The sequence below is a fragment of the Dipteris shenzhenensis genome, chromosome 21 (genome assembly GCF_047967505.1).
Source record: "Dipteris shenzhenensis isolate YYH24624 ecotype China chromosome 21, Dip_SZ_1.0, whole genome shotgun sequence".
Lineage (NCBI taxonomy): Eukaryota > Viridiplantae > Streptophyta > Polypodiopsida > Gleicheniales > Dipteridaceae > Dipteris > Dipteris shenzhenensis.
Genome location: NC_141616.1, coordinates 13,440,429 through 13,512,517, shown reverse-complemented (window position 1 = coordinate 13,512,517; position 72,089 = coordinate 13,440,429). Strand labels below are relative to the sequence as shown.

Here is a 72,089-nt window from a genome sequence, read left to right as displayed (position 1 = left end):
GAGGTTCAGAAAGAGGTTCCAGAGTTTAGAAGAGGTTCAAGGGTTAGAAGGAGGATCCAAGGTTCAGGGTAGAATACATGGCGGAGAACTCATCTCCCTTGTAGATCATGGAGGTCAAGGGTTGAGGGACTAAGGGTTTAGGGGGAGCATAGGAGTGGGAGAGGAAGAAGGTGTAAGAGCATGGGGAGGAAGGAGAGAGAGGAGAAGCGAGGAGAAGGAAGGAGGGAGGAGAAGGAAGGAGGAGGGAGGAGGAGGAGGAGGGAGGAGAAGGGAGGAGGAGGAGGAAGGAGGAGGAGGAGGAGGATGGGTTGCAAGGTTGGAGGAGAGGGGAGGAGGAGTTGCAAGGTTAGGACATGCTTTTAGATGTGGAGTGCAAGGAAGCATGGACACTTGGAGACAATTGCTTGAAATACCAAAGTAGAACTCAACACAATGCCCCAAAGAGTGGGGGCTTCATTCCATTATGGTATATTTATACAAGTTGGAGAGCTTCTCTCTCTACATGTAGGATTTGTAAAACATTCTCTCTCCACATGTAGAACTTGCATATAGAAGTTGCATGTAGGAGTTGCAAGTTGCATGTAGAACTCGCATGTTGCATGTAGGAGTTGCATATTGCATGTAGAACTCGCATGTAGGACTTGCATGTAGAACATGCATGTAGGAATTACATGTAGGAGTTGCAAGTAGAACTTGCATGTCGAGGATTCCTAAGAGAGATTATTCCTAGCCTTATGCAAGTACAAGTGGAGCTTTACCGCTAATCTACACACACATTCTATACTACCTAAGTCCATGTTGGCGCAGTGGCTCTTTCCCACGACTTCCATAGAAAGAGCAGGGTATTCTCAGTATGCAAGGTTCCGAGGCTTTTTGTCACCTACAAATATATCGGTGTTGTTGTTTGTAGTATAAGTGTAACTTTAGACCTCGGGTCGTATTTTGGTGCGAGACGTAGGCTTAAGTGTGGTAAGCAAACATAGTGCATGCATGTGTGAAAGGAACGTGCATCATCATGGTTGGGTAATGAAGGATCTCGCCTTCATTAGGGGTTGAATGGTTGGGTTGAGGTGGCAAGGCATGACCATGTGCCACCCTTCCATGTAAGAGGACCCATAAGGTGTGTTGTACATAATCCATGGTAGTAATATTATAAAATGTTAAGGTGGCATGGCTCCCCCATGTGCCACCCCTCCACCTAGCCGGTCCCAGGCCTACATTTAGTGAGATATGGCCTAAAGTCCATGGGAGAAGTAATATATGGATAGGCCCATGTGGGGGAGGTATAGAAGGTCCAAGAGTGCAAGTTAAATAATGAGGAAACTAGGATGAGGTGGCAAGAGTTTAAGGGTTAGACGGAGGTTCAAGGTTTAGAAGGAGGTTCCAAGGTTCAAAGAGAGGTTCTAAAGTTTAGAAGAGGTTCAAGGTTTAGAAGGAGGATCCAAGGTTCAGGATAGAGTACATGGTGGAGAACTCGTCTCCCTCGTAGATCATGGATGTCAAGGGTTGAGGGACTAAGGGTTTAGGGGGAGCATAGGGGTGGGAGAGGAAGAAGGTGTAAGAGCATGGGGTCCAAGGAGAGAGAGGAGGAGGAGGGAGGAGAAGGAAGGAGGAGGGAGGAGGATGAGGACAAGGACGAGGGAGGAGGAGGATGAGGAGGTCGAGAAGCGAGGAGGGAGGAGGAGGAGGAGGAGGAGGAGGAGAAGGGAGGAGGAGGAGGATGGGTTGCAAGGTTGGAGGAGAGGGGAGGAGGAGTTGCAACGTTAGGACATGCATTTGGATGTGGAGTGCAAGGAAGCATGGACACTTGGAGACAATTGCTTGGAATACCAAAGTAGAACTCAACACAATGCCCCAAAGAGTGTGGGCTTCATTCCATTATGGGATATTTATACAAGTTGGAGAGTTTCTGTCCCTGCATCTAGGATTTATAAGACATTCTCTCTCTACATGTAGAACTTGCATATAGAAGTTGCATGTAGGAGTTGCATATAGAACTCACATATTGCATGTTGCATGTAGGAGTTCCATGTTGCATGTAGGAGCTGCATGTAGAACTCACATGTAGGACTTGCATGTAGAACATGCATGTAGGAATCACATGTAAGAGTTGCAAGTAGAACTTGCATGTTGAGGATTCCTAAGAGAGATTATTCCTAGCCTTATACAAGTACAAGAGGAGCTTTGCCGGCCGCTACTCTACACACACATTCTATACTACCTAAGTGTCCATGTTGGCGCAGAGACAACAAAGACCCAAATATTTGTAGTCGAGGAACATTGAGAATGCAACCCACTGACATCAGTCAGTACGCTGCCCATGGGTTCATCGAATTGAAGAGTGCAATGGTTATTGCCACAAAGAACAACAATACACCTATAGTTTTAAAGATTAAGGAGGAGGATCTCTCCCTTTGATTGACCCTAGAAGGTTGAGGATGAGGTGCACAACATATGCAACTAGAGGATACTTCTACTTCCCTCCCTCTCACCAGACCAGCCGTGATGCAAGAGGATAAAGATTGCCCCATAAAATGCCAAATAGCCAATTTGTAGGATTAAATGAAGGGTTGGGATTTCTTCCTATTGCGTTGTGGCTACACCGAGAATGATAACCAAAGAAATAATGCCTTCATTAGCTTCATCACATGAGCGACACCTCTAATCGCAAGAAGATTTGTCTTGCTTTGGCTTCGAGATCTTTCTTTCCTCAAAGCCCATTCTAAAGAACAATTGAGCTCAATATTTGGAAGTTATGTACTTGGGAAATCCAATGAGCCACAGAGGCATGGATTCGAGTGGGTCACGAGCCATACTAAGTCCAAGAAGATGAGATTAAGTCTGACATAAATAAAGGGAAGAGCGAGGAGCAAGATGTTGAGATTTGTGATAAAGAAAGAGTACACCACGAGATGAAGTAAAAAATAGTAGCTACAAGCAGCCATGTTGAGATGAAGGAGCTAAGGCTTTAGTTGTATGTACTAAAGATCTAATAGAGCCTTGAATTATGGAAGTATTTTAAAAATCCAATAGAGATCGAAAGTCTCTTTGGAGGGTACTTGGGAAATATGGATGGGACATTGATATCCATGGCCACAACCAAATGTACCGCAATCCATGAGTGTTTTGAAGGGCAAGAGGACGTCATGAGTCTAGGAATATATCTGCAAGAATTGAGAATCACAATGTATCTGACAATTTCTAGCTAAATCAACAACCAGAGAGCTGACAACCCTGAAAGATTCTTCACCAAAAAACCAAGAGGGTACACGGTCAATGCAATGGATCAAAGGTGGTTCAAGCATTGGAACCCTCACAGATGAGGAAGGCATGGTGTTCTGGAGTAGTTCGAAAAGGAACAATGGGACCTAACATTTGAGTGCCTATTTATGGAAGCTGTATTACTTGCTAATAGAAGAAAATAGCCTATTTGAGAATCTATGGAACTTGGAGATCTCAAACCAAAACTCTAATTGTTGTTGTCCCAAGGATCAACTTCCATTGATGCATAAAGAAGCTGTGTGTGATGAAGACTGGAGCTCTGGGTTGAGACAACTATAGCTTTGAATACAACTTCCATTGTGTTTCCTCACAATTTGGGCCTTGCAATTAATTTTCCTTCTTTCTCGAGATGATCTTGGTAAGATTATATTAGATCAAGACATCCGTCTACAAATGGATTTCATGAGTTTTTCCTTTTGCTTATCGCAGCAACACATGGGTCCCCCACTAGTTTTATAGGAATGGAGATGGGAGGGCTGGATTTACACTTGTGCACCCTCCAAATTGTCCACGTTTGGATAATAGGATGAATTGAATTTTCAAATTCCCCTTTTTTTATGTGGAGAGGGATTAGGGCATGTACCATTTAGCCTCTTAGTGCCCGTAACTTTTTGTGGATATGTCGGATTGCCTTTCTATAAAAAAAGAACAAATGTTCAAAATTTTAAGCTCTACACATTATGTCTATCTCATGGCCTCATTTGTTCTTTAAGTGTTCATTTTTAAAGAAACATTAAATTCCTTAAGCTAGTAACTGAAGGTTTCCACTTGGGATTTTATTTTTTGCTAGAGTTGGAAACATTTTAGCTCTCCTAGCCCTTGAGTGATATGGATAGTTTTCTTGAGGTTTGTTCTTTTCACACATGCTTACGCATATCTACTTCCACCTTAAGACACTAGTCTCCCTAGCAATGGCACCAAAATGTTTCCACTTCTCCACGGCATTCACAGGATGTGTAAGGTGTGTAGGGTTTTGAGGCTTTTTGCCACCTATAGATATATTGGTGTCATCATTGTTGTAGTATATGAGTAGCTTAGGACCTCGGGTCGTATTCTAAAGAGAGACGTAGGCTCAAGTGTGGAAAGTGCATGCTTGCATGAAAGGAACACTTGGCAACATGGTTGGGTTAATGAAGACTTTCACCTCCATTGGGGGTTTAAGGTTTAGAAGGAGTTTTAGGTTTCAGAAGAAGGGTCCATGATTCAAAATGATGTTCAAGGTTAGAAGGGGGATCCAGGGTTCAAAATAGTGTACATGGTGGAGGGTTTAGGGGAAGCATAGGAATGGATGAGAAGGAAGGTGTAATAGCAAAGGGGTTGGGAGAGAGAGGAGAAGGGAGGAGGATAGGGGAAGGAGAAGTTACAAGGTTGGAGGAGGGGGGGGTTGGATACAAGGGTAGGACATGCTTTTGGAAGTGAGAGTGTAAAAGAGCATGGACACTTGGAGACAATTGCATAGAACACAAAAGTAGAACTCAACACAATGCCCCAAAGAGTGTGGGCTTCATTCCATCATGAGATGTTTATACAAGTTGGAGATCTTCTCTCTTTGTATGTAGGGATTGTAGGACTTTCTCTCTCTACATGTAGGAATCGCATATAGGAAGGACACATTGAACTTGCATCTAAAACTTGCATGTAGGATGCACATGTAGGAATCGTATGTAAGATGCGCATGTAGGAATCGCATGTAAGATGTACATGTAGGATTCGCATGTAAGATGCGCATGTAGGATTCATAAGAGAGATTCCTAAGAGACCTATTCCTAGCCTTATGTAAGTATAAGTGGTACTTTGCCACTACTCTACACACACACATTCAATGCTACTTGAGTCCATGTTGACACAAAGTTCACAACTTTGTTGCACATAGTTTTATAGCTTGTGGTCAAAATATAAAACATTGAGGAGGTAGAGGAAGTTTGGAACATCAACAAAAATGACCCTCTTAGACAAACAAGGCACTATGACTTGATAGGAAAACAAGGCATTGATGGCCTAGTATAATGCATGGTAGTTGATTATGAGGGAGTGGAGCCTAGAATGAGGCATTATGGTTTGAATTTGACGCTGCTATCAAAAAATTTCAAAGCATGAAGGAGCTTTTTCCACTCAAAGTAATTATTGCTTGAGTCTAAAAGTGGCAAGATGTCTTGGAATAGAGATGCCGAAGGGATAGAAAGGAATGAAGGCACTAGCAACCCAATGACTTGTCACAAAATATGATGAGGGAGGAGAGAGCTAGAGCCACAATGTGGAATGAGATATAAGATGAGAATGGAGAACCACAAGATCAAAGCCAAGCATAAACTATCTGCATTAGCTATCAACCCCACATACAAGGCTCCTTGTGATCCACACTAGATCCACAAGGTACCACCTATCTTATGGGTTCACAAGCCTCAAGGTCTATCCATGACCTACACCAAGCTGATGTAGATTTCCACCCCTCTAGACACCGTGATGTATTAATCTCAACACCCCGCTCAATACGAAGGTAGAGTATTGCATTAATATCGGGTGAAAAGATGGGAAAAGCCTGAGCAGAGAAGGTGGTGCACCAGATAGCGAATGCGGAGGAAGATAGAGCGAGAGGACACTCCTCAATCTCAAAGGATGCAAGCTCCCTCCCAGCCTCGAGGACAATAGGTACAGGATAGTTCAATAGACTTCGCCTAGTCACAGGTAGTTGGGACCCCTGTTGTGCAGGTCAGATAGCCCCCCCACCATAAGCAAGGTAGTCTTCTCATGAGCCAATCCAACAATAGGATCAGAGAACTCCAACAACACCAACAGCATCAGTGCCTTTTGATCCAGGAGTCTTTGCACCCACCCCTCAGGCGACTCTGCCACCTTCCCCTCATGTTCCCCCCTCCTTCTTCCCCCCTCCCCCTTCCCCCTTAGTTGTGGTCACCCTCACCACCTACCCTCTTGTTTTCAATCCTCTACCCCCCTGCCCCCCCCGATCCTCCTCCCTTAGGATAGGGGGCAACGGGCTCTTCCTCCTCCTCCGCCCCCCTGCTCGTAATCCAAAGTCTCTATGCAAGAGCACAATAGAGCCCCACTCCTCCCCTCAAATGGTGGCCTCCTTGTTGTCATCCTAGTCTTTTGGCCACCTTTAGGACATAAATTCTTTGTAGATGACTTCCTCAGGAGACTCCTCTTCTCAGATTTTAGGCCCATAGCCCCGCCCTAGGTAGCCTTTGCCTGGGGAATTCTGGAGGATCGATCTATGGAACTATATGGAGATACATGATGCATACCCCCTCACCTTGGAGGTCATAGTTATGATCTTGCAGCCTTGTAGAGAGGGCTCGATATGGGTGGTTGATTCTTGCACTCGCCCTTTTTGAGGGTTCAATTTTGTTGCAATAGGGAAGGAAAGGTGGACTCTAGCCTTGTTCGATAGAATGATGCAGGAGTGGATGGGTTCGAAGGGGGTGGATGTTTGGCTTGACCATGGCAACTTGACTACTTTCTCACTACTTTCTAACTGGGTTGTTTCCCCTCAGAGAGACTTGGCATAGGCTATGCCACGAGTGTCGTCATCCATCTGGGACCAGAGCTACACTATTCACAGGTCAAGCATTGGTCTCTATACTAACGTACAGCCAAATTGGGGCTTGCTTGAGGCATCCTTTATGATGCAATGCGCCCTCAAGATTGACGTGGAACCTGTTATGCCTTTGATTCAAAGACGCATGGATGCAGATTAATCCCCATCTAAACCCCCCTTGAAATCTCAAAAGTCAAACACAACCATGCATGTTCCTTCTCACAAGAGAGCTCTGTTTCCCAAGCTTCTTTCTCATGAGTTGGATACTAGTGATTTGGAATGTGCATGGGCTCCACGACCATGCACATCAATAGCCACAATACTTGATCCTTCATCAGGAGCTTTAGAGAACAATGGTTGGGAGATTGGTGGACTTCCTCGTGATATAGGAGCATGTGCTTTCAGCAGTAGCATATATTAGCCGGCGTCACCATCTTTTGCCAAGGAGAGGCCTAGAGGTGTGGTCTCTGGCAATAAGCAAGAGTGTAGGAGTTTGCATCTTAGTTTCTCAAAGCAGTCTTTGTGGATGTATTCGCCCAAGGTGAGCTAATTATAGGTAAGGCAGTTTGGATGGCGATCACAGGCGAGGGACGACAGGACATGCATCTTGAATGTCTATGCCTTGGTGTGCAAATAGCAAGCCTCAACTTCTAGAGACAGTTGATGGAGAGGCTCCCAGATGTAGACTCTTGGAATGTGGAGGAGATTTCAGCAATCTAGAGCACAGGGAGGACAAAGAGGGGGGTGCATCCTTCGCAGAGATGCCGACAGTGGAGAGGAGCACTTGGGAGCAGTTCATCTTCATGGTTTGTCGCAAAGACCCTTGGAGAGAGGATAGTTCTCTAGGCTTTCTTTTCCTTTGGGTAGTGTATGCACGATGGACTCCTAAAAAGGTGAGATGGCTTCTACATTGGAGGCTGATGGGCTTTGCATAGAGACGGAGGCATTGGTATTTTGGCAAGTACCATGATGTCAAACCACTCCTGATGATATTGTAGCTTGAGCAGTCTCACCATGGCCTCCCTAGAAGGGGGTCACCCTTGACTCATTATTACATGATCAAGAAGTATAGGAGGTGGTGATAGAGATTTGGAGACACGGAGATGACAACCCAGAGGGAGGATGGGCAGAGTGGGCTGCGAGGCATTCAAAAAAGAAATAAGGAGCTGCAATCCTAGGCACTATGGTGGTAATGATGGCTCTTATGTTAGAAAAGACCCAACAGAGGGTACACGTAGCGGAAGACTTATAGTAATGCCCAGGAGCTCACACAGTGTGCGGTGTGAGTGTGGAATCACAGACTTCTTTACTTATGTGCATACAATAGGTGTGCAAACTCATCACTAGACAATGAACCAACCAGATAGAGAAACCACCAAAATATATATTTCCGTCCACAATTATGGACACAATACAAAAGAGACAGATCCAGAGTCCCACACCATGTGTGGTCCTCTGATCTCACCACAAAGTCCTCCTCCTATCTGCTGGCTATCTCTAGACTCGAGTTCGCGTGCTCCACCTCGAGCTTCTGTAAACTTTCCGTCCAGATCCCTTCCACCTTGCTGTCTTTGCACCAGCCTAGGTGGGCAGCACTCTTTGCTAAGTCTGCAGCTCCTGTGTGCTCCCTTTACCTCCAGTGATGAGGCCTAAGGCAAGCTCCCTGCTGCTCCTTTCTGCTGGTACTAATGCTGCTCCAAGTGATGTGAAATGAGGCCTAGGGCCTCTCTTTTTATAGGCCCCAAGGGGGCTGGTAAAAAACCGACCAGCCTGCTATAGACTGGCTGACCAGACTGGCCGACCAGCAGTCTGTGGCTGGTCCAGCCCTAAAAGGGCACACCCCCTAGGGCTTTTGGCCCACACTTTTAGGGTATTTTGGCCCTCCATTCAAGGTAGGTATCTAGCCTATATAAGGCCTCCCTTCTGCCCACTGACAGCCATATATGCTGCTCCATATCTGGGCCTGCACATCCTGCCATATCTGTGCCTTTGCTAGGTCCTCTTCCCAGCCACGTGTCCTGTGCCATACACCTGTACATCCTGCTGTCTTGACCCGCCTGTACTGTGCCATCATCAGGGTCTGTTGTAGGCCCTTCACCTGCCCACTACCCTCACCAAGCTAACGCCATCTACAGGTTCCAAATCTGTGAGGTGCTGCCCATGTGGCAGCCCCTTCTCTTTCTTCTCTCTTGGGCACATCCTGCCCTAGGTCTCCCTCCCCCACGCACTCCTCATTTGGGGGCTTACAGATGGGGAGGTGACCTTTCCAACATCTTATAGGCATGAGAGATGGTCTTGAGGCAGGACCTGGATTCAATGTCTCCGAGAGCAAGATAATGGTTGGTAGTAGACAGGTATGATTGTGCACGATTGGACTTGCAAGAAGATATGCAAGGGAGAGTTCTCCTTATCACTTTTCTAGATCTCGCTAGGTGTAGCGATGGGACAAGATGACCAGGTACTTCTTTCAAAGCACAAGCCCTCAATTAGTGGGGACACACCTATAGCTATTGAGAGGCTTGGATGGCATCATGCAAAGAGATTCTTGAGATGACTTTTTTGGGCAGAGGAGATGGTCCTAACCACATTTGGTCTTTGGTTTCACAAGACGTGAGGAGGCAGCTAGAGATGCCTTTTTTAGAGTAGGAGCTCTCGAAGGCCTTGCACGCACTCCCTTTGCAAAAGTTCATGGGAGAGGATGTCTTGATGCGGATTTTCTACTCTTGGATATTGAGAAGGCATATGACAAGGTGGAGTGGCCCTTTGTGGAGGGAACTATGCAGTGGCTAGGTTTCTCAAATAGGTGGATCAAAGGCATCTTGACCTTATATGGAGGCAATCGTAGAGCCAGATGCCTATTGGTGTTCACATAGGAAATGCCTTCTCTCTCTCTCTCTCTCTCTCTCTCTCTCTCTCTCTCTCTCTCTCTCTCTCTCTCTCTCTCTCTCTCTCTCTCTCTCTCTCTCTCTCTCTCTCTCTCTCTCTCTCCTGATTAGTGCAGTAGGGTTGCCCCTCGCCCTCTTCCTTTTCCTTTTGTGGAAGAGGCCTTGCATTACTTTTAATGCTTGCAGGCGGGGGGGCCTCAGAGGAAGGAGACTTCCAGTTTGATAGGATGAGGAGCTGCTAGATCCGGAGTTTGTAAATGACATACACTTTATGTGGAGGGCTCAGTAGAGAGCCTGGAGGCAGGTAGGAGGGCTTTGGCGACGTATTGCACAACTTTGGGTGCTAGGATCAACTAGGCTAAATCAGTTGATTTCCACTGAGGAGGTTCAAGAGATGTAAGACTAGGGCCCTGGGTTTTAGATGGATCCTGAGGAGTCAGACATTGTGGTATCTCGGGTGCCAGGTGGGCATAGATACTTTAGCGGAACATCAGATAGGCCCTATATTGGAGATTGTGAGGCGCAAGCTTCTATATTGAGCTTGGCCAAACTCTCTCTAGTAGCAAGGTTCTAGTGGTGAACCACATGCTCCTTGGTACAGATTGGTACATAGCTTCCTACTGGTGCTTTCACAGGGGTTGCATGGGGCAGCTAGGGTTCCAAGTACGTAATTTCCTTTGGGCAAGTTCAGATGGCACTCAAAATACTCAAGCGAGAGTGGCATGGCAGACACTGATTATGCCATAGTTCCAGGGGGCCCTCAGCATCATAGACCCTAAGATGCAGAGCTGATCCCTCCTGGGCAAGCTGATAGTGTGAGGGCTCACCCCAAGCCACAAGCCCTGGAAGCTTTCAATGCAGCATGGAATTCTCAGGAACACCCCCGCACTAGAGGTGGACAGTGGCAGCCAGCATTTCGATGGATCTTCTTGCTTGCACCTATCACAAGGAAGGGCTCCCCCTGATGAAAAGCCTTTTTTGTGTTTGGAAGTGGTTGTTGCTTGGTCTTATTCATGCCTACCGCAATTGTAGGGAGGGGTTTGACAGGAATCCTTTGGCACTAAGAGGCTCGGGATCCTGAGGATGTATGCTTGGCTAATGGATGCATATCAACTGGGCATAGTGGGATAGCAGCCCCGTGCACTCCTTTAAGACATGGTGATAGCTTCCTATGGAGGAGGAGGAAAGAGCTCAGGCATTCTCACACATGGAAGGCATGAGTGCCAAAGTGACAGAGATAGATGCAGCGATCTTAGACTTTTGGTGGGAGGGGCTAAGCACTACTTGGTCTCTGCACTATTGGTTTGGGTAGTTCTTATAGCAGACAGGAGTGTCGCTCAGGGTGCAGTTCCTTATGCAGACACTTTGTCACTTTTAGTGCCGCTTTTTCAGATGCTTTGTCATTTTCAGTGATGCTTTTATAGGGTAGGGGAAGGAGGCATTTTGCTAGCAAAGATAGGGAGTGGATAGTGGGATGAGACGACTTTGTGTGGTGGGCTTACTTGGCAGAGGATTATGATTATGGGCCAATTGGGCAAGAATTGGGCCATTGACATGGACACGGTCCTCTCGCACAAGGAGGGAGCTCACTAGAGACTCTAAATTTGGGAAGGACGTCCCCTTAGGGAGATTCAGTGGGACCCAAAAGAGTGATTTTGGACCACTCAAGTAGGGGACTTAGACAAGATAGAGGAGATACACTTCTTCTCTTACACAACCAAGATAAGACACCACCTGCAGTTGGACCCAACAACATGGACCCCCTCAAGGGGAAGCATTGGGTTGAGCAAGAGGTCACTAGCGAAATTCCCCATTTGTGGTAGTATCTCTGGTCTAGTTTGTGACCACAGAAGATCTCCTATTTTTTCTAGCTGGTAGCTCATGGAGGATTACCCATTGGCCTCTAGCTAGAGAAGATGAGGTAGACAGCATTGTTGTATAGATGGAGTGACTGAGATGATTTCTCATTGTCTATGGGGATGCCTATCAGCACAGAGACTCTGGGCAGTACCTTTGTGAATAGTAGCAACAAGTACCCAATGCATGGAGAGAAACTTCACATGGGGGATGGTTGCCTGGCTAACTGAGGGAGCGTACACAGTCTCGATATGAGCCCACAGCCCTTACCTTTGGATTTATGGCCATACAGCGGCTAGGTTCAAGGTGAGGCAGTTCCTCCTAGGCATATGCACCCCTCACCCTCCATAGAGGATAGTGTGTGGAAGATAGTTGCTAGCATCACTGCATGGCACATTTGGCTCACTCGCTACTGTAGTTGAGTGATGGGAGGCTAGCCAATCACTCTAGCAGCCACTCTAGTCGCCATCTAGCAGGATATCATTTATCCTCTAAGAGCTATTGGGAGCATGGGAGTCGTAGGTCTAGAGTGATCGTTGAAAGGTGGGAGCACTTCTTCCAGCATGGCCAGTAGGCTCCTTATGTTTCCATGGAGAGAGGTATTCAATGGCTATATAGTCCACCACTGTGGGTGTTAGCCCCTATTCTAGAGTCTCCCTAGGTAGTATGCCAAGAGCTCAAGAAACAAGTTGTCCTTATTCAGGAAGCAACCAGTTTTTTCCTTTTCTTTTTCCATGGTCAGTACCTTCTAGGTTGTTTGCTGATTTGTAGGGTAGTTTTTTTCAAGCATCAATAGAAGTTCCTTTTCTCTGTAAAAAAGAATTGATGTTAGACTGGGTCTCAAATGTGCATGGATTCGGATTGAAAACATTATTTGGAAAATATGAAAGTGGATTTGAGAGTAGGACCAAGATTTGGAATGGGAACTAACCAGAATGTGAAGTGCCAAAAATAAATCCAAACTAAAGTGAAGTTATTCTCAAAGGGCAGAGATTGGTTTTAGAGAGATTGAGAGAGGCTATAGAACTAGACGATCTAAAATGATGAATAACTTGAAATGAGATTTACTTTACGAAATGTGATAGAGAACTAGGATTCAAGAAGAGTATCTAGAATGGGATTTGAGAGAAGATCCAGATTTGCTGATGAGATCCAAAATATGGTGTTGATGACATATACCTATCACACACCCTTGATGATGTGGCAATTTTAAGTTGATGACATAGTCCAAATAAAACTACAATATGTGTGCTTCACAAAAATTTTGCTAGAATTTGTAGAATGGATAAGCACCAATTATGGCTATGAGTGAATCATTGAAAGATTGCCTAAACAAGTATGAAAGAAATGGACAACCAAGTTGAGGCTTACTTGCAAACTAAGCTTCAATGGAATGTAGACTCTAGAGTGTCAACAAAGTGAAAATAATGAGGTTTTGTTGACTAAAACCAAAAAATATAGGGGACACTAACCCTTAATTCACCAATAGGCATCAAGCATCATGCTAATGATGATGACTACTACTCCTCTTATAAAAAATTTACTCTACTAGAAAGAAATAGCTTCAATAGTCTATGTTGGATTGGAAAATGTTGCATGCAGATTGAACTTTGTTGCTCTCTCTCTCTCTCTCTCTCTCATACTTGGCCTTCCATATCTCCATATCTTGGCCTTCCATATCTCCACCACCATGCCAGCCACCACAGGGAGAGCTCCCCCCACACCCTCACACACTCAGATCCACTTTGACTGTGCTCATGACCCTGTGTACATGAGTCATCTAGCCAAGGAGGTCCCGGCTCTACTTGGAGATGACATAGACCTCACAATGCCTCCGACACCCTTGTCTTAATGGTACAGGATGCTGCTATCAGATCTTTCCCCACGACTCGATCCGGGCGGAGGGATGGGAAGATGCCTTAGAACCCTTAGTTCAATGATGAGTGTAGAGAGGCGAGAGCCTACTTCACACAGCAACAAGCTTTTAGTCATCTGATGCCACCTGAGGCACAAAGGATCTATCAACGATGACTAACGCATCATAAGAGACGGGCTTTTCTCACACAGAGGATGGATGAGATTGTCAAATCATTCGAAGGAGGAGACCCGACCCCTAGATGGGGATTTCTATTAGAGGGAAGCCACCTATCCCCATCTCTAACCCAGTATGCATGCTCCCTCTATGATGCCCAGATGCAGACATCGTCGAATATATCCTCCACACCTAGGTCCACCATTTGTCATCTGTTCACCACACAGAATGTACGGGCTGCACTTGGCCGTCTACTCAATTGGAAAGCACGGGACCACAAGGGCCTCTGGACTAAGCACTTTCCACATGGACAAGAGGTCCTGAGCACAAATGTTCAACTAGGCTATGTGTCATAGTTTTCCACCTTCTTGGAGTACCACCACCATTGTGCCGATAAACAGAGTGAGGGACCCTATGGAGATAGGGAACTATCGGACACTTATAATTGGGCACAAGATCTATGGATCAGTTCTAGAGAAAAACTCAGCAGTCATATAGAGGCTCAGGGACAACGGGCACAAGGACAAGCAAGGTTCTAGAGAAAGCACTCTACCCTAGATCACATCTTCAGTCTAAGGCTTTTGATGACTTTCAAAAGGCTTTTAACACTATCCCATGATCCCGCATGAGCAAGAGGTTATAGGAGTTGCAGATTCCATAGACACTGATATGGGGGGTGATGAACCTATACGAGTCTGTCAGAGACAAAGTTTGGGCCCTAGGTGGCCTTCGGATTGGGTCGAGAGTACGATCAGATTGAAGCAGGGTTGCCCCCTCTCACCGACTCTCTTCAGGCTATACATTGATGAGATCACCTCTTTCATAGACCGCCTAGGGGACAAAGGATCACTACTCGCCGATCTCATGATATAGATATTGCTATATGCTAATGACATAGTCCTTATCTCATCCTCAACGGAGGGGCTGTAGAGACACTCTAGAGGTGTTATGTAGAGAGAGAGACCTAACAGTCAATCTTGGGAAGACCAAGGTTATGGTCTTCAACACCTCACATGCAGTAATCCGACCTCTCAATTTCACTTATCGAGCTGAGCCAGTGGAGATAGTGCAGCCCTAAACATATTTGGGAGCAGTCTTCATAGGACCCCTTTTCACTATGACACATGCAGTTGTGGGGCATGACTCACACGGAGACGGGGTGCTTTGGACCGATTGGAGAGACAATGTTGCCAAGCACACTTTCAAGATCAATCGATGAAGTGCTAGCTTTTCCATACACTATTGTGACCGACTGCCATGTATGCAACACCCTTCTGGGATGTGATCTATTGGTAGCAATCTGGAAGAGATTTAAGTGGCTACATGTGACCATAGGATCCTGGATGATTCGAAGCAAGCCCTTTGTCCCGCATGAGATAGTACAAGAAGAGTTCACCATGAGACCATACAGATTGATGTCATCTTTCAAACAGTGACTTTCATCCATAGAGTCTAGGACTTACCTCACTGGAGACTACTGACACTGGCTCTGCAGTCATCCAGACGACTAGCTCAAGGTGGGGCGGACACATGGTATGCACATATATCCACATGGTTTGCCAGACATGGGATTCAGATAGACATGCTCCCCCTTTTAGTATAGTTTGGATGCACCCCTTGAGTCGATCCCTCGAGATGAGATTAATCATATTACATGGTTAGATCTTCTCCAGCTCCACACTTCTCAAGCTTGGGGGGGAGATCAAGAGCTCCCCACCAAGACATAGTTCTACTATGACCATTTCTAGAATATCTTAGAGGAGGGATTCATCATCAGACCCTATATCTCGAGGACGGAAGAGTCACACATGCGCTGAGGATTGCCATTGGGCAAATGCAGGTTTCATCCCATCAGTTGAGGATTGAGATAGGGAGAGTAGCACGTATACCTAGAGAGCAGCAGACCACTGGGAGTGGGTGAGATAGAGGAACACTTTATTTGCACTTGCCCAACCTACTATGAGATCTGGGAATGATACCACTATCTCTATCAAGATGGGAGTGGCTTCGGCCCACTATCATGATTGATCCAATTCCATGACTAGGTCTGCATTGGGCTCTATCTGCTTGAGATGTGCCAATATAGGGAGACCCTACTACAATATATCAAGAGCAGTAAGAGGCGATTACATCACAGGATGCAAAGGTTGACCACACACAGCGGCACGTCATAGATTTTAATGCATTCAAGTGAGCTCTAGGACACAGTGGGGTGGAGGAGTAGGAGCTAGCTGCTATGTGGGCAGTTCCGATTACTGAGAGAGGATTGCAGAGGTCACCCGACACAAAGAGCGCCTAGAGCACACTCGATCAAGGTTTGCCCTATAACAACTTTCCTTAGAGGGGCCCGCTTAAGACGAGGGGTCAATCTAAACATAGCTCAATGGGTTGAGATATCGAGGAGAACACGCCCCCCTCTGGAACCACAGCATGAGACAGCCAGACATTGAGATGTTTTCACTGAGCCACCACAATGCTAGGTTTTGGTTTTTGAGTTTCCAATTCCAGTTCCAGTTCTCAACCTGCTCTAGATAGCAGAGAGATAGCACATGATATGATATGATATGATGATGTTATGATATATATATTTTGTACTTGATTTTGCTTGAGTCATTGAGCTCTTTATATTTCAACATAGTACTCAACAAAGGGTCTTAGCGTGCCCTTTGCCTCAGCCCTTTGTGGCTTGTATGAGTTTTTCCCATTCGTGTCACCTTGTCCCATAGGCCCGCGAGGCCTCCCGAAGATGTTAATATATATTTCTACCACTTGTCACCTATGCATGGAGTTCTCTACATTGGCATCTTGTTGGATTTTCATGACAAACTACTTCATGGTGATCGAGATGGTTCTTGGAAGAATCCTTGATCTTCTCTACATTGGCATCTCGTGCTGGCTTTTCATGACAAACTGGTTCATGGTGATCGAGATGGTTCTTGGAAGAATCCCTGATCTTCTCATGGAGTTGCATGTCCCTTGAAGCCTCATGAGAGTTGCCTAGCTCTTGGATTGGTGGACAACATTGAAGCTCTTGCAAGCAGTGGATTGCAAGCAGCAGGGTCGGCATAATCTCCTATATAACATACAAGGTGTTATGAGCTAAGATAACCATGTGTCGGTTCTACAGATTGATTGCAATACAACCTTGCTATAATGTTTGGGCCTAGTATTCTATACTTGAAGGGTACATATTTAGTTTTTTATTTTGTTATGCTTAAGAAATGGACTTAAGTATTTGTTATCCTTTGCATAGTTTCCTTGTATTTGCTTGAATACACTAAGTTATGGTACATGATGATGATTTTTCCTTAAAAAAAGGTCCCAACTATTTATCATCTTGGTAAAAGGTCCTGTCTATTTGTTATCCTTTGACTAGTTTCTTTCTATTTGCTTGAATACACCAAGTTATAGTGCATGAGGATGTCCCTAGCACTTGACAAAGTTGCGATGCTGTAACAATTACATTATATTCTTATGCCTATTAAGGAAATATTTAGTGTTTGTAATTGCAATGCTATAACTAACCCAGAGGAATCATTCTATTATAGTTCTTCAAAGAAGAGAACCACAATAAACACTCCTTCCAAAAGACAAGGATGAAAAGGGACCTAGCTTTCACCCGCATGATGACTTCCTTGGTTACTTTAAATAAAATTATGTTATGCCTAGTCAAAGCACCTCAAAAAGTATCTTCAATAAATTTCTTGGGACAAAATAGGTTCATAGAACACCCAAGAATGCCAAAGCTATATGCAAGAAAAGGAATGGCATAGTTGCTAGTACCTTAGTTATTCAACGTGTGTACTACTTGATAAGTACGATAGCGAAACATCTGCATGAACTCCGAGATGAACTGAAGAGCCATATTAAGGGATTAAAAGATTACGTTGTCTCTCACAAATTCCTGAACATGAAGGGAAATGGTTTGATGAAGGAAGGTGTGCTCAAATCACAACCAATGAAAACATAGAGAGGTTTGTGTACTCTTTAGACTTGTCAACTATTACTAGGCCCAATCAATACATATCAATTTTGGAAAAGTTGATGCATTTGGGTTTTTTAAAATAGGCTTCATTTATTGTATTATGCTTTTGTGCTATCAAGGTTTAAACACATATCTGGAGTAAAGCATTGGATCATTACATGTAAAGCAATGGTTTATCTTTAGAGAACAAGCACAACTACACTTTCATATGATGGATCTACTACAAGTGTAGAAGCACATAACAGTAATTCATGGTTAGGGGATCCATTATAATGCTCTTCGTTATTTGAATGTTGTTACACGTTGGTTGGTGGTGCTTCTACTTTGGTTGTGTGGTTTGCATTGAAAAAATTCATTGATGAAGATAGAGTGTCAATTACATGGTCTCTTAATGGCATAAAAAATTGTTGATTGGATTACTGAGGTGCTAGCTTTCATGGGATTCCAGCAAATAAGTGTAATACAAATAGATAGTACTGACTCTAAATAAATAAACATTGGGTGGGGATTGGTTAAGGGGACTATGAGGTAGTAACAATACCCATTTATGAGTCCACTAATCAATATTCTATCAACAAGAAGAGTGCAAGTAGAACGGGGAGCACTAGCCACAGCTACACACTTGGCACTACCATTTGTGCGGATAATGATGATGAACAAGACATAGAACTATATAAAATCCTTATTTTGCGTAATTTATAGAGACAATTAACTTTTTTGGCATGGACAAAGCCATTTGCAAATTATGGTTTTGTGGGGATCTGCTGTTGTTTAAAATGACTTACTACTACTTTCATTAGGTTATATTTGCATTGTGGTTGTGCTTTTTCAGTAGCTCTCAACAATGCATGGCACAACTACTTATAGTTTCTTGTGCAAACAATGCTAAGCTTTAATATGTTGCAGGTAAAGTTAATTTTCCAATAACGAACCAATGCCTACTATTGAGAGGGAGGCATCAAGCCTATCAAAGAAAAGACCAATAGCTAGTATTGAGAAAGAAGCTTCTCAAATGTCAACTATTGGAGTGACAAGTGTAGGAGCAAAAAGCAATCATATAGTGGCAAGTAGCAAGTCAAAAAAGAGAGAACTTTTAGTTGCAAGTTATAATGATAAAGGGAAATTTTGAACATGCAAAGGGTCATATTTGAAAGATTAATTTTAATTCATTATGGTAAATATGACAAGAACAATAACTCACCATACCCTAATATAAGAGCGAACTTAATTGACAAAGATACTCTTACAACAATTACATTTTAGATTGATAAGGACCTAATCAATAAGCACAAGAAAATAATTAGATCAGGTAACTATGTAGAATCATAAAGTTTTGAATTCCTGAATGGAGAAAGGGTAACTCAACATTAACATTAAAGGTAACGGGGAGCAAACTGCTGCCAATGCGCAAGATGCACTTAACATTCTTTGAAAATAAAACAGTAGCAGAACTACTCGAAAGTACCGATGCATACCTAGTTGGCATAATTGTAGTTGTGATCTTACAGGATGCTGGGACACATGAAAATGAGAAATTCACAAGCTATTACTTGAAGGTTGCTAATGAAACAAGCATAGACGATTTCTTGATTGTGAGTAACTTTGTTATAGTGTTAAGCTTTTGCAAAGAAGAGAGCTAAGAACTAATGCCCTTGTTATTTTTCGCCTCCTATGTAGTTGACATTTTTACAGTGACACGAGCATAATACTCAGTGCATTGAATGACGTGATAAAAAATGTAATAACTAGGGAACATAGCATTAAGAAATAGTTGCAATTTGCCATCTTCTCTCCAGCAATTAACCTAGTTACTTCCAAGCGGCTCAATAAAGTCTACAAGCATTACGATGGCTAAGGCATTAGTATAAAATTTTAAAATAGCAATACAATATAGTATTTTGTAGCATGCCTAGCACAGTTGGGCTAACTTGTAGCTCTAAAAAGTGCTAATGAGTGAATGTTTGCTGATGTTCCTTGTGCAAGTTTGCAGTGAATTGACATTTGTGTAACTACTTATCCATTTTTAACTACATGTTCAATTTGCAAGACACAAACTGGATTACAAAGAATAGGCAAGAATACTTACAGCTTCATTCCTTGCAAGTGACGAATTGAGCTTGAGAACGTGAACTACATGACTGCAACAATTAGAGTAGGGAATGGGAATGAAGTTCAAGCAAATGTTAGATACCCCTGGATGTCTTCATTGCTTGAGATAAGCATCCTAGTTGATGAATACTTAAAGAAGAATGAAAAAGAGTTTTGACGATGGAAGATTAGCTTAATAAATGTTGATGGAGGTTTGGTTTAACACTTGGGAACTGAATACACATCGATGGCAAACACTAAAGTCAAGGACATGTCATAGGACATTGGTGTTGAAGAACAATCTACTATGAAAGCTATTGCTTAAACAACTGAGGCAGCCACTCTACAAATCTATATACTGCTAAACAAGTCATTGCTTGAACAACTGAAAAAGCTAGTTTGCAAAATTACATATGGCTAAAAGAGCTATTTTGCCGATCTGCATACTAGTGGCTTGAACAATTGGGGAAGGTGTTTTGCGAATCTATATATTGTAAGAGAAAGTTTTTTTCTAGAAGCATTTGTAAATGAAAAGCAATTTTGACACCACACTTTCTAAACTAAACTAGATTCTAATGCTACAACTCTTGAGAATGATAGTTTTAGATCACACAAAGGAAATTCTTGTTTGGCACAATGGCATACCTAACATATAAGGTAGTTATTTAAAAGAAAAGATAGAGGACATTTGTATCGATGGACAAGGATAAATCAATTGATAGCATCTTGCATAAACAAAAGCTATGCCATGTAAACAACTACAAGGATGAAATAGGTGATTTCTTATTTCACACAATGAGAGACTTAACAAAAGTAAGTATGACAAGAACTTCAACTTACAACAATCCAAAAATTTATAATGTGTTTACACAATAACGAGGAACAAACAATAGACCGTGTACATACATGTATGTCTTTAGAATTTATATGTGAATGGCATGACGTGCAGACCCACAATTTCTATCTTGCACAAATGAGTATTTTAGTAGCACATGGTGGTCTCTAGTCTTGGGGTGCCAACTCCCTTTAGTAAGAAAACCTATAAAAATCTTGAGTATGAGATGAATTAAACAATATGCCATGAGTGCAAATTAATCAAATTAACATGGTTGTGTTGTACACTAAAAGAGCTTCAAATATGTCTTTACACCTTGCAATTTGGGTAGCACATGAAAAAGTTACATTAATTTTAAAGGAGATGGGTTTTCATATTTTAGTGTATTTTTTGTTTTACCACCCATCATCCAAAAGACCCCCCCCTTGGGCCTCACATATTATGAAAAATATGTACAAATCTTAAAATCTTACATATTTTTCAAGGAATATACGTTATATTTTGTGGGAGGGGGGACAATAAATTTTCATATTTTTCCCTTGCATATTTAAAAATTTAAAAGAAAATCCATGCATATTATATATGGACCTTGTCCCCCCATATCCTAGATTTTGGATGAGGGTAGTAACATATTACATATTGAGTTGGCTCCCTAGGTCTCTAGTGTGATCAATTTACTATTTTATGAAATTTTGAGTTTCTTTAAAAGCCAATATCTGAGCCAATCGTTGAATAACTATAGTACCTAGAACTCGAACACTGCATGGTACAAACGATACATCAAATCAACCTTGTGAAATCAGCAAATGAGCATAGACCAATTGCCAAACTAGTAATCAATGTGCAAAAGCTTCAATTCAGAATGAGCTCACAATCCTTAAGGCAACCACAAATGCATCAGCTAAAGTAGCATTGAGAAAGATAAACTATTTAACATTGTACTTACTGCATAAACAATAATTAAAACGTGTAATAAATTACAGATATAGTCCTAGTCATTGCTTGTTTCGTATAGTAAAATACTTACTGGACATGATTTCTCACTTGCTCGCATAACAAATACAAATTATCTAAAAACATACCTATGTCTAGATCTTTTGCATAGTCAGCACGATGTGCAAAGTTGTGACAAGTATCTAGTATGTATGAGCATTGCAGCAACACGACGTAGCCTTTAGGGGGATCACTTTGCTATCCTATGGGCATCATCATACCTGATCTACATATGGTTTTCACTAAACAAGGGGATTTGTGTGAGGTGTGGTGAAAGCTTCAATGCAACGCCATTGCAAATTCTATATGAAGATTATCCTTTTCATGTGCCCCACTTTGAACCCATTGTTCAAATTAGCACATCACTGAAGTTAGGGATTTGACAAGCATGACTAATCTACCCACCATTGAATCTTCGAGAAAGGAAAAACAAAGTGCAAGAGATACAGTTGAATCATGCATTCTTCTAGAATGGAGTAGCTTGAACCAATTTATTTCCTATTGTGTGAGAAGCAATTAAAGTGTGTTAGGAATTATAGCTACATTCCTAGTGACTGGTTGTTTGACACTGTCAAATACTTGGTGGGCACAAAGTTAACATCTAGAGAAATTTGAGTTGCAACAGTAAATCAATTCATAGCTTCCTTATAAGGAACCGCAAAGAAGGCCAGATTGTCTAAAAACATTTATAGCACCAGACTCCTACATAGCTTGCATGGAGTGCAAAACTATGAAGATACCTTATGTGTATAAGTGTCTTAGCATCAGAGAATGGGCTTTGGGGAGACCATTTTGCCATTTTGTGGGCTTTTGAGGATCTCAAAAAAAGGGCATTAAGGAAACTCTTAAAATCTGATAAGAGGTTATTTGGGCAGATCAAAGATTTCTACTTTGCAGCCGAGTTCCAATGCCGTGGAAGTGAGCATGACAACGCTTTCGAGGGTGCTCCTATTTTTGGTGCAAAAAGGAACTAGGAAGTAACCAACTTCGTTGACCAGTACATATCGTGTGACCTTACGCTACTTCTTGGGTTGCTGTGCAATGAGTAGCACGCCACAAACACACATGCACATGCCAAAAAAAGGGAAAAGCAATATGCGGATTTCATTTTCCTTATCGCTAATGGATGAACCAACCATTTTAGAGCCTTTATAGACAAAGTCCCTACAAAGCAAAACCATCATACAGAGAACTAAATGATCCAATCCCAAGCCCAAGGCAAAGTTTGGGCAGCAAATTTGCAACGCACCAAGGAAGAGTATATAGCATGTTTACGAGCAAACTTTAGACAATCAACCTTATTCTTGAAGAGAAAGCCGTCTGATGCTTGGACAAAACCCATTTGCCAAATTGCTAGCACCATTATGGAACGTAAACACTGATCCTAATTTATATTAAGGTGGACAACAGAGTAACAAAGGCATTCCATGACATAATAAAGAAATCAAACCAACATGACCATATTAAGAAAATGGGGCCTGCATTCCTCAACTTGCAGCACAACAGGCAGTCTATACAATACTTTCATTGCCATTGCACCATGCTTCAGAGGAACACAATTTGCAAATACATCACCGTCACAACAAATGTAGTAGTATTAAAACTAAATAAGATCTCGTGTTCTCTACCATATAACTCTAACTGATATCATGTGCACTTCAAATTATCGACCACTACATAGTGTGGCACGAGACACTCGAGCTAATATCACTTGCATAATTTATCTGAGTACGAGGGTAATTAGTTTTTCACATATTTTCCCTTGTGGAAACTATATGATGAACTTTTGCAGGGGAGGCATCATCTGCCTCTCTAAGTGGGTGCGCTGGGAGTCCCCCACAGTTAGACGCGCCTTGCTAGGTATACGGTGCCTCCCATATGATGATGTTATAATGTGGGAATTTGTATAAAACATCTTGTGGAGTTGATTGACATCGAGACCAAGAAAAACCATTTCATGACATTGATACTCAAAGACACAATAACCTCGTGCACGGGCTTTCTTTCATTTCTCCTCGGCACTCACGACAGAGATAAGAGCTTTTCAGCCCCGAACGCAAGAGCGAGTGCTATTGTGCACATGTGCATAGTGTGTATAAACACACATAGTGCGCTCACGGGGACGGACCGGAATGCGCGCACGCACGCACACACACACACACACACAAACAGTTCATGTGGCAGTGGACATGCGCGGACGCACACACGCGCACACACGCGCGCACGCACACTAACAGTTCATGTGGGAGTGGATTTTGTAAGTCCCGCGTTCATTTTCCAGTGTTTGGACGACTTCTTTCGAACTTCAGCCGGCTGCCATCTCTGCTCCATCGCCGGAAAATTCGGCTTCCCGGGTTTAGATCTTTGCAGATTCTTGCCATCATGGTACGCTCTTTCGATCTTGTTCTTTCGTTGCTAATTCTTCACTTCCAGGCGTTACATTGCTTCTTCTACTCCTTCCGAGCCCCTGCGCTGCTTTCGCCTTTCATTTTGGGATTTCTTTGAAGAAAAATGGGGGCTCAAACCAGCATGTTTCCCCTTTGAATGATTGCAGATCCGATTTATTTTGCTTCAGAACCGGCAAGGAAAGACACGGCTCGCAAAATACTATATTCCGCTAGAAGATTCGGAGAAGCATAAATTGGAATATGAGGTGCAGAATCACGGATCGTCTGCATTCTTGGGAAATTACGCTTTGTGCAGGTCAATTTGTTGTGAGCGTCGTTTGATCGTCTTGCTCTTTATTTTCAGGTCCACAGGTTGGTTGTGAACAGAGATCCTAAGTTCACCAACTTCGTTGAGGTCCGCTTTTCTTACTGTATCCAAAGCCATTTAATGCGACTCTTCATCTTTAACGGCTCTTTCATCATCAATCAAATAGGGCCAAGATACGCAGTAAAGTCAAGTTCAATGTTACAAATAGAAAGCGTGACTTTTCGAAAGTGGCAAAAGACAAGACTCAAGCTTTTCAATAGCCAGCAAATCATATAAGGACCACTGCTCTTTTTTTTTTTCCTTTAGACAATTTCGAATTGTTTTGGCTTTGAGATGGCCACTGTCTATTTCGTCAGCAGGCATCATTCGTGTTTGTGATTGAATTCTTGTTCCTTCACAAATTAGGATAAAGTACAAATTTATCAAAGAGAGACGTGTGACATGCCGCTAGCTTGCCCTACCCGTGCAAAACATACTCCACGAATTAGGATAAAGTGCAAATTGTCAAAGAGACATGTGTGAATGCTGCTAGCTTGCCCTACCCATGCAAAATATACCCCTGCGCCCCCCCTGAAAAAGTGCCTTGGGCTTGATACTGAGACATGGTTGTTCCATGATGGCTGGCTCCTCTCCTTTGCCTCATCTACAGCCCATGGCAGCCCCACAACCAGCCACATCAGCAGCCTCCACGCTGCTCCAGGGCCTACCACCCAGAGGTCACAATCAGAGGCAGCATCTTCTACTCAGTACGGGCTGCCACACAGGAAGCTGTACATCTGTATAGCTTTCAAGAGCATTAAGTCTGGCTGGCCACCGTCAGGGGTTCTTCCAAGACAGGCAGAACTGCCACATGGGCAATTCTCTGCCTTGTGGGCAGCCAGTGGAAGACCCATGGCCCACAGCAGCCCAATATAGGCAGAGGAGTAGTTGGGTTTATCTATGTGCTGGTATGTAATGGCCTCCTGCTGCTGCTGTTCTGCCCTCCTCTGGATGGAAGTTGGTTGACTATGTTCTGCCCTTGTTTGGCTACTGTTTTTCCCTTCCTGGTGGTTTGAGTTTGGCCAGCTAGTGTGTCTGACATAGGGGTGCATGTGACAAGATCCAAAAGGGGAGCATCAAGGGGGGGCCCCGAGTCATCTAAAAGTTGGTCAGTTGTCCGCCTGAGTGACTGGACTTATGTATGCTGTCTATGGGATCAACTCCACGGGATGCTTGCCCTTGTCTAGGCCCATCCCTCCAACTTTGTAGTCTCCATGAGGTAGCCCACCGTCTGACAAATGCTATTGAGAGAGAGAAAGAAAGAAGAAATTATATCAACGTCTTCAGAAGCCCTCTCGGGACTATGAGACAAAGTACACACCAAAAAAGAGTAGCTGCTACATCTCTGAAACTCAGAGAGTCGAGGAGTGTTAATAGCATCTCAGCTCGAAAATATTTAGCACACATCTAAGTTCTAGTTTATAGCGAAAGTGGCCTGCATTACATCAGTTTAAGACCAAGGGTCTTTAGGTTTAGGTTTGAAGTCTTTAAGTAGAGCCATTCCATCACGATAGACTGCCCATTTTCTTGCTTTATGTGCATCCTTTATTTTAGTAAGCTCGGCATTCCTTTGTTGAGCTGAGTCAGGGTGAGCTCTTCAGACATCCATATGCGTGTACCTTTCAGCTTGTCTGTCTGTCCGAGAATCTTAACTCATTCTGCCCTCTCATTGAAATAAACTTGCACTTGTGTCCCCTTTTGGGAGATACAACTGATGTCATTTTCATCCCACTCTATTTGTGGTTCCCCCTTGAGGCATGTTAATTTCTCTTCTTGTGTGTGTCCCTCCTCATCATCAAAACACCCAAGACAATCCTTTGGTAGTCCCCCAATGTGCAGTATTCTCTTATTATGTACTATGGCTTGCTGCTCTTTTACTTCTGCATAGAGATCTGTTTGCTGTTGGCCACAATGGCCATTGCTTTCTTGGCTGTGCTGACCTGAGTGGTGATCATCTCTTCAACCTTGGAGACGAGTGTTGGTGCTGGTGGAGATGTGCTGCATTTTTCCATAACCTCTACAAGAATTTATTGCTTGCCTCGGCTCTCCATCTCCTTCACCTTTCTGCAAGCATAAGCCTAGGCTCTCTAACTTCTTGCTATAGAAAGTATATTTGCTCCTGTGGATCAGATCCAATCCTCTGCTTGTAGTGCAATGCATAGGGGCTGGGTGTCGATGTGGAGCCTGCAGGGTCAGAGTAGGAGGGATTTCTAATTGGTGTAGTGACACGTCCCAGCACTCCTGAAACCCCTGATCTGCAAAACAACCACACACAACATCAGAACTGAGCAGGCTGCTCACCACCCAACCGTGACATCTACGGGATGTGATCCCGAATCAGAAGATGTCCCCTCCGAGCCACGGGCTGAGCTACTGGCACGAACTCCCAATCAGATCCAAACCAGCCTGGTGTCCCATACCACTAGGTGGCGCTGTGAAGCCCTGGATCTGCCACTGGGCCTTGGGCTACGCTAAGATGCAGGCGCGCGTCCGCGACACAATCCAGGATCAGACCTAGCATCCGGGAACGAGACTTGCTCCCAACTGCACACTGAGAACTGAACCCCCTGGGCCTCTTTTATAGACTCGGGCCCCGGCGCCAAAAATAGCGAAGACCTATAAATAGTTCGTACCCTTGCCACTCAACCCGAGAATCAAGCCTGCCTAGCTCTAAGCCTCCCCAGGCTAACCTGAGCTAGTTCTGTGTACCTAGTACACGTCAGATACCAATCCGTGCACATGACATACTCCCCCTCCTCTAAGAACTCACTCCTGAGTTCGCTAAGAAATCCGGAAATGTTCTTTGGAGGTTTTGTAATGTCTCCCATGTTGCATCCTCCTCAACACGATCCTTCCATTTAATCTTGTATTCCGTGATAGTACGATTTCGAATCTGTCTTTCACGAAATTCAAGAATAGATTCAGGTTCGTGAGGAATAAAAGTCAAATCTGTAACTTCTATAATCTCATGAGGAGAAACAAGTTGATCATCTGCACCCAATACTTCTTTCAGTCTACTGACATGAAAGACTGGATGCACTTTAACATTAGGAGGCAATTCTAGTCGATATGCAACTGGTCCAATTCTTTTAATGACCTTGAATGGGCCACAGTATCTGGGGGATAATTTCGGAACCAAACCAGTACTTAGGCTCTTGGATTCCTTAGGAATTCTCAAATATACCATCGTTCCTTCAGAGAACTCTCTGGGTGAACGATGTCTATTAGCATAAAATCTGTCCCGATCTTGGGCACTTCTAATAGACTCCTTGGCAAACTGCAACATTTCCTGCATAGAAAAAATCAAGGTTTCAAAAGCCTTGTTCATTGCATCATTCCAAGAGATCGGCTGGGTAGACCTGCGTCCACGACCTTTCAATATGTTGGTCAAAGGTGCCGTGATATGTGAATAATCATGCACTGACTTCCGAAGAAATACCGTAAATCCTAGGAAAGTACGAAGTTGTTTCACAGTCTGAGGGATAGGCCATTCTAAAACCTTCTGGATACGATCCAGATCAATGCTAATACCTTCAGAAGAAATCTTGTGTCCTAAGTAAATGATCTCCTTCATAAAGAAGTCACATTTACTCATCTTGGCATAAAGCTTATGCTGTCTTAGAACAACTAAGACAACCCGGAGGTGTCCTATATGATCCTCAAGCGTTTTCCTATATACCAAGATATCATCTAAGAACACTACAACAAATTTGCCCAGAAAATCCCTGAACAAATCGTTCATCATCTGCTGAAAAGTAGCAGGAGCATTGGTCAAACCAAAAGGTAATACGAAGAACTCGTAATGACCATACCTAGTCTGGAATGCGGTCCTATCTATGTGTTTAGCATAGATACGGATTTGGTGATAACCCGGACGCAAATCAATCTTAGTGAAATACTTCGCTCCGGCCAAACGGTCTATCAAATCATCAGAACGAGGTAAAGGATAGCGGTTCTTAATTGTGACTTTATTTAATCGTTTATAATCTATACACATTCTCCAGGAAGAATCTTTCTTCTTTCTTAAGAGGACAGGTGCACCCCAAGGTGATTTACTTGGGCGGATATAGCCCATATTCAGGTAATCCTGAAGCTGGATAGCTAACTCATCCTCCTCTACCTGGCTCATCCTATAAGGTGGTACACTGATAGGTTGAGCCCCTGGGACTAAGTCTATGCGATGATCTACTGCCCGTTCTGGAGGTAAACCTTCCGGCAGTTGAGCTAGGAATACGTCTTTAAAATTATCTAACAACATTCTCAATTCTCGGTGTTCAAACGCACTTAATTCATTCTTGTTAATGACCGAAACAACAAATGAAGAAAGTGGAATGAAAACACACTGATAGACATCATAATGAGAATTGTTTAATATATTCCGAAGCTGCATCGCAGATACAATAGGCCCCTGAGAAGGGGGGATTTGATCACACTGAATACAAAATTGGGTGTCCTTATCTACAAAAGAAAGCGTATGCTCCGTCCATCCGATCTGAATATTGTGGGTTTTAAACCACTCTATCCCGATCAATAAGTCTACATGCTCTAGATGCATAACATAACATGTGAGAGCTCCCGTGTATGCCCGAATCCGGATAGGAAGCGCTTCAACCTTGCGATCCCAAAACTGCTTCCCAGCTGGAAGCTGCACCTCATAGGTGTGGTCGTTAGGTACTGTGGACAGCCCCATCTTCTGCACAAATTTGTAATTAACAAAATTGTGAGAGCTGCCCGGATCAAAGAGAATGTGAACCTGTTGGTCCCTAACTTCGCCATAAACTCGGAAAAGATCATGGGAACCAAACAACGAAGTATTAAAAGTACAATCACAAGAAAGGGGACAGGTAATGACATTTACTGAAATACTTGTCATCGTAACTTGGTTGGCTCCCTTGGCTGCGGTACGTGGACCCGCCTGGAGCTTCGGTCCTAGCACCAATTTTTGGTTCTTCCGCTTAGGACACTCATTCTTTGTGTGGCCCCGCTCCTCGCAATAAAAACATCGGTCTTCTTTCTTGAGCCTGAGAGTGCGAAGGAAACGGGCCTTACCATTCTTTGCTGGAGTTAAGCTTTTCCTGGAGGCGTTGTCCGTAGACTTCGTCTCCCCAATACCAGTCGCATGCTGAAAGAACTTGCGTTTGTTCTTTCCACTCGTTTCGGTAACTATGGTTGCCTTGGTACCAGCCATGGTTTCATCATATATGCGCGCATAAGTCATGGCCTCTTGCAACGTTGTGCACTTGTTGTTCTTGATTTGCAACTTATAGGAGTCTGGCAAACCATCCATGAAAAAACCTAATAAGGTTATTGGATCCATTTTAGTGGCCCTGGTTTGCAGATCCCTAAATCTTTGAAGATAAACTTCAAAGGTCAAATTTAATTTTGACATATCGAGGGCTTTGAGCTTGCCGACGATATCGTAGTCATCTTCCTTCTTCAGGAACTCCTTCCTGAAGATGCCCTCAAAATCTGTCCAAGTATCAGGCTTAGGCTGGAGTTCTTTCCACCAAAGCAAGGCTTTACCTGACATAAACCCTGCTGCAAGCTGAATCTTTTTCTCATCTGGATAGGGGTGGAATTGGAAGTGTACTTGCCACTTGTGCAACCAAGTGTCAACTACCTCCTTTGTTCTTGATTTTTGGTCACCTAGAAAAGGATCTGGAGTGATATTCGGGCCTAGCACGGAAGCCATGGCATCCACATGCGTGAGTGCCTGAACCGTGCTAGCCAGAAGAGTCAGAGTTGCTTGTATCCCCTGGAGTTGCTGTGTCAACCCCGATTGATTAGCATTGACCTGCTCGAATTTGCCATCAAGAGCAGTCGTAAACTCACTGAAGGCTTTCTTAGTTATCAGGTCGTCATAGAGACCCTGATCATCCTCTCGCACTGGAGTGTAATCTAAGTCCTGCTCTCCCATGGTGAACTCGGGATTTTGAGCATCAGACATGGCTGAAATCTGATTTGATTACAAACGGAGAGAAATAATTGACTGAAACGAAGCACAGAGGAGGATGGAGCAGAAGGAAACCGTCCCGAATGAAGCTGACGGAAGGAGATGCTGAAATCTGGCGAATCGGAAGACCACGAGTCCCGGAGCCTCCCCGAACCCACAAGCCGGAAGCGCGTGCTGCAGTAGTAGCTGTACGGTCTGCTGACGCAGGCCGTACTGTTGCGGGCGTGGCTGGTACAGCTGCTGACGTGGCCTGTACGGCTGCTGACGCAGGCCGTACGGTGGCTGCAGGTACTTGCGCAGTCACTGTTCGGTGCAGCAGCAGGTACAGGGGCTGGCGAAACAGTCCGTACAGGCTGTACGGCTGTTGCAGAAGCTGTACGGACTGTTGCAGAGGCTTCGAGAACTGTGCAGGGCTGACGCAGGCAAGGGCGGATGCGAGAAGCTGATCGAAGCAGGGCGATGCTGACGCAGGCCGTACGGACGAGGCTGGCTGGCGGGCACGGATATCGAGGTAGAAGCTCGAAACCTGAGGCTGCTTGTGGGTAGCCTAGCACCCTGCCCCCACCTATATAGGGTGCAGGGCTGCCTTATTTGGAAGCTGAGCTTCCAAAAAAGGCCAAGCCCCTCCAGCTTTGGAGGGGTGCTTTTTCGAAAAAAGCACCTCCCCCCTGCGCAGGCTGCACACAGCCCTAGGCGTAGGCTGTAGTCAGCCTATTGCGCAGGCTGTCTAGCCTCTACTACCTTGTCTACTCCGCCCCTTCCTAGGCTCTGCATCCCTTCCTCCCTTGCTGTTTTTTTCCTGCACATCTCTCCTACCTTTCTGCTCTATTTCTCCACCCTCTAATCTTCTCTCCGAGGCCTTCAGAAATTTCGATTCTCTCACTCCTATTCTTCTTGCTTTTCCAGATATCAGTTCACCCCTTCTACCCCAGGTAGCCAGCAAAAACGCAGCAGGAAATTTCGAATTTTAGGGCATACCTAGAAGAGAAATCCGTCAAAATTCTCGCATCAGAAGTTCCTACCTCAGGAGTTGGCTCTGATACCAACTGACACGTCCCAGCACTCCTGAAACCCCTGATCTGCAAAACAACCACACACAACATCAGAACTGAGCAGGCTGCTCACCACCCAACCGTGACATCTACGGGATGTGATCCCGAATCAGAAGATGTCCCCTCCGAGCCACGGGCTGAGCTACTGGCACGAACTCCCAATCAGATCCAAACCAGCCTGGTGTCCCATACCACCAGGTGGCGCTGTGAAGCCCTGGATCTGCCACTGGGCCTTGGGCTACGCTAAGATGCAGGCGCGCGTCCGCGACAATCCAGGATCAGACCTAGCATCCGGGAACGAGACTTGCTCCCAACTGCACATTGAGAACTGAACCCCTTGGGCCTCTTTTATAGACTCGGGCCCCAGCGCCAAAAATAGCGAAGACCTATAAATAGTTCGTACCCTTGCCACTCAACCCGAGAATCAAGCCTGCCTAGCTCTAAGCCTCCCCAGGCTAACCTGAGCTAGTTCTGTGTACCTGGTACACGTCAGATACCAATCCGTGCACATGACATGTAGACACAAAAGTCTTCACCTTCAGGAGTTCCATAGTGGCTTGTGCAGACTTTGATGTGCCCTTTTGTTGAAGCTAACCCCCAAGCTTAGCCAAGGCCTCAGCTCAGCCTGGGGTGAATTTGAATAGCTGCTCCTTTGCCTTGGCATATGATGGAAGTGTATGGTGGCTAACGGAGGGAAGGCCTGTATGGAAGGAATGGGATGTATGGCTGTACGGCTAGCGGAGAGGTACGATGGGAGCTGTACGACAAGGCTGTACGGAGGTACGAATGTTGAAACTTGATTGTGCGGAGAGGTACGGCTGTACGGGAGAGGGATACGTGTACTGAGAGGTATGGCTCTATGGATAAAGAAAGAAAGAAAGAGTTTATTAAAGTCTTCGGAAGACTGATGGGTCTATGAGACAGTGAAAAACCTGATACAATGAGCTGTGGTAGTGGAGCTACTAAACGAGCATCCACACCAATGCAAAATGGCAGTACTAATTCCTAAGTACAACATAGTCATATCTCGACTATGTACATCAATCTCAGCATCATTGTCGACATCATCATAATAATAATAATTGTCATCAGCAGCAACAGGATAACAGGATGGATGAGGCTGTGGAGTGGAGGCATGAGGTTAGCAATAGAGCGCTCTCACCTCCCCAAGGGTGCAGTCCCAGTACGTCTCCTTGTGGTAGCTCTGCGTCTAACCAGGGCCACTGTAACCCCCATCGCTCGGGCTCCGACCCTAAACAAGGAGGGGATGTCTTCAAGTATGATCTGTGAGTCAACCCTTTGTCTGAGCTGTCGGGTCACAGGCTCCGGGTCACGGTCTATGTCGAGGTCTCGCCTAGTGGGGGTCTATGTAATCAATGAAACCCTCTGCTGTGATAGTAAGAAGTGATCTCTGTAGAGCCCCAGCTTCACTAGAAGATCACTCGGACCCAACCAAGTCCGGAATGTGTGTAGCTGTAGTAGATCCTCACGGATAATTTGGTTGACCTCGTGTGATAGGAGGGGGGAGAAAGGAGCATCCATGCTGTGCTTGGAAAGGAGATAGTTTGTCCATGTGGAGCCCTAGTTTTGCAAACCATCTCTCTGTGCGTGCATACCAGCATCTCTGGTCTACCCCTATTGCAAGTGCCATAGAAGAGGATAGTGCTAGCCACGGTATCTTGCTACGCTTGGATGTTTAATCCCCGTACTCCCTGATTCGGTAGATATATGTAATGACATGAAATGCAGCATCTAGTTGTAATGTGGGTGACCCAAACTCCACTCGAATGATCTGGTGAGGGATGGATGGCTTACCATGAATCATCGTGATAACATGAGAACTTGTAGCCGCTCCACCCTGGTCCACTCTGTATTCGACAAGTCTGGCCCTCAGTATGGATTGCCATACATCCCTGCTGGGCGGACCAAGGAGTCAAAAAGCAACCCTTCGGTCCGTGGATCCTGAAAGTGAGCGGAAGCACTGCCTCTCTAGTCTAGCCAATGAAGCATATCCTCTGCTCATGCATGCATGCATTGCGGGTCTCATAGTGAAGATGGGTTCGGAAAAGACGACCCCAAGAGAAGTGTATGATGAAACTACCTCAACAGGGGATCCATCAAATGCGAAATGCTCATCGTGCATGATGGCTCGAGATGTATAGAAGATCATAACCTTGGTTTTACCCAAGTTGACCTTCAAATTATGAATGGTGTCAAATGCCTTGTGGAAATCCACAAAGCAATAATAAACCCTTTGCTTCTGTGCCCTCGCCTCCTCGATGATACATCTGAGCACGAGAATATGGTCCATGGTCCCATGATCTCGCCTGAAACTGGCCTGTCCCGCCGCTCTAAGTCCTCGACAGGTGAGAGAGAGAGAGAGAGAGAGAGAGAGAGAGAGAGAGAGAGAGAGAGTCTATTAATGTCCATGGGAGACCAACAGGTCTTGGGACAGCAAAAAAACCATCTGGTACATTTGCTTTAGGGAGGACACATGGAAGCTCCGAGGGAGTGCAAAAGCAACCCCAATTATTTCGAGTACCTACATAATAGTCTGAAAGAGTAATTAGCCATGCATTAGTTTAAGACTGAGAGTCTTTTGGTTTGGACTTAAACTCTTTGATTAGTGCTATGTCTTCATGGTAAATTGCCCATTTTCCATCCTTCATAACAGCCTTGACTTTAGCTAATTCTGTTGCCTTATTCTTCAATTGAGCTTGTGTAAGTTAGATCTTCCAGGGCCTAAGATAATATATCTCAGAATAAATACCCGTGTGAAAACGGATTTCACACCTTCTCAACTGAAGTCTTGGCCTCACCATAAAACTTTCCAAAGCATACTTGAACTATTAATATTCTCCTATATTCATAATTGACATGCGACTTTGCTGGTTAACAGAAATTAATTCCATAGCTCTATATTTCTTCGGCATATGTTCTTGCTATCTCCAATACTTGGACGAAGAGTGCTTCAAGATCCATGGGAGTATAACTGTGATATCTAATCAAACCAAGCGTGTGTACTGCCTTTGTTTTCCTGAAATAGACAACGAGAAACAATACACTCCTTTTCCTTGTATTGTAGCACAACGGTTAGATCTCAATCTTAATAAACATGAAAGAAAATACTTAGCTTTAAATGTTTAGGAACATCTCTTAAACCACTTGTCCAATGACAAGTTGGCATACTTTGGTTTCTTAGCACTTCAGCTCAGGATCTAACTTTGGTTTTGCATCCCATAGCATGAAGAAAAAGTTCATCCTTTGCTGATGATTGCCCTGTATATGTATCTATCACAATACTTGAACATTATATGCTCTGAATATATGTTTCTTTTGTTTCCCTAAATAACAAATGGAGGAAACCGATGTCCAATGTCCGGGTCAGTCCCATCCAGGAATTCTTTAAAACCATAGTACTGTGTAGCTTTGACATATATACATTTGGATCAAACCATATATCAACAACACTGGAACCCAACTCTATAGGCACCACGATTGAAATCAAAAGTTGCATTACTAAGCTGCCTTGTGATTGGAAACGATCCAAAGTCAACTCTCGTGCTTTTTGGGGTCGGCCATGATGTACTCAAGAGTCGAAATAGATCAAGGTTGGACTTGTTTTGAAGCTTGACGGGCCTCTCTCTCCTCAATAAGATTACATAATCAATGAGTTGATCTATCCGTGTAGATTAGTCGTGCTTCTAGAAAGTTCTCCTATTCTTGGATCGTCAGCACTAAGGGAAGTGGTGTGAACCTTTGCTCTGATACCACTGAAACTGGGCCAGAAACCCTAAATGAAGTGGTAATCAGCCTTGAAACCCTAAAACGAATTGGTAATCAGCCCAAAAACTTAAAGACGAATCACTTCTGGTAGAAACGCAGTTTGGATCTTTGATTCCTAGCAAATAATCACCAAGATAGATTGCGAATTTTATAGATAACAGGGAAAACAGCATCTGATAGCTTCATCTGATGAGGAGCAGCATCGGATTTGCTCTAGGAATCAAAATGAATTGGAGAGGGAGAGAGAGAATAGAGAAGACACACACTAGGGCCCATAAATAAGGGCTGAACCCCCCCGAAGGTCTTTATTGCAATATAGTAAACTTTGTATAATTGGCACATAAAAGAGCATCGTGCTGAGTACAACTCTTGAATGAATCTAGGAGCACTAAGGCTCTTCTTTTATAGACTTGGCCTAGCAAAAAGCTAGACTTGCTTTTCTAAAGCTACTTTTACAAAAGCTGAGCTTTCTTGCTTTTAGCCCACCTTGGGTAGCTTTCTTGATCTTCTTAGAACCTCGTGGGGCCTCCTTAATGGCGCCATCTTCCTAGTGCTTTTTGGCCTTGTGGGACGTGCTTTTTGACACTTGCTCCATCATTTGTGAGCCTTTTTGCACTTTTCCAAGTCCTACACAAACACCAATATTTTAACCCATTAAAGGTTAGCGAAATGCATGCATTCCGAGTTTTTGGACTAATGCTACTCCCTTGTGGGCATCCCCACAGTTCTCTTTTACCAATGCAAAGCAAAAGTAAAAACAGTAAAACTTGTTCTACTTAACCAAAGTCAACTTTCTTTGACTGTAGTCAATCTGATAAAGAATTCTTTTTATTTCTTGGGAGAAATACCAATTGGTGACATCAGGCTGTACTAGAAGAGGGGGGGGGGGGTTCCATTTGAGTATCTAGATTGGCAAACCATTTGGATATGCATGTGTACCAAGCCGTGCTAACCCCTCCCTCGTCCAGTCGTTTGGATGACTCTAGTTTCCAACTAGGCAAGGCCCAAACCCTGTGAATGTATGTCACTATCTTGAAGATGGCATCAATTCGGATTGGTGTCATAGCGAACTTTGCCTATACAATGTGATGTGGGATCGAGGGCTTACTCCGAATCATCATAGACCCCATAATAGTGGGGATGCTCCAAACTCAACCAGGACTACCTGATGTAGGATTGAAGGCTTATTGCGGATAATCTGTGAGAGCGAGAGAACCTTAATCATCTCCACTTTGTCTCTAATAGGTAGGGCTGCCATACATACCTGTTGGATAGACTAAGGAGTTAGAGTGAAGAGCTTGGTTCTGGGGATCTTGGAAATGAGAATGAGAGCTCTGACAATCAAGTCTAGCAAGCTTAGCGTATCCCATGCTCAGCTAGGCCCGCATTGCTGGTTGCATCGTGGGAATCAGGCCAGAGAAAAGAACCCCCAAGTATGTGTAGGATGCAACAACCTCGACGGGTAACCCATCCAACATGAAGTGTTCTTTGTGTATGGCTGCCCTGGGTGTATTGAAGATCATAACCTTGGTTTTTCCAAGGTTGAACTTCAAGTCACGTGTCTCACGAAAGTATGAAGTGCATCCAAGTGTTGCTGGAGGCCCTTGAGAGAGGAATAAAGAAAGGATGCTTTATTATCGGAGGTGAAAGACCTCACGGGCCTGTGAGACCGAAGGGTGTACAAGTTATGTCAAAGATGCTCATATGGAGTGCTATAGAAAGCCTTCTCGCAGACAAGGGTGCCAAGGGTATTACCTGCTTTACTAGGAACATTCTTACTAGTAAGTGCTAATAAATAGCAAACACAGAAAACTAAGGAGGCACATCACTTATAGGTTGGGAATTTGTAGATTTATTATTGGAAGTCCTGGATATCTGCTTTATCGTCTCTGCAAACTCCCCAATTGTCTCCTTCCTGGCTGCCCTGTATGCTCCTTTTCTATCCATAGATTTGGTATTTTTGAGCTTGTGTGTGTGTGTGTAGAGAGAGAGAGAGAGAGAGAGAGAGAGAGAGAGAGAGAGTTATATTAATGTCCTAGAGAGGCCTCATGGGCCTATGAGACAACATGCAAAATGTCAAAATGACTAGACCAGAGAGTCGAGGAGTGCTCATGGCAGCTCAGCTCGAAATTATTATACCATAACTACATTTTAAAAAGTACTACTTTGAAATCGGTTTGAATAACATCGGTTTAAGAGTGAGAGTCTTTGGGTCTAGGTTTGAAATCTTGGATGAGTGCTTGCCCATCTCGATAGACTGCCCATTTGCCCTCTTTGGGTGCTTCCTTCATTTTGTTGAGTTCATTTGTCCTTTACTTGAGCTGAGTCGGGAGTGAGCTCTTCAGATATCCAGACTGTAGTACCCTTCAGCTTATTGGTTTGTCTGAGAATCTTGCTTCTTGAAATCTTTTCTTTATGCAGTTTGATAGACCATAGCTGGTATCGAGAATTGCCATTGTGTGAGGGTCATCAATTGTACTGTATTTGATTCCCTTTTTGGGTGATAAGGCCAATGTCCTTCTCATCCCATTCGATTTGTGGTATTGCCTTCTTAAGTTGGCTATGCCACCTTCATCTCTTCTTCAGTGTAGCCACCTTCATTATCAAAACAATTAGTGCAATTGTCTTGCAATCCCCCAATGCGTAAGATCCTCTTGTTTCTTGCTATGGCTCCTTGCTCTTGTACCTCTCCATAAACATCACATTTGTCAATCTTGTTATGCATTGTTGCTGTAATTTCCTGTCCCATAGATTTGAGCTGAGTAGTGACAATTTCTTGTACCTTGGTCACAAGCTGTGGTGCAGGGGCTGCAATACTACATTGCTGTAATACTTCTTGGATTACCTCTTGTTTGCCATTGCTCTTCATTTCTGAGATTGCCTTCACCAGAGAAACAATACAAAGTTTTGCATCTCTGAGTTCTTGTTGTAGGAAGTAAATCTTCTCAAGTGGGTCTCCTTTGCTCTGAAATCTGTGGTATGCTAAGGCATAGGGGGACGGTGTAGAGGCCATATCAGCGTAGGAAGGATTCCTGTTGGCTGGAGTCGAGGGGAACAGCTTTGTCTTGGGGAACTCCATAATGACCTGTGCAATTATTCTGCCCTTCGATTAGCACTAACCCCCCAGGACTAGGCCAAGGGCTCACCCTAGCCTGGGGTCTGGTTTGACTCTAGGTTTTCCTGCTGGCAGGTGACGGCAAAGCTAGAGGCTGGTGGCGGCGCTTCTGGCTGGTGGCGCTGCTGGTGCTGCAAGCTAGCTAGGAGCTGTTAGGTGGCAAACAGAGCGCGCTGTGGCTGACTAACTGAGCGAGCGAGAAACGGGCTGAACGACGAACGGACGACCGGGCTGAGCGACGAAGAGAGAGAGAGAGAGAGAGAGAGAGAGAGAGAGAGAGAGAGAGAGAGAGAGAGAGAGAGAGAGAGAGAGACTGATTGTGCATGCTTTTTGATGCGCAGTTCCGAACACACAAGGTGATATACCGACGGTATGCAGGCCTTTTTTTTTCCATGTGTGTAGATATTACAGACAATGAGCTAGCATACCTGGAGAGTATTCATTTATTTGTGGAGATTTTAGACCATTTCTTCAGCAATGTCTGTGAACTTGACTTGGTTTTCAACTTCCACAAGGTCAGCAAAGCTTGATTGTTCCCGATTAGCAACCTGATTTTCATTTAATGCAATGCTCTTAGGTCATGGAACATGAGAAAATTTTATAATGAGACTAGTTTGAGCTACTTTTTTGAAATTATGGGGATTGCATGTCTGCTTGTGTTTCTGAGGTAAGCATTGGTAGGCCGCTTTTTTCCCTTCATAATGTAGTGTTTCTGATCCTTTCCAGGTTTATTTGATCTTGGATGAGTTCATCCTTGCTGGTGAATTGCAAGAAACAAGTAAAAAGGTAAATGGAAGAAACGAGTAGAAATCTTCATTCCATTTTGTGTCTTGAAAGCATACCTTTTAACGAACAAATATGGATCCAAGAACGTTTATGTTAAAATGTTCAATGACTGGAGAGCACTGCATTTGTACCCAAAAGAAACTTGAAGAGGAATATTGATGCGGGTTTTATGAAAATTAAGAGTCCCACTGGTTACTCTTGAAGGATCATGTAAATCCTCCCTCATTTGAAAGAGAACGCAAAGCCAGCAGCACAAAGTCTGCATAAAAGAGCGTTATAAAGGCATGAGCAGGTCGGCAGAGCCACAGACGAAGTTGGCTGGTCTGTGGCAGTTGGTTCGGTGGAAGACCCTCTTTGTGGCAGGTCAGGCGAAAGCCTGACTGAGTTGGTGGTTTTACTGACTGGGTTGGCCAGTCAGGCTTCCTGGCCCTCAGTCTCTGGGCATTCCACCCTACTCTAGTATGTAGATCAACGATGTATTGGAGAGTAGAGGAGTGGATGACTGCAGCAGTGGAGCTTCTTACCAACAGTCCAGATTGGAAGCGGCCCCCACATCTTGAGTCACTGAAGCTCACTGAAGCTCACTGAGGAGCACACAACCTGAGGGGTGCAAGGACAAAAGTAGAAGTGTTTGTGCTCACCATAGAGCATCCAGGGCAGCAGACTGCTGCATGTTTTATGATCTCTGGTGAAGCTCTTTGTAAAAGTGCTCGGCTCAGATTTCTGGAATATATTCTGAGGCGTTTTTGAATTTTCTATGTTGTCTATGTCCTGAGTTTGGTGCTCGTGAGTTCTATCTGTGTGGACATATAAATTTGAAATTTTGAATTATAACATTCTTGCATTGCACTCACCTTATCCATATACTAACTGGAAAGCTATGTGACGATGGTGTGCTGGAAGTGAGATCTGAGAGACTAGGGTTTGTTTGGAGGTTGAAATCGGAAGCTACGAGGTGTATGCCTTGGTGATCAAACCATTGAGTAAGAAATCGACTTTGACAACTAAAAGAGGAAGGCAACTACTGAGCTGGAAGAACAACGTACGGAGTCACATGGTTGCGTGTTGATTTTGGGATATAACTGAAGGATGGGATCCAAACTGGTGGATCAGAAGGTTGCATCAGGATAATCTAGGTGGCAGATCCAGATGATGTAAGAGACTGGATGCAGAAAGATGCTGATGCTTTTAGAGGTCAACATCTCCTGATGTCATCATAAAGAGAGAGGGCCTTGATTGTGGGTGTGCCCGCCCAGTGAGTGAGGCTAGGGTAGACAGTGAGTGCCTCTGTTGTGGGTGTGCCCGCCCCGGTGAGAGTAGGTTAGTCTGGCCTTCCAGTGCTTCATGTGATGCCATGCAGGCCACGGAGGTACCCCGGGAGGATGCAGGGTAGTGTGAGCAGGTGTCTCACCCTGCTGCCCTTAGGTGCCTTCTATGAGCTCCTATTTGTGGGCTGTAGAGCAGTGGGTGGGCCGACCTGCAGGTCGGCCACCTTGGCTAGCTATAGGCCCTGTTTTGGGGAGGGGTGTGCCCTCATTTAGGGCCTGGACAGCCCTATATAGCAGGCTGAAGGGGTGGGTCCCTAGGGCAGAGGGTCGGCCCTCATGAGCTGGCTGGCCGGTGCCCCCCTATGCTGGACGACTGGGGGGGGGGGGGGGGGGGCTGGGCTGTATGTGTGCTCCTCTCCCCTCATTTCCCAGCAGTCCTTCCAGCAGTGTAGCTTGTGGAGCCTGGCAGAGGAGCAGAGCCAGCCCACTGCATCACTTGAGGAGCAGGGTAGTGGAGCAGGTCATCCACTCCCTCGTGCTCTCAGTTCACTTGGCTGTTGAGCTGTGTGTTCCGAGCTCTCGAGCAGCCCGTTGTTTCCGTGGTTTTCCCGAGTTGTAGCGGGGTTTTCTCTAGAGATCACTTGCAGTTCTCTTGTGCCGTTCTCTCTTTCTCAGTGTGTGTGTGTGAGGCGTGCTCTCTCTCTCTCTCTCTCTCTCTCTCTCTCTCTCTCTCTCTCTCTCTCTCTCTCTCTCTCTCCCCCCCCCCCCCCCTCCCTCCCGTTCATTTTCCGCTGCACTTCTCACATGGTATCAGAGCCACGGTTGAGACCCGAGGGGCGGAGGGATTAGGGTGCTGTTTGGTGGTGTCTTTGAAGAGGACTGTATTCGAGGAGTGGACTGTTCGGGTGACCAGCAAAGGGGTGACTTTGAAGGGTGTTGTCAGATCAGAGAGGAGGTGTTTCCAAGGAACGGAAAGCGAGGTGTGAAGGGATGACTGGCTCTACTGGCTGGCTGACTAGACCAGCTCTTTGGGGCCTATAAACCCCCTCCTGGCTGGGTCTTCTCCTGCAACCCACACATTGGGCTGTTTGCTGAGCCTTGTCTCCCTCCCTCACTCCAGGCCCATGAGCAGCCTGTTGTGGAGAGTACAACCAAACCTAAGTAGGATGCCAGCTTGCAGTCCATGTGGCAGCCTGTGTGCTGCCCACATGGCAGCCTCTCTCATTTGGGGGTTACAAACAGGGAGTCGACCCTAATTCTCTGACGGTTGCTACATCATCACTGTACAGCTAGCAGTTGACACTTCAGCACATGCACAGCACTTGCACGTTGCACATTGATGCGCTCACTGATGCCATGTCATTTTTTTTTTGCTATGTTTTATTTTAGTAATTGGAAATAAAAGTTTATGGCTTTATTTTGCTCCTACGTCAACTATATCAGTTAGGCTAGCGTACCCATAGGACAGTCTGGAGATTGAATTACACAGGAGCCAATTGCACCAACTTCTTTTTGACATCCTAATCATGGCGACCTTTTGGTCAAAATGTCAAGGGGTTGCCTAAATCAATGATACTTGAAATACACCCGATTTTAGGTGCACATATCTTGGTCATTTAGCATCTCATTTGGACCCAGTTTGACGATGGTCTTAGACACTGAAATCACATGCTATGCAGTCATTTTCATGCCATTATAGCTGTTTTTACATGTCATTACACTTGGCTATCAGTGCGTTTACAGGCAATTCTTTTTCCGACGATCCTGACATGGCAGACTTAACACATGAGTTCATGATCCAATCACTTTCTACCTGAGCCCAAACAAAATATGTGAAAGTAGAGCCTCACACCATTTGAATTTCTGGTCCAGATGCTTTTCATCTCTATCTAGTTAGGACTTTTGAAAGCAATCCACAAAGGCCCCATCAAAGTAACCATTGGATGAATACACTTTTTTCTAGTATTACCAGTAATACATGAAAGTATTCCGTCAATACTTTTGAAACTGTTTGCTTCTTACTTGGCTAATCACGGACCTTCCCAGATGTTCTAGCCATAACAAACAAGTAATTTCATTAAACCATTTTCATGATACATAAAAACATGTTACTTAATTAAGTGCCATGTATAATAAAACTTATGAATGCCACACATGCACTTGAAAGGGCATAACAGATTTCAGGGAAGAATAAGAGAGGAGAGGCTTCACAAAATCTCTTATAAAGAGTAGAAAACACTTAAAGCAAAATGGTGGTAGCCTAAGAAAAGGTGCATCCTTGTGTCAAAGTCTGCTTAATGAACTCTCACACTCTCCGCGATCCCACTCAAGCTGGTACACAATGAAAGAACCCATAAACTGGAGACATGCAGAAGACAGAACAGCAGCAAAGAATGCCAAAGGACCTCAATATATTCCTCAATAAGCATGAGCAAAAGAGCTCAAGGGAGAGTACCAAACAACCAACATGTGCTGGGAAAAACTTCAGCCAAGGATGGCCGCCAGAAAGTGAGAGATGAGGGCAAAAGGCTCTGTTAGGGCTCCTGCGTGCCTTGTAAAAGTACTCTAGTGGGTTGGCCTAAGAGCCAGCAAAAGGGCCCTTATATAGGACTGGGGAGGGCTCAGATCAGGCCGACCCAAATGGGCTGACTGGGGGGTCTGTTTGACCCGGCCAGGTCTGTACCAGATGACCGTTATGGTCGACTGCTTGGCCACAGGCCTGATCTATAGAAGGCCCAGACCAGGGACTATATGCAGCACAAAGACTGCTACACAATGTAGCCTGTAAGTGCCTACGTCAGCCTCAGATGGAGGCCTGCAGCACCTATCTACACACTGATTCCTACCCCCGTCCCAATCTCCAGCCCAACCTGAATCACAATACTGCTTTGGTGGATGAGAAGGCGATTGTTGGTTGCTTCCTAATGAGCCATAAAATGGCTCTTGACCTGAGCAAGAAAAAATAACCAAACGTGGAATGTTGAGTGTCCCAGTCTCCAGCCCAACCTGAATCACAATACCCATAGAAATCAGTTCTTGTTCAGAACGTGATCATGTAACTTGTGGTACCCTTGACATATGGCAACCAAGCCTTGTAGTGCCTCTCCCTTGGCTGCAAAGAAAACTGGCACTAGGAAAGCAATGTTGGGTTGGGTTGGTTGAAAAGACCCCCTACCAACTGGCGGTACTTCCTCGTGCTAGTGGGTACTTACCTTCCTTGTTCCAACCTCTATCAGAGTAATTGCCTCCTTCCAATTGTAATTTCGCTTGCTGTATAAATGACAATTCTTTCTATCTCTCTCTTTTGTGTGCCATGGCATAACAGCAAACCACTCTCTCTCTCTCTCTCTCTCTCTCTCTCTCTCTCTCTCTTTGCAAGCGACTAGGGCCCAAGACAACATGTCGGGCTGGACCCCCCCGAAGGTATTTTATTTATTACTTGGTCACGCGAACGTCCTCCTAGATGCTTGTGAGACTCCATTGCGCTTGGCTTTCAACCCCACCTAAAGTGCACAACCATGGTACCCATTAATGGTTAGCGCTTTTGCATGCAAATAATCTCTAGACTAATTCTAGTCACTGTGGGCGTCCCCATTGAACACATGTGCGCACATAACATATATATATATATATATTCTCTGGTTGATCGGAGTCAACATTCTTGATCATAATTAATGGGGCTTTGACCTACGGTCGAGGCGCCTTAATTATGGCCAACTCTTTCCAACCGAAGTTGGCTACATCTCTCCAACTGAAGTTGGCACATCTCTCCAATTGAAGTTGGCACAACTTGGTTAATTGTAGTTAACCCTCTTGGCGCATGCCAATTCTCGTTGATCGAAGTCAACACTCGTTGACCGTAGTCAGCTCTGTGGCTCTCTGGTTAACCGCATTTAACCCTCTTGGTAATAAACCAAGTCTCCTCGACCGAAATCAGGCTTACTTGACCAGAGTCAAGTATCTTTGACCATAGTCAATTCTTTGACCATTAAAGGAACTCTTTGACCATAATTAACACAAATGGAAAACTCTTTAATTATGATCAAATAAGTGGTCAACTCAATACTTTGATGCAAGATATTTACAGCTTGGTGACATCCCCTCGGCTTCTATTCAGTTGACCTCAATTGAAAAGCTTCCTTGTAAACATCCAAAAGCTGTGGATGATCAGACAACATGTCTTCATCCATCCACTTGGCATCCAATGCCGTATAATTTTACAAGATATCTGTAAAATTCCTTGCCTTGAGGGCCTTTATGTACTATATGGTACACAATTTGCTCTGGCTGAAGGACCTCCTCCAGCTCATCCACTTCTGGTGGATCCTCTGCTATTGGCTCCGTAGGCTCTGGCCCTTGGAATTTCTTTAGAAGACTCACATGGAAAGCATTGTGAATCCTCCATTACTCTGGCAAAGCTAACCTGTATGCAACCTCATTAATCTTTCCTGTAACCCTGAAAGGGCCATAGTATCTGGGAGATAACTTTGCATACACTTTCTGCTTGCCTTTAAACTTGTGGAGCCTAGCTTTCTCGAACTTCAAAAGTACCCAATCCCCTTCCTTGAGATCTAACTGTCTCCTATGCTTATCTGCAACTCTTTTATGCTTTTCTTGAGACCTTTCAATTGCTGTCCGGACTTGGCTGAAAGCTGTCTGGAGGTCTGTCACAAACTGATCAGCTGCAAATATTTCATCTTTGGTCCTCAGGATAGGTGGTAGGATCACCTTCCCATAGATGACCTCAAAAGGGGCTTTCCCTGTAGAGCTGTGAACTGTATTATTGTAAGCAAACTCTTCCAATGGTAGGTACTTTCCCACTCTGAACCTTGGTCACCCACGTAGCATTTCAGCATATCCAATGCTGTAGAACTACCTCACTTTGACCATCTTTTTGGGGATGGAAAGAAGAAGAAAAATTCAGATTCATCCCCATATTATCAAATAAAGCTCTTCAGAGTAGATTGATCATTCTGGGACCTTGATCACTGACAATGGACTTAGGCATACCATGGTGCTTAAAGATCTGTGCCATGAAATGCTTGGTCATATGATCTGCCTTTATGGTTTTGAAAACTGGAATAAAATGAGCTTGCTTGCTAAATCTATCAATGATAAGTCCAAATCACAACTTTGATCTTGGCAAATAAAAAATGAAGTCCATTGCAATACTTTCCCACGGTGCCTGTGGCACGGGAAGAGGCATAAGTAGGCCAGGTGCCTTCCGTCTATCATACTTCACTTTTTGACAAGTAAGGCATTTAGTAATAAACTAATGTATATCTTTCCGCATCCCTGGCCAAAAGAAATACTTCTCTAGTGCTTGAGCTGTTGCTGTAATTCCTTTATGCCCAGCATAGGGAGGTGCATGGCATTCTTCCAAAATATTTTTCCTCATCTCCCGGGTGATGCATAGGCTTAGATACCCATCTTTTAGGGAATAGTGACTGGCGGACTGCCCCTCTTGCATTTGTTGTAAAATCTCACCAAAATCTGCATCATTAGCATATTGCTATCTTCCAAGTCGTGATGATAAGCAATAGTCACATCGTTGACCTGGGGTCTTTAGGACAAGGCATCTGCCACTCTATTCCGAACTCCTGGAGTATGGACAATCTGAAAATGATACATTGACAGCATATTTGCCCATTTCATATGCTTCTCGGACAGTTTTGTCTGAGTCAAAAAGTGTCTCAGACTTTGGTGATCTGTTTTAACTGTAAAGTTTGCGCCAACAACTCTTTCTCATAGATTCCCAAATATCTGTCTGCATCCTGGAGTCTCCTGCTCTCATAGGCCACTACATGACCATTCAAATGCAATGCAGCCCCAACACATTCCCCACAAGCATCACAATCCATATCAAAAGGCTGATACAAATCTGGAACTATCAAGATTGGCTCTGTAGTCAGTCTCTCTGAGTGTGGTGAATGCTGTCTTTTGTGGAATTCCCCATCTGAAAGTTGCATTTTTCTTCGTAAGATCGTGTAGTGGAGCGGCTATATCCGCAAAATGCCTGATAAATCTTCTGTAGTAAGAACACAAGCCTAGGAAACTTTGGACTTCATGCACAGATTTCAGCTCTGGCCATTCCTGAATGGCTTGGATCTTTGCCGGATCCATTCGTATCCCATCTTTGGATATTATATGCCCCAAGTAATGGATCTCTTCCAGGAAGAATTCACTTTTCTTGCTGTTTGCATAGAGTTGGTGATTTCTCAGCTCTAGAAATACTATATCAAGATGTTCCTTGTGCTCTTCTTCCGACTTGGAAAATACAATAATGTCATCGAAAAAGGTACCAGGAGCTGTCTGTAGGGTTGGAAGATACCATCCATTATCCTATTGAAAGTAGCTGGGGCATTAGTGAATCCAAAAGGCATCACCAGATACTCATACAACCCAAAAGTAGTGCGGGACGCTGTCTTATGCACATCTTGAGGCTGTATCCTCACTTGGTGATAGCCACTCTTTAAGTCTATATGCTGAAAACTGAAGCTCCATTTAACTGATCCGGCACATCATCAATATGCGGAATAGGGAATCTATTCTTGATTGTCATTTTATTTAGAGTGCGATAATTGACGCACATACGGAATCAACCATCTTTCTTTCGCACCAGCAGTACAGGGGAGCAAAAAAGAGAAGAATTGGGCTGAATCAGCCCCTTGGACAACAGGTCTTGCACATGAGCCATAATCTCCTCTCATTGAGTTGCACTAACTCTGTATGGGGGCCTATTGGGTGGCTCACTACTAGGAAGGAGTTCTATGCCATGATCTCAGGTCTCTCAGGGGGTAACTCCCCAGGTAAAGCGTCAGAAAAGCAATCTTTAAAATTTTCAAGAAACTGAAATTTATTCTGATCTGCCTCACTTATTTCAGCATGCATTTCAACATCTCTCTCTTTTACAAAAACCATGTAAGCTGAAACTGCAGACTTTGTTTCTTTTCCAATCGAGCTATTTGATACAATGGGAATAGCTTCACCTCTAGTCCTAGCAACCATGCAATGTACTTTGCCCCTATGTACAAACTCCAACACTCTTTCAAGAAGAGTCAACTTCATTGCCTTGCGATGGAACCAAGGCATACCCAAGACTATATCGTGATGTTTCAGTGGAGAAATAAAGAAGTCTTCCTGATCCACATAACTCTGTACATGAAGACAGAGCTTCCCTATCAAGGGAGTGACTGGCACAGGGTTTCCATAGAACATTTGGTCGGCATCCAAAGTCCTATCTAACTCCTCCGTCTCTATTCCCAGCCTTAGGGCTAAATCCTCTGATATAAAATTGTCGATAGCCCGTGGATTAAATAAAATCAGCGCTTGCTAGTCTCTGACTTTGCCCCATGATAGCATCAATTCTTGTTCATGTGGGTTTGAAACATGTCCCAGTATGCTTAGGAATTCCTCTTGCCATTGGCTTGTGCGGTCCCCGTGGCTTCTCTGCCTCTTTTCCCTTCGGTGTTGAAGGCTTTTCTGGGCACTGGGCAGCCACATGCACCTCTTTGCTGCATCTGAAGCATTTATCCTCTTTCCCGAAAGTTTCAATCTGTTCAGGGGTAAACTATGGCCTTCCCTTATAGGGCCTTTGTATCTGGTTTCCCCTCGGCTTCTAAGGCTAACATCCCCTCTTCTGAGCCTTGGGAAACTCTCTTGTTTCAAACTTGGGGGTGGTTGGCTTTTTATCCCTCGGTACACCGGTCTGAAGTGAAGGCACGGTAGTAGGATCTTGCATGTACATGAGACTAGCCACACTGGCTGCATGCATAAGATCCGAAAGGTTTGTGATATGCTTGGTATTCAATTGGGCCTAAATCTTGGGAGTGAGTCCCGCCCGATATTTTTTGAGTTGGGTTTTATCTGAGACTTTCTTAAAGGGAGAAATTTGCAGATATGAATCCCATAATTTTTGATTATAAGTCTCAATTGTATCCTGGGGTGTCATATGCAAACTTTACCAAGCAAGAAGAACATGATCCCGAAATTGTTTGGGCATGAATTGCTTGTAGAAGGCTTTCTTGAAGCCCTTCCACTTCTTGGGAGCTGTGCATTTACTGTTCGGGCATTCCACCATGCACCTGCTGTGCGAGTCAAGTGCAAACCAACCATTTGAAGCTTGGAGATTTGCTGAAATTTTCAGAACCAAAGGCAGGATCAAATTGCCTTATAAACTGCATTGCCTTCTCGGCTTGACCATACTGGCCATTCAAGGTGGCAAATCTGACTAACTTTCCACCATCTTTAAATTCCCGAGTCTTTATTGTCTTTGATGCTGCATGCTTTTTCTTAGCTGGCACCTTGGCCACGTCAGCATCTGTGCCATCCTCTCTGTGTCCCCAGTACAAGACCCGTTTGATTTTTCCCTTGGCCTACAAGTGCAAAAAATACTCGTCATTTGAGATTCGTTGCACTGGACTTATCGCCATTCGTAATTTTTCGTCTATTTGCATAAGCTGGAATGGAATAGCAAAGGCCTATGCACTGGAGACCTCTTGAGAACGCAGCCATAACTTGGCACCTAGTATTTCGCCTTGAAACTACTTCACACAAAAATAAGGCGTCGGATGTTTGCATGTCGCCCGTCAACCCTTTTTTTCGATCTCACAAGGAACTTAGAAAAAGCGCCAGAGATTCGTCTTATGCATTTGTTGCATATTTGCATAGATATAATTGACAGTCTCACGCTATGGAGATCGTTACTTGCCACACAGGTACTTGCGTTGCCGTAGAGCTTGGTACTTGGGTTATAGAAAACACCCATACAACTCTTTCGGGGCTTTCTTCAGCAAGTTACCCGTCTGCCCAAAACTCAATAATTTTTGGCGGAAGCATAACTCCTGGTGTTGCAAACACATCACCGATTTACTGCCATGATTAAACACTCACGATGGACTTTGACGTGTGTGGTTCAGGTCGCCAAACAATCCCGTAGCGCTGGTTGACACCTTCTTACTGGATCGTCACAGCCTAAGGAGACCATGAGCCTTGGCTCTGATACCAATGTAATTTCGCTTGCTGTACAAATGACAATTCTCTCTCTCTCTCTCTCTCTCTCTTTCTCTCTCTCTCTCTCTTCTGCGTGCCATGGCATAACAACAAACCACTCTCTCTCTCTCTCCAAGCAACTAGGGCCTAGGACAACATGTCGGGCTGGACCCCCCCGAAATTTTATTCATTATAGATTTGAGTACAGAGAGTTCAGCGTGGGGGCTGAGTTACAAAAATCGAAAACGTGTAATATTACATGAGCTCTCTGGCTCTCTTTCTTGGCAACATGCCACTTGTCAACTTTCCTAACTAGAAACTAGTTACATGCCACTAAAGGGCAACTTCTGGAGTCCTCGAAGAACTTGGTCATGTGAACGTCCTCCTAGATGCTTGTTAGGCTCCATAGCGCTTGGCTTTCAACCCCACTTGATACCTGCAATAAATAACTAAAGCGCACAACCATGGTACCCATTAATGGTTAGCGCTTTTGCATGCAAATAATCTTTCGACTAATTCTAGTCACTGTGAGCGTCCCCCTTGAACATATGTGTGCACATAACATATATATATATATATATATTCTCTGGTTGATTGGAGTCAACACTCTTGATCATAATTAAGGGGGCTTTGACCAACAGTCGAGTTGGCTTAATTATGGCCAAGTCTCTCCAATCGAAGTTGGCACATCTCTCCAACCGAAGTTGGCACATCTCTCTAACTGAAGTTGGCACAACTCGGTTAACTATAGTTAACCCTCTTGGCGCATGCCAAGTCTCGTTGATCGAAGTCAACACTCTCTGACCGTAGTCAGCTTTGTGGTTCTTTGGTTAACCGCACTTAACCCTCTTGGTAATAAACCAAGTCTGCCCGATCGAAATCAGGCTTACTTGACCAGAGTCAAGTATCTTTGACCATTAAAGGAACTCTTTGACCATAATTAACACAAATGGAAAACTCTTTAATTATGATCAAATAAGTGGTCAACTCAATCCTTTGACTTAGGATATTTACAGCTTGGTGACACTAAACTTCCAATTGGAGCTGCTTAAGGATCTAGGCAATATTTCTTATGTGAATTGAAAATTTTGTCCTACTTGTGCCATATCTTTATACCGAGAAAATAACGAAGCCCAATGTGAGTCGTATCAAATTTCTCTGTCAGACCGATTCGATCTTATCTTCTCATTGAGATCACCTTTCATGATCAAGTCATCCATGTATAGAATCACTGCCGATCATGACTGGTGATCTCGATGAGCTGATAGTGATTCTATACATGGATGACCTGATCATGACTGGTGATCAGGTCATCCATAGATACAGGTTGGGGTTTGATGGACTTTGAGAAAGGCAACCTCTGTGAAGTGGTTGTTGATGCGTTGGTACCATGCTGTAGGGGCCTGTTTCAGCCTTCTTCAGTCTGTGACTAGAAGCCCTATGGCTGCTCCACGTAAACTTCTGCCTCCAAGTCTCCATTTAGCAAGGCAGATTCACATCCATTTTATGGATGGGTCACTTGAAGTGAGCAGGCGATGCAAATTGCCGTCAATAGTCTCCATGTGTGAGCTGTCTGGGCAAAAGTCTCATCACAATCAATCTGTGCATAAACTTTGGCCACCAACCTAGCTTTATACTTGTCGAGACTCGAGAGTGCCATCTAACTTGTACTTTGCTTTATAGATCCATTCGGTCCTCATCACCTTCTTGTTGGCTGGTCTGGGCATGAGATCCCATGTGGTTCTTCTCAATACTCTTTGATTTCTTAGGTATCGCATCCTTTGCTTCTTTCTTGGCTGCATTATCTTTTTGGACGGACCTTTCTAAGCATAGTTACCATGCTTCCCCGTTTATGAATGGGGGAGCACCATTTCAAAGGCCAGACACCACGGGAATAGCGGAAGGTGATGCAGAACACCATTTTGGCCGTTCCCAGAATGGGGGAATGCCATTCCTTTCACTAGGATGTGGATTTTCTATAAGTGGAGAATTTAATGTCTTTTAAAAATTTGAAGGATTAATTCTTGAATCTATTTTGACATCTTTCATAATTTGAAATGGAAAGTTCAGAGCTGTCAAAAGTGCTTTTTTTCATATTCTGGTATATTTCTGCTACAATATTTTGGTAAATAAATAAATAAATAAATTACATATATATATATGTGTGTGTGTGTGTGTGTGTGTGTGTGTGTAGAGAGAGAGAGAGAGAGAGAGAGAGAGAGAGAGAGAGAGAGAGAGTTAATTACCTTGGTGTGGAATTTCTGCAGGCGATCATAGAAAGAATGGCGGAATTGGAAAAGCAAGAGTGAATCTGTATTTTCAGTGTGTCTGATATTTGTGTAGCTATGTGAGCATTCTGCCCTGTCTACCTATAAGTCCTGCATGCTGAGAGGAGGAAGAATGACAGACTGTTTGCTCATTTGAAGTTTTGAAAGAGAGTTTACCACAAAAAACCTTCAGTAATGTAGGTTGTGAACCCCCCAGGCTCTTTCTATTGTTTGCGACATGCATTAACCTTAAAGCATTGTGTCTAAAACCCGACCCATTTATTGTCTTGAACATATGAGGTGGTTTTTAAATTGATTTTTGATCAATGAAGCAGCTTTTTCTGATTGATGATGACAAGCACATGGGCTGATAGACTTACATGTGCACCTGTCTTAAAACAGGTAAGCTCCAAGCATACAGCATTCATTTGATGTTTTCTTTGGAGGGTAACAGATTGGTTGGTGGAGGACCTGCAGATTGCATGTCCTATGATGGTTTTGCCAAAGTCTGCAATATGCGATTTTTAAGTCAGCTAGACCAGCAAACTCTGCATTGACTTTGTGGGAATGTTGGCAGGGTTCAAATATGTGTGCGGTGCTGAACAGATGTTAATTCAAATTGTTGCTCTTGTATTAGAATTCCGAATTACTTCAAGGTTCTACTAATTAATTTGTGATGGCTATGTTATGCCAATGTCCCAAGTGCAGTTTAATCATCAAGCATGCAAATAGTTGAAATTAAATCTATTCAAGTAATCTCTTTGTGGAGAGCAGAACATGAGAATGACTCAGTTTATTGCTCCATGTGCTTCCAATTGTGCTCGAACATTTGAATTTCAGAAATGCCACCTATTTAAATCAGCCAATTCTTTTATTGAGTTTTGTCACAAAGGACTATATCTCGTGTCTTCTTCAGGGATAGTATTAAAAACTACATTTTCAACAGTGATTGTAATGAAGTGAAATTGATTGTGAGAAGTCATATGAGAGCTGACAAAGGCTGCATAGGAATCAGGTTGTGCAATTTCTTCATGAACAGGGTCAGCTATACAAATGCATTGCATTAACAGTTTGTGAATGCTAGACCATGACACGCCGGCTTCTATTCCACTAATTGAAATTTCAGGCTCAGGTGAGGCATGAATGTAATCGACTCTACGGAATATCAAAATATCTCGAGGGTTACCAAACTCCTTTACTTTTGTTAATTATAAGAAGCCCATAGCGAACAACTCCTAAGTTTTAGTGGCATGGATGATTTGTAATTGACAATAGTTTCTTAGCTACAACAGTCAACATAAGATTGACCCATCTCCAACATTGCAGATACAAAGTGTTGCCAAGGGGCTGCAAAATTGAAACAGTTCTGCTACTCGAAATCCTTCATTACTGGTCTTTGTAAGGCTTCACTTGATGAAGAGAAGGGAGGCCAAGTGCCCTTTGTATAAGGGGAGGGAGTGCAGTCTTCCCCTGCCATCTACCCCCTTCTATGCACTGAGTTACCTTCTCCATACAATTGATTCTAGAGATTGAGCACTTATATGGAGTGCTTGCCTTGCTTGGATGAAGGTATGAACTCCGAGTATGCGAGCTTATTGAAACAAGAGTTTCAAGAGATTGAGATCTTACACGGAGTGCTTGCCTTGCTTAGATGAAGGTATGAACCCCGAGTATGCCAGCTTATTTATACAAGAGATGGAAGACACTGGTTGGGTCTCAGCCATAATTGTTGTGCTTTAAAAACAAGGAAATATATGAGTTAGAGTGAACGTAAAAAAGGATAGGGTAGATATCTTGACACATTCCACCATTCACTTAGATATTGCAAGGGAAAGGATAAGAAAAAGGCATCATATATTCTGAGATCTACGGTTAATAAAATTTTAAATCTACAAGTGTGTTTTATTAAGAAATTGTCCATCGTAGGATTCGGAAATTCAGTGTACTATATATATGGGAAGGTGTGTGAAATGAAATAGCTAGCATGAATTAGATGTTCTCTTACAAATGAAATTTGTATTTTCAATATATCGTGTATACGTTTTAAGCTAATTGCATTCCAATAAGTCATATTATAGTAACTATTAGGATATATGGGGGTTTAGCTTGGTGAGGATAAACCATATAATGCAATAAAACAATTAACTAACACTTGACAACCTAGCAATGATTTGCAAATACCTTTGATGCCATTCGGCTAGCCATTTTTGGAGGGCGGCTTCTTGGACATTTGTATGTTGGATGGCCACCCTTAGGCTTGTCAACATGATTTTCATTGGTACAATTGCCTCATGACCAAATGCCATCTGGAATGCAGTATGCTTTGTAGTGATCTTGAATGTCATTTGATAAGCCCATAGCATTGTTTGGAGTTTGTGATTCCAAATGTTTTGGTGCTCGTTCACCATGTTGTGTGAGAATTGTTTCGGCTTAACCATTTGCACATGGATGGTAGATTATCAATTTCTTATGTTGAACCAAGAACTCCTTTGTTATGATTCCAATCATTGAATTAATGAATTGAATCCCTTGGTCGTACACGATTTCAATGGGACACCCAAATCTATAGATTATATTCTCATAAAATAATCCTTATGCTATCCCTCGAGGCTTTTGCTTTGGCCCATTTGGTGACATAACCGGTTGCCAACATGATGTGTTTGTTTTTGCTAGGTGCGTGGCGACTTTGAATGAACTGATGAAATTAAATCCATATTTTTGGAATGGTTCCTTATGTGGCAAGGTGATTATCTGGGTACTAATCATGGTAGGTACATTAGGTACGCTTCATCTGTGATGACTTGCAATATTGTCATCATTTGTCAAAGACTTTATAGACGGGATTGAGGATTTTCTACCTCTCATCCCATGTATTTTGGAATTGCGGTCTTATCTTTGGTCCTTGTCTCTTCGGCATCTCAGGATGGACTTCGTAGTGGGCTTGTCCCAAACATATCCATCGTTGCTTGTATTGCTATACTCAAACATTGTCCTTATGATAAGTGTGAGGATCTACTTTTCGATTCTTCCTAGAACTTACTTGAATCCTTTGGGAATGGGTGTTCTTGACTCTCTTGGTCCTTCCCTTCTTCCTCCTTTATTTAATGTTATTTTTGGTGACCTATTCGGCCTTCTCATTCTCTTCAGTTTGGAGCCTCTTCTTCTTCAGTCACCATCCACAGTCCTCTTACCCGAGCTTCGATTCTTGCTCTCCACTCACCTCTTCATTGTATCCTTGCATCCGTTGGTTTCATGGTGATTCAATTTTCACCATTCTTGTCATTGGCTTCGCTAGTGCAAACCACTTCGTAGGATGGCCAAAATGTTGTTGTTGAATGATGGGATGCTTACTAGTGCTGCAGTTTATATTTTATTATGCTTTGCCCTTCACTTTTTCTTTAGGTATGCAAATAAGAGTACGATTTTTCTTTTCTCATGTGGCATTACACATCTCCTTAAAACCTGGTCCTTGCCCATCTTGTATAGTTGCCTTGCAATGAGTTGATAGGGTACAGCTTTTGGAATTAGGTTTCTGGCATCCACTACTTTCATTTTAGGAGGTGGTCTTCTTGCCATTAAGTACCCAATGATGTCTACACACCAGTCAAGCACAATGTCTATTTGAAATATTGCAGCATCTGGCAGGTCATCTTCTATTCCTTTTGGCTTAAGTGACATGTGATCGGCAAAGAAATGTTGAGCTCTTTTTCTCACCATGATTTTGAAATTGAATTCTTGTAGTAGTAGAAGCCATTGAGTGATCCGGCCTGTGGTACATGGCCAATTCACAAGATATAATAAGGCTTGATTATCTGTGTAGAAGATAAAGTTAGTAGCCAATAGATAGTGTCAAAATTTTTCATACTGCAGATCATTTCCAAGGCTTCTCTTTCTGTTGTGGTGTAATTCACCTCTGCATCATGTTGAGATATCGAGCTCCACTCGTGATATGCCAGTGTGACCGTTATACATTTATGTCACCGACTTGTTAGCTGCAGGTGCGATTGGTACACCGCCCATGAATAATAGCTGGATGACAACTATCTTTATGTACTCTAGTTAGTGGCTCAGTTAGTATGCCACCTAGGTTAGCTGAGTTTGGTTTGAGACCCACATATAGGGCTCATCTATTCCTTTTGTACGAAGAGAGAGTTCTTTTGGCTTTCACAACTAAGAAGAGAAAAACTATTTTCAGCCTCCACCTTTGTGTGTATTCCCCCATTGTGTATGTGAGAAAGCTGCAAGTGAGACTCCTTACTTCTCTCCCACTCTCTTCACATGGTATCAGAGCTCAGTTCATGGTAAAGAGCTCAAGGAAGCAAACCAAGTTCGCGGTGTCTTGGTAAGAGGATCAGCGTTGCTTTCCTTTCTCGAGTTTGGGAGCAAATCTCTGCAGGTAGCATAGTCGCAAAGTGCAAGAGTGCACTGTCTCAGATTGGAATGCCTTTCACGGTGTGGCGAGAGGGTAGTATATGCCATTTCGGGGCCCGTTTTGGTGGCGGAAGTTTTCCGCAGGCACTCATAAAAGTGCCCTGTTTTGTTGTACGGCCATTGTTCCACAGGTTGGTGAAAAGTTGTCGTAGAAATTGCATCGTATGCCTGTGCATAGAGATATTGGGAGTGACAAAATCATTATTATTGCATGTTGATGTAAAATCGTCACTAGGAAGTGACTGTGTGGTCAAATACCACTTTAGTCAGTTTTGCAGATTTGCCCTTGTGAGGCAGAAGTTGTGGTTTTTGCAGTGACATAATATTTTTGCAGTGTTTTGTAATGGCATCTGATGCTCTTTCAAAGAGATGGTCTTTACATCAGATGGATGTAAAGAATGCTTTCTTGCATGGTGATTTGCAAGAAGAGGTCTATATGGAGCAGCCACCAGGTTATGTGCATGCTGTTCATCTTGAGTTTGTTTGCAGGTTGAAGAAAGCCTTGTATGGCTTGAAGCAAGCACCTAGAGCTTGGTATGACAAGATAGGACAGTATCTTGTCACTATTGGCTTTCAAATTTCCACGGTAGATTTCTCACTTTATGTGAGAAAAATAGAGAAAGGTATTATGCTGCTTGTCATTTATGTTGATGATTTGATCATCACAGGTGATAGTGATGAAGATATCCTTCATGTGAGAATGCTATTGAAGCAGAAGTTTGAGATGAAGGATTTGGGAGAGCTGCGTTACTTCTTGGGCATTGAGGTGATTATATCCACAAGTGGGATATGGCTCTTGCAGAGGCAGTATGGATTGGACATGCTGTCCAAATATGGGATGATAGGCTGTAAGCCTATTTCAGTTCTTTTGGAGTAGAATGTGAAGTTGACCGCAGATGTAGGTGAGCTTCTGGAAGACCCTACTATGTACAAATGCATAGTAGGAAGTTTGATTTATATGACTATTACCAAACCAAATTTGAGCTATGCTGTTGGGTTGGTAAGTCAGTTTATGCAAGCTCCAAGGAAACCGCATTTCGATGCGGCTAGATGCATACTGAGGTATGTGAAGTTGAGTGGAAAGGATTTTTTGCCATGCCGGTTCTTTCTACTATCTCGTTACGATCAAGATTGGCTGTGATACCACACCTTGTGTTGCCACACTGTGATTTTCCACACTTATCATCCCCAGGGGTACACCGGGTTTTTCTTCAATGGTTGGTTGAGGCTTTGCTCTTAGTGGGTAGTCCATGTAGGCATGCCCAACTTCATATTCCCTGCACACAGGTTGGAATGTAATATTGTTACCCTTGTGTTGGCATTCCACTATGCGGTGATTTTCTCCACAACCAAAACACTTGATCGGTGTTCGATATGTGGTGGGCCTTACTTGATTAGAATACACTGGAATGAGTCCTTTGGCACCATCCATGTAGTATATAGGGTATTCTGTTTCATACTCATATTGAGGTTCCACCTCTTTTAGTTGGAGTTGTTGCACAGGAACTACTGGAGCAGGATTGGGAGACCGAGGATATTGTGGAGGATTGGGATTCTTGATTAGTTGAGGCACTTGTATCCTCACCGAGAGTGGATTGAGACGTGGTACTTGTGCATTATGTGCTAGTGTTGGTTGCCTATACATTGGGATTGGCGGTTGTTGGTATTGTTGGGGCCGGGGTTGTGCTACCCTCATATTATATCATGCCCTGCAACATTGCAAATGGGACACCATAACCATGGGGGTTGAGCCACTCCTAGTGGGCTTAGTCTATCCCTCAGGATTGGGCATTCATTGGCTGTATGGTTGGCCATACAATGTGGGCACCAAACATTTTCTTTTCGTGGGTACTGTGGTGGTTGAGAGACACACAACTTTTGCTCGATGGCTTGCATCATTTCATCTTTTAATCTTAGGCCATGGCTTCCACTTTGTCCTAGGTGGTACGATCCTTGTTGGAAATGCTTCCCTTATTCAAAGATTTCTTGTCACGATGACTTGATTTATAGCCATCAATATCGCTATTAGAATCGGTCATGCCGTCCTCAATGTCAATTGCAGCTTCATGAGCATTATTGAAATGTGTATAGTTGCTGACTTTTCTCATGTCCTTGTTGCGAATGGATTTTTTCAATCAAGAGATCCTGTAATCGTCATCCTTGCATCCTAACTTCTTGCAATGGCTACACTTTGGGCTTTTTTGTCAATTTGCATCCATTTGGTAGTGACCCATCCTTCCATAATGGTAATGGTTGTTGTTAGTTGCTTTGTTTAAGAGTTCTTGTTCTCCATAGTTGCTAATTGTAGATGTAGTTGCCTTCAGCCCCCTTTCTTTCTCAAGTAGAGATGAAACACATCCCTCAAATTTTGGATCAAGAGTTTATTCAAAGTTGTTGTCAATGTATTGTATTCTTTAGGCACAATCTTTAGAATAATTTCAAGTGCATCCTTTTCTCTTACCTTTGCATCTATGCCTTTAGTTGGGTGATTGGTACTTCTTATCTCATTCACAAATTGTGCTAAGGACTCATTGAAGATCGTTTGAAGCACATAGAAACTCAATCTTGATATGCATTTCTTGATTCTTTGCTTTAGCTTCAAATATTTTGTTCAACCAACCAAATAAGCATAGACTCAAGTTCAATTAGGTTACAAGATTGAGACTTGCAATCATAGAGAGACTTGAAAGCTTGCATATGTTATTGCACAAAATTGAACTCCTTTTATAAGAGTGTAGTACATACTTGTATTTCTTGCTCGTGTGGGATTAGACCTCCTTGCTATCATATGGTAGCATGCTCTTGCTTCATATCTTGCCACTATTTGGTGTTCACAACACACAATGCTCAATATATATTCAATTGTAGATACATTTTAATATTCATTTAATGTGCTTACCTAGTCAAAATGTGATGCTAAATCAATGATTATTTTGATAGTTTCCATTTTTTTTTAGTTGTAATTTTTTGTAATTGGCTCAAATGTTTCTTTATAAACAAAGAATATAGCTCAAACTCGGGTTAAAGATAATTGGTACAAACTACCCCTTTTGAATTATGTGTTTAGATAATGATCGAAACTTTTCAAAAGTTTCATAGAATGTTGCATTTTTGTACTTCATTTGGCATTGTAAAGCCTTTCAGATATTGCCTTACAAAACTATTATAGTACTTTAAAGTTTGTAGGGAAATTGATCCTTCAAGAAAATCCAAATCGCTTGATCTAATGTATCATAGATGCAACCCCTTAAAGAGTCACATTTTTCATTGAAGACTTGAATAAACCATGTGTTTTCTTTTAAATTGTTTTGGATGAACCCATCTTTAATGATGAATGTTTAATGAATTAATTAATCAAGCAAATGTTCAATTAGAAGTTAATGTATCAAAAGTTCCTTGTTAAGTCAAAATTTGGTATCACCAATTCTCCTTGAATCTTCATATGTGTTGCTCCTTCCTCAAGGATCTCTTGGATCTTTTTTCTTCATTTCTCTAGACCATAATATTTTATTAGTCCTCTTTGTCAATGACTACTAGTAAAAGGCACACATTTTATATCTCCTCATAGGATGTGCTTTGGTACTAACACTCAAGTATTTGATGTCTTCCATCAACCATCTCAATTTCTCTTCTAATTTGTCAAAAGATACGTAAATATTTATTTGGTGGTATCGTCCTTTATTCCAATGGAAATTTGAAGTGTATGACTACTTCATGATGTGGGATCCAAGTAAATCCATATTTCCATAACCAAAGCAGTTTGTCTTTTCATTCAAGAATAATTCATAACTCTTGCACTGGGTGCCACACAAAATTGGTCTATTAATTTCATGACATTATCTAATTTCTAGTCTCTAGCTATTAAAAAAGAACTAGAACAAATTTCAAATGATTGTATGCCTACTTGCTCTTGAGTCCCCACTTGGAAGTTTAATGCTCTTTATGTCACCATTTTGCTATTTCTTGCTCATAACGCTCATTAAGGCCCATGAAGGAGACAATTTTTGCATCTCCTCCATCGTGCTAAGAATCTGATCTTGTATCATTTGATCGAATAGAGAAGAGGTACATCTTTCATTTCCCATGGAGGCAAATTTGAACTCCCAAAAGGCACCCAAAAGGCACGAGTGTGGGAACTGACCATTCCAATCGAGCCCACTTTGTGAGGCTGCAATATCAAAACCATTATTTCTAGAGCAAGGGGGTAAGTATCTAATACCTCCAGGTAGCTCCAAGGGCCGATCCTCCAAAAATCCCTCAGCAAAGGATTCCCAAGGTGAGGCTTTGGGATTGGACGCTGAGATGGGTCTAATGAAGAGGCTTCTATGATGGTCGTATCTTGAAAGTGGTGAAGGACTGGGGCTACACCAAGGAGGCTGTAGCATGAGATTGGGGGGGGGGGTTCTGTTGTGTACTTTCCCAGAGGCTTTGGATCTAGGGAAGGGGGGCATGAAGAGGAGGAAGAAATTGTTGGCCCATTCTCAGTGGTAGGAGGAGCGAGGGGGAGGGGCCTAAGAACTCGAGGGCAGGTGGTGAGGTGATAGCATCAAGAGAGGAGAGGGATAGAGGAGTGGGGGAGGGGGAAGAAGGAAGGGGAGGGAGCAATGGGGGGGAAGGGGGGTTCAAGCAGGAGCTATCACAAGGCCATGTGAGAAGTAGGGGACAAAATCCCTAGATCAGCTGCTGACTCTACCCCTTAGGTTGGATGGAGAAATGCCTGCTACCCCTGGGGCTAAGGAGTGGCCTCCTATTATGTCCTTTGCTCCCGCTACCTAGCTCATCATCTTTGTTGCTTTAAGGCATTCTTACTGGTTTCTTCCATTTCACTCTAATCAAAGCCCCACCGAAAGGCTCTACCTAGGGTGTCTGGGACTCCATCTACTGTTGACATGTCCCCTATGACCCTTCCTCTAGGTGAGTGATCCGTTGCTTAAGGTATAGCTGAGGGGGAACTCTACTCTAGCTTCTTCTACAATCCTTGGCTAGGTGTCCCATCTACCTACACCATCTACCTACACAATAGGCACTTTGTCGACAAACGTGAAATCTTGATCCGCTGTCTAAACTTGCCATCATCCAGTGTCTCTAAAAGAAATCTCCTTTAGAAGAGTCTTTGAGCATTCCACAATCAACCTGAGCTTGGGGACCCCATCATCTTCTACAAATGACATTGCTATCTAAAGAGGCATCTCCATCACCATGCCAAAGTCTCCCTTAATGGAGTTAAGAATGGACCTATACTCCTTAGGGGGGCCTGGGAATTGGAATGTCATTGGAAAGCAAAGTATGTGGTGGGTCGAGTCCATACCATCAACCGTGAAACCATGGTACCAAGGAATGAGGTAAATAAGATAAGGCCAAAAAGGAGTAGGCTCTACTCCACCAGTGATTGTGTAGTTTCAAGGGAACTCATATGGAGAATGAAAACCCCTTTGCCATAGATGGAAACCTCTTGGATGTGGTCCCCATCATGCTAAGATCACCTAGATCCAATCACAAACCTGGCTCCTGGTTGGTGTGAGGCCAACTATCTTGCCTACTAGCTACCTTGAAGGCACTATACAGCTTGCTTTGCCTAGTGTTTTTCTTCAATAGCTTGGGGAGTCAAGGATGCTGGAATGTGAGCTTCTACTATCAACACAAAGTTCTCACATCACAGTCTACATCTCAGACATATAAGGATGAGGACACATGGTGGTTTGACGCTAGTGCGAGCAACCACATGACACCTGAGAAAGAATGGTTCTCCGGTCTCTATCCCAACCAGAACCCAAGAGAGAATGTCATGATGGGGGATGATATCCCCCACAAAAACACAACTACTGCTCTGCTATAAGAAGGGAGAAAAAACAACAAAAGGGGAGCGTGGGAGAGGAATTGCACCCTCTCAAAGGACCTCCGAAGGCTGATGAAAAGAGCTAGTTACAAAGTAAAAGCCCCAACAAAGGAATGAAGGAGAAAGAACGTATTAGACATCTAGAAAGAGCCCTCCAAACAAAAAATCCAAAAACATTTCTCTTGAGTGCCTTGAGAAAAACTGCAAGCTTCTTGTGGAGAACCAGAACACCTAGAAAGGGCAACCTGAGAGGGAGGATCTGGATGAGCCCTGGACAAAGCTTCCACTTGTCAGGAGTAACCACCGGAGTGGTTGCTCGTCTAGAGGAAATTTGCTAAATGTGGGTTAGCCTATTGCGCCCTCTAAGTGGCGGCCTAGGGTGGGCAGTACACAGTCCCACCCAGGTCCACCAACAAGCTCGAGGGGATCCTAGGCTAGCTACAAGCTAAAAAACTACCACAACAACTTGCTCAGTCCATGCCCAAGAAACATGAAGGGGACATAATGGCCCACCCACCCATTGTTAGGAAGCTAGGAAGTGGCTATCCATCACACATGGGGTTCGCTAACCATCTAGAGAGGCTCATAGGCTACAAGGAGGAGGTGGGAGAGGGAAAGTACCATGGGGGTGGGAGGTAAGAAGGATACAGAAGGTGGGGAGGAGAGGGAGGGGGGGGAGAGAGTATGGGGGAAGGAGTGGGAGAAGAGGGAGGGGAAGAAGAGAGTACGAGGGAAGGAGAGTGAGGAGAGAGAGGGGGGGAAGAGAGTACGGGGGAAGGAGCAGCAACGAACAGGAGAGAAGCCTTGTTAATATTGTTGTGGGTGTGACTCCATTGGCAACAACTAGTCCATTGTATTGTTGGTATACATGCCTATGTATTGCATGTCATCCTTTAGAATCATATGTGTTCCATTATGAGCTTTTACACTAGTCAAGGCTCTCCTCAGCCTATCTCTTGTGGGAGAGTTATGAACCATAATTCAATACTATTTGACCTATTTCCTTGGCCCGATTGTGAAGACAAGGTGATAATTTGTTGATTTGATATATTGTGGATCATCAAAATGCTTGAAGTGTCAGTTGAATGGCCAATTGCTCTGCATTTCTTGAATTAATGTTTATAGGCACCAAATTGGTTGAATTGAACCTAAAACGAGATCACAGTATGCATTGATGAAGATTCCATGATTGTGTTTTGCATTGATAATTGAACAATCCCTATTTGTCTCGATGAAACATTGCCTTTGAGTAATACTTGATGGGTGATTTAGAGTCTTGTGTGGATAGGTAGAGTAGTGAGTGGTAACTTGCTAAGCTATGAGGTCATAGGTGTGAATCATTGCTTAGGTCACATGAGTTGGTGTGATTGAGTTAATTTATGAGGTTTATTTTGTGGTCTCATTCGCTCTCTAGTCTCCAAAATGGAATTGGAGTTGTCCAATATGGAATCGAAGCTGGTTCTCCAACTTGTCTCACTTCTACATGCTCTTCTTTGTCCATGGCCTAGACTTGCTAATTGCTAGTTGTAGCCTATTGCTCATACTCCAATCTTGCAACTACATCACATCCAAGATCTTCAAGATGGTTCCCATAATGAGCTATCTCCTATTGACTCACATAGCTCTCTATTTTTTGTGTCTGCCCATGCATGGAGCAAGATTTTGAGGACTATGGTTAGGAATCTATAGTCATATTTTGCATTGCATCATCTACATGGCCATGAACCTCTCCTAAGTTAGCTCATAATGGCCTTTATCCACCGTTGATTTTCTTTTGTAGCTCTTTTTGCTCCATCCATATCTTTGCATCATCTCTACACAATTACACTATTTTGAGCTCCCATTGGTACACATCCTGCTTCCACATATGCTAAGAGCCACAATCTACCTCATTGCCTTCATATATGTTGCCCAAGATGGCAAAGGTACAAATATATCATTTTATGTCATCATCTACCACCTTTAATCATATGTAATGTCTCTCAGTGCTCTAGTCCATCTAGTGTCATCCACCAGTGCACTCTTTCCTTCTATGCTTCTTTGTATTGAGCACATGTCTTGGTAGTGAAATTTCTTCTTTCTACAAGACATCTAGCTAGAAATTCTCATCCATGTTACTATCTTAAATGACTGAGCAGCATTTCTTCCCTAGTCTCCATTATTGTAGAATTCTTATGTTGCCAACATTATGCCTAGTACTGCTAGGACCTACCATTGAATTGACTCCTTCTTCTACTCATGAGGAGAAACTACCATGAGGTGATGTTCAATTCAATTTGGAAACATCTTCAATTTTGTTGATTTATCAGTTTCTTTTTCTTCTCCTGGAGATACACCAGAGCAACATGATTGCTTTTAAGATGAAACTTGCCTAGAGGCAAACCAAAATCCATCTTCTCTTGACAAGAAGGGGAACTAGAACATCATTAGAGAAGAAACCTAAAACTGATGACCAAAAAATCCTTTTTTGGGAGAATCCAAATGACAAAGCTTTGGAAATCATTGGCTTAGGGCTTGTTGATAATCTTATCCCCATCATGTGGACTTCAATAAGATAGCCAATATAGTTTAGGAGAAGCTTTGTGATATTTTTGGCAACGAATCCAAGGTATTTGTCAAGCCAAAGATGAAAACAATTGATACTCTAAGCAATCGTTTGAGCAATTCAAGTTCTCTCTTTCAACAACTTGTTGGCCTCAAGGTAAAGGTTGATGAAGATGATCAAAAGGAAGTCTTTCCTTCTAGCATTGAAAATATTACAAATTATAAAAAATATATCTAGAAGCCAATCTTGCTTTCGAGCATTGAAAATGTTGCAAAACATAATGAGGTACTTCTTGCACTCAAGATGGCTAGGGATATGGTCTATGATGAGATGGAAACTCTTCTTACAAGGACTTATGTCTCATAGAACAAGCTAGAGTCATACTTGAGTCTTAAAAAATATTCTTCTCTAAAGCAAAACCAAGAAATAGAGGAAAGCCATTCACGTGCAACTTCTTTAACAAACTTGGTCATACTAAAGTTATGATGATTTTTCCTTCATAATGTTCTTGAAAGTGGTGCAATGACTGACCTTAGATGTTCAAAGTTAGTGTGTGAATTCGGCTTTCATAAGGTCTACTTTGGGCTCTCTCTCTCTCTCTATATATAGTGGACACTATTGTATCTGCAAGAAGGTAAAGAAAGTAATTCAAGTAATTGACCAGAATTGTAAATGGCTAATTATTTATGGCCAAGAAGGAAGACCTTGCATGTGTGTATTTAGGTGACCTAATTAAGGCAAGAGATAGGAGAGACAATGCATTGATATCTAGATCAATCTCTAGATATCCTTATGGGGATGTAGGGTGACAACAATGTTTTGCCTTTGCAATGGCTTAGTATGTGTTGAGTCAAATGATCCATGGAGCTAGAGATGAGTTTTGACTTAAGTTTATGTGGAAGGCACCTCCCACCATTGAGCATGCATGCAGTACTGCATAGAAATTTGACAAAATTTCTAAATATTGGGCATTAAATACTATTTCCCCTTTCCCCTTTGTACAAGGAAGGTAGTGTGGTTTGGAGTTGCCATGGCACATCCTCTTGCCGCCCACTCTATTCCCATTCCTCATTCTAATTCTATTGCCACCTTATTTCAACATATTACAAAGGTGATTAGTGAGCTTCTCTTGCAGATGATGGATTTGAAGGCCAAGGTTGCAAGAGCTTCACATGATATGACAAGATATTCTATTCCCCCTCTTGCCGCCCACTCTATTCCCATTCCTCATTCTAATTCTATTCCCCTAACTGCTAACACTTTATTTCAAGATATTGCAAAGGTGATTAGTGAGCTTCTCTTGCAAATGATGGATTTGAAGGCCAAGGTTGCAAGAGCTTCACAAGATATGTCAAGGATAACTTCTGATAGTTGCAATAAAAAAGGGAATTACTACTCAAAGTGCCCTAATCCTTCACATGTGCAAGTCTTGGAGAAATATGACACTAAGAAAGAATATTCAAATGTTGATGAGATGATTCCTATTAGAGATCTTTCAGTTGGGAATGCCAGTAGATGAAGAAATTAGAAGAGTTATGGTTCTCCTTCCCCTATGCAATGAGTTATGAAACACATCTTTCAATTTGGGGAAGTGCTTTGATGATATCATGCATGGGTAAGGTTGCCTATACACTTATCCCTTTGGGTGCCCTTTCTCCTCCTTTAGAAAGTATCAATGCTGAAGCACTTAAAGAGTTATTTACCAAAGAAAGTGATGATGAGATGGAAGTCTTAATGGCATGCTAGTACTTTGTGATGACCTTGAGATTAATAGTGAAACTTCCCATTCTCTAATTGATGCCAGTCTTATGGCTCCAAAGGAAATGCCTTATGAAGCTAGCATCAACTTAATTTTAATTATATAAACATATGTTTGTTTGGATCATATTACTGATGGTCACTTTTATAGGTATTTGCCTTTGTAGTCAAAAACCAAAAGAGCAATAATGCCACAACATTTCCTTCCCAACATCTCCCAAGAGAAAGTAGCCATGATGTGTTTCCTACCCCTATGGTTCAAAGACCAAGAAGAGAAGCAACACCATGGTGTATTCTCTCAACAAACGTAGAATAAAAATTAAAGATACATTACAAATGTGTTTCCTACCCCACCCAACCTACAAATGAAACAAAGGAGCAAGCACCATGCTGGAAGCATGGACTACATAGGAAGACTCTCTAGAAGAATCTCCTTTGAGAATTTAATTGGAATTGATAAACAATGATGGGATCTTTTTCATCTGAACAATGTAAGTCTCCATGTGATTGTTCATTCAAGAATCCCAGCTTAGATGCAATGTTTAGTTTCATGACATGGCTATTCTATGTATTTGATGCACCATCCATAATTCTTTCCAGCTTAATAATGCCACTCCTTATCATGAATCGTGTGTTAGGTGCAATGTCTTGATTCATGTAATATTCATTCTCAGTTTTCATGCAATCGATGCAACATTCATGCATCTTTATGAACATTCATGAATCAAATATAAGTGTAATTTCTTAATTCATAAGATGATCATATGAAGTTCCAATCATACTACTATCGTCAACATTTGAAATTTCCTGAATGTAAAAGTGATAAAGGATGCAACAAGTGTGCATGTTGTACAATTAAAATGTTTCATGTGATACACTATAATGAAAAAAATTTTTAGTTCATACATTACAAAATGTATACATAAGTGTAGATACTACATTCCACACACGAGAGTTCAAAGTCAACCAATACGTTTGTCATGCAATGCCTACACTATAATTTTACCTTCCCAAAAAATTTCAACCCTGTCCTACTATGAGTCACTCTCAGTTGTGGGCTGATTACCATTTTGGTGAACACTTTTGTCATGACATGAAGAGACTCCTCTTGTGGAGAATTGTAACATCAATATATCTTTTTAAACGAATGTAGTCAATAGTTTTTGGTCCCAAAAAAAAAAATCAACCCTAAATCATTGCTCCAATCATTTGTAATATGCCTGATCTCTCGTTTATCACAACCTTTTGTAACATGCCTCTCTCAACTCTTATAACCTTAGTGCTTAGGCTAAAGTATTGATATACTACTTCCCTCCAACCATACAAGGTAAGGAACAACAGTGGCATATTTCCTACCACTCTTGGTATGGAGACTAGAAAGAGAGTATTTTCTTCCAACATCCTTGCAAGAGAGAGATATTTCACAATGTGTTTCACCCCTTTAGTGTGAAGACCAAGAACGGAAGCACGCGATGGCACACTCTAAATAAACACATAATAGAACTTAAAAAACAACCATCATGGAATATTTCTTGCCCCCTCCGAAGACCAAATAGAGAAGTGATGTCACAATGGAAGCTTGGGACCATATAGAAAAAAAACTCACTAAGATAGTGTTTCTATTATAAGAAAACAATTGACTAGAATATCCTCATATATCAATGGTATATTAAAATGTTCTACAAGTTATATGCCATTTTATCAATGATATATTTACGACAGTGGGTGCCCAAAGTTGGGCAAGTAGGGGCGTGGGACAACATGGATGCCATGCTGCGGAAAATGATTGGATGCTAAAAAAGGGAGTGGACAAAACCTTAGGCAGCCAAACTCTCTTGCCCAAGGGTCCACATAGGAAAAAGTCAAGAGTTCTTTCCTTTCTACAAGTCCATTTTGCTGTGGGGTATGACTGCATGAATATTGCTGCTTTATGCCATGCTCTTGCAGGAACCTTGCAAACTCATTTGAGGGGTACTCTCCCACTCCATCTGACCTTAGGCATTTTATTTGCAGGCCTGTTTCTTTTTCAACCATAGCTTTAAAAGCTTTGAAATGCCCAAACACTTCACTTTTCTTTTTCATAAAATGCACCCAAACTTTTCTGCTGTAGTCATCAATAAAAGTGACAAAATAATAACAGCCTCCAATAGATACAGCTTTAGTAGTCCACACATCAGAGTGGATTAATTCCAATGGCTTCTTACTCTCTTGAACATGCGTAGGAAATGGTTTCCTTGCCTGTTTTCTAAATTGACAGGCTTCACATACTTTATGCATTTCTGCAACCTTGAATTTAGGCAATCCTGCAACAATATTTTAGGCCTGCATTGATTTAAGTCGCTGTACATTAACATGACCAATGCATTTATGCCATATATCAATATCTGCAACTACACCGGTCCCATGTGCAAACATTGTTGCACTCAATTCAGGCATGTCCGCATCCAACGTAAACATCTTGCCCTTCTTCTTTCCTTTTGCTATCAAGCGACCGTTATTTTTCATATCCTCAACAAAGCATCCATGAGGATAAAATCTGACCTACAAGCTCTGCTCAACCATTTGACCAATAGAAACTAGGTTCTTGATGATGTTCGGGACATGAAATACATCAGACAGGTATTTCTTTTTCCCATCCTGCATAGACAAAGGAATTTTACCAATCTGCACAATAGGATGTGCAGTATCATCACCAGTCTCCACAAATCTTGGTCTTTCGATTTTCCTTGCATCCTGCATCCATTCTGCATGACCTGTCATGTGGTTTGACGCACCTGAGTCAACATACCACACATCATTGCTTTCTTTTGCACTTGTCACAGAATTGGTCATGTGCTGCACCATAAACAGATGCTCATTTCTGTCATCACCCTGTCTACTAGAAGATGCGTAATTCCCTTGCTGCAATTTTCCATTCATGATGTCATTCTGCTTTTTGTAGTAGTCTTTAGCCATATGACCCAGTTTACCACAATAGTAGCATTCAACATTGCTGTTTGCATTTTGACCTCTCTACCATCCACCACGACCTCTTTGGCTCCCCCTGCCTCTAGAGTTACCACGTCCTCCTCCAAAGGACTGGTTTTCTTGAGTTTGCTGCATATTCTGATTTCTACCACGGCCTCCAGATCGGCCTCCTCTACCTCTGCCTCTACCTCTTCCAGCATTTGAGTAGAAGACAGTTTCTTTTGAAGTTCCTCCTGAAGAAGATGCACCACCATTTCTCTGCTCTTCAAAAATTAGAAGAGCAAACAACTCCTCAAAATTGGAAAATTTTTCACGGACGGCAATGGATGTCCGAAACTGTGCATAATCCTTTCCTAGACCATTCAAGGTCACAGAAACTAGATCATCATTTTCCATTGGCGACCCAATGGAAGTAAGTGCATCTGCAATTTATTTCACCCTCATGTGGTAGTCATTGATGCTCATATTTTCTCTCTGCACATTATGCAACTCCTGCTTGAGCTGCATTTTCCTGGCTTGCGTATTTGTGATGTACATTTTCGCCAAAGTATCCCATGCTTCCTTTGGCGTACTTGCATGCTGAATATGGATAATCATAGAATCCGAAATATTGATAGAAAGCCAGTACATAACTTTTCTGGCTCTCTCATGCCATCCTTTAAATGCCTGCATTTCCTCTTGATTGGGAACATTAGGAAGAACTGGTTCTTCTTCATTTCCTGTAATGAACTTCCAATAGCCTTTTCCCATAAGGAAATTCGTCATTCTAAACTTCTATGCCTAGAAGTTGTTCTTGTCAAGCTTTTCAGTGACATTCTGTGAAAGAGAATCAGACGCCATTACAAAACACTGCAAAATATTCTGTCACTGCAAAGAAACACAGCTTTTGCCTCACACGGGCAGATCTGCAAAACTGACGAAAGTGGTATTTGACCACACAGTCACTTCCTAGTGACGATTTTGCATCAACAGGCAACAAGGATGATTGTGCAACTCCCAATATCTCTGTGCACAGGCATACGATGCAATTTGTGTGGCAACTTTTCATCGACCTATAGAGCAGTGGTCGCACAGCAAAAAACAGGGCCTTTTTCTGAGTGCCTGCAAAGAACTTCCACCTTCAAAACGGGCCCCGAAATGGCGAAGGGTGTTTCAATCTGAGATAGTGCACTCTTGCACTTCCGGTTGTGCTACCTGCAGAGATTTGCTCCCAAACTCGAAAAAGGAAAGCAACACTGGTCCTCTTACCAAGACGCCGCGAACTTGGTTTGCTTTCTTGAGCTCCTTACCACGAACCAGGCTTTGATACCATGTGAAGATAGTGGGAGAGAGGGAAGGAGTCTCACTTGCGGCTTTCTCACATACACAATGGGGGAATACACACAAAGGTGGAGGCTGAAAACTGTTTTCCTCTTCTTAGTTGTGAAAGCCAAAAGAACACTAGTACAAAGAAATAGAAGAACCCTATATGTGATCTCAAACCAAACTCAGCTAACTAAGGTGGCATACTAACTGAGCCACGAACTAGAGTACATAAGGATAGTTGTCATCAAGCTATTATTCATGGGCGGTGTACCAACCGCATCTGCAGCTAACAAGTCGGTGACATAAATGCACAACGGTCACCCTGGCATATCACGAGTGGAGCTCGATATCTCAACACTGCGAAGACTTCACTTAGTGCATTTCGGACACGTAAGCAACAGCCAGGGTCATATGTCAGGGTGTCATCATGCGACACGAGAGAGAGAGAGAGAGAGAGAGAGAGAGAGAGAGAGAGAGAGAGAGAGAGAGAGAGAGACTATATATATAAATACATAACTATGTGTGTGTATAGATATGTAAATATATATTTATATTAAACAATTAAATAAATACAAATGCAACAGAATACAATTAAATAAATACAAATGCAACAGAATATAACAGATAACATTATATATTATATGACATTATATATTATATACTACACACACACACACACACAAGATGTATATCAACATGTCAATATAAATATAAATAAATAAATAAATAAATACAAATGCAATGGATATAATGTATGATATTATAGTACATATATTATATATAATATATTATATATGTACATTATATATTATACATTACACACACACGCGCACGCGCACACACACACATAATATATTATTTTTATTTTATTTAGTATATATATATGTATAAAAAATATAGTATATAGTACATGTACATTTTATTATTCAGACTATTATATATATATATATATATATATATATATATATATAAAATACCTTATATTATATAATATATAATATATAGATTATCTATATTATATATATATATATATATTATATTATACATTACAAACACACACACACACACACACACACACACACAAATGCAACGGGTATAATGCATGGTATTATGGTATATATATTATATAAAATGGATAATATACTATATGTATATTGTATTATATAAACTAATATATATATATATATATATATATATATATATATATGTATGTATGTATGTATGTATGTATGTATGTATGTCTGTATGTATGTATATATAATATATAATATATAGAGTATTCATATATTTTTTAAATATATATTATATATTATATTATATATAATACAATCTATTATTTATATATATATATAAAGAGAAAAAGAAATGAGAGAGAGAGAGAGAGAGAGGATGTGTGTGTGTAGGGAGGGAGAATTTTTGTATGTATGCTTTGCCTTTCGATCAACATGACATGGCCACTCACACATATTTACCTAAATCATTGAGTACACGCAACTGAAATTAAAGACATTTTAAGATCCCACCTTGAGACCGAGCGGAGTTGTGTAGAAGGGTCATGCTACTCGTTTGTATGATAAGAAGCATTGCTACATGCGATTGGCCGTCAAGGGTGCACTACTACAACAAGAGAGCACATGGGTAAATATGGGAGCTCTTGCGTGCAGCTCAAAACGAATTCTCTTAAGCTCCATGTCCAAGCACCTTCCTCCCAGAAATCTCGATTTGCTGCAGTTGGGTCATTGTCTATGGCACGTAGGTATCC

General features: G+C 42.9%; 2 protein-coding genes across 2 annotated transcripts in view; both read left to right on the top strand.

Annotated features, from left to right (window-relative positions):
- The first annotated feature begins 23,653 nt into the window (after positions 1 to 23,653).
- Positions 23,654 to 52,343, top strand: LOC147888514 (SNARE-like superfamily protein). The gene is made up of 7 exons (XM_087392727.1): positions 23,654 to 23,898; positions 24,068 to 24,166; positions 24,265 to 24,315; positions 38,515 to 38,688; positions 38,900 to 38,959; positions 51,486 to 51,565; positions 51,888 to 52,343. Exons 1-6 carry the CDS (start codon positions 23,689 to 23,691, stop codon positions 51,525 to 51,527), a joined length of 636 nt encoding a protein of 211 aa, XP_087248853.1. The 5' UTR covers positions 23,654 to 23,688; the 3' UTR covers positions 51,528 to 51,565; positions 51,888 to 52,343.
- A 19,508-nt stretch (positions 52,344 to 71,851) lies between these two features.
- Positions 71,852 to 72,089, top strand: part of LOC147888513 (pentatricopeptide repeat-containing protein At2g33680-like) — a 4,893-nt gene continuing 4,655 nt past the window's right edge. The window contains exon 1 of the mRNA XM_087392555.1: positions 71,852 to 72,089. This exon is cut by the window's right edge and continues 4,655 nt beyond it. The gene's annotated coding sequence lies outside the window, so the exon portion shown is untranslated.

Excerpts from the sequence above, each read along its gene's own strand:
- LOC147888514 (XM_087392727.1), top strand. The coding sequence starts at position 23,689 with ATGTGGCAGTGGACATGCGCGGACGCACACACGCGCACACACGCGCGC. Across the intron at positions 23,899-24,067 it reads TGCAGATTCTTGCCATCATG|ATCCGATTTATTTTGCTTCA; the intron begins GTACGCTCTTTC and ends GAATGATTGCAG. Across the intron at positions 38,689-38,899 it reads TGGTTTTCAACTTCCACAAG|GTTTATTTGATCTTGGATGA; the intron begins GTCAGCAAAGCT and ends GATCCTTTCCAG.